Below are 72,089 nucleotides of genomic sequence, written 5' to 3'. Positions count from 1 at the left end.
AAAAAATTGGTTGGCTGCAATGCAAAGTGAATATAATGCTATAATGAAGAATGGTACATGGTCTTTGTGTGATTTACCTATTGGTAAAAAGGTCATTGGATGTAAGTGGATTTTTAAGTTGAAACAAAAGCCAGATGCAGTGTTGATCGCTATAAGGCTAGACTTGTTGTTGCAAAGGGTTATGCTCAAGAAAAGGGCATTGATTTTGATGAGACCTTTGCTCCCACTTGTCGTATGACTACCATTTGTACCATTTGTGCATTGGCAGCTCATAATGGTTGGAATGTACATCAGTTGGACATAAAGACTGCGTTCTTGAATAGAGATTTGCATGAGGAGGTGTATGTATCGCAGCCTCGTGGTTTTGTTCAAAGAGGGCAGGAAAACAAAGTGTGCAAGTTGAAAAAGGCTTTATATGGTTTAAAGCAAGCTCCACGATCTTGGTATGAAAAGATACATGCATATTTGACTGCACATGGTTTTCAGAATAGTCTAACAGAAAGCACTTTGTATATTAAACGTGTGGATGTCTAATCATTGCTCTCTATGTCGATGACATGCTGCTCACAGGACCAAATGAGAGTCATATTGCTGATTTTAAGGCTGGTTTGAATGCCTCTTTTGAGATATGAGATTTGGGGCATTTGCATCATTATTTGGGGATACAATTTAAGCAGTGTGATGGAGGTATTGCTTTGTGTTAGACAAAGTATATTGAGACATTATTGCAGAGATTTGGCCTTGAAGACTGCAAGCCTATTGCTACTCCAATGGAGACAGGTTTGAAGTTGAGTCTTTATGATGCTGGAGATCACTTTGATGTCACACTCTATCAGACAACTATTGGTTGCCTCATTTATGTATGTATTACAAGGTCGGACATTCAGTTTGCAGTCTCACAGAGGTGAGCAAGTTTATGCATAGCCTAGGGTCTCAACATTGGAAGGCAATTAAATGCATCTTTCACTATTGAGTGGCACCATACATCTTGGGCTGTTTTATCCGAAGGGGGGATCGTTGCAGCCAGATTTACATGCTTTTTTGGACTCAGATTGGGCTGGTTGCTATGACACAAGAGTGTCCACAAGTGGTTTTTGTTTCATGCTCGGTAGCTCATGCATATCTTGGTTGAGCAAGAAGCAACCTATTGTGGCCACTTCTAGTTGTGAAGCTGAGTACAGGACAGCTTTCACAGCTACGGTTGAGTGTGTGTGGCTCAGACGGCTTATGACTGAGGTGTTGAACAGCAGTCTGCCACCTCTATCTACATTGACAGTTAGAGCACATTGGTAGTTGCAAGAAACCCAGTTTTTCATGCTTGCACAAAGCACATTGAGGTGCATTATCACTATGTCAGGGAGAGACTCTCAGCAGGAGAGATCAGCCTGGCATATGTGCCAACACAGGACAACCTTGCCCGATCTTTTCACAAAGGCGCTTCCTCGTGAGAAGTTTGAAGCTTTCTGCAAAGGTTTGGCTTGCTTCCCATGGTGGATTGATCTACTTCGGGCATGGTACTTCCCTATACATGAGTGCCAGCTCTTGTTCACACCATCACTCCCAAGGGAGATTTGTTGCCATATATATAGGCAGTGATGTGTGTGAACACACTTAGGACCGCCGGGGTACTTTTTCCCTCTTTAGGAGGTTTTTTCCCCCAACTTGTATATATGCCCATTATTCTAGGGCTAACTTATCTTTGTACATTAACACAATCTAATACACTGTGTGTTGTGTACATTCTTGCTTCTTCTTCTCCAAGCTTTGTGTGCTGCTTTCCTGCAATCCTAATTCCAACAAATTCGATCGACGTGAAACACAACCTAATATCACAAAGCAAAGGGGGTTGCACTTTTGTTATACTACATAAAGATTTAATTTAGGATTAGTTGGGTTACTAACCTGTTAACATTGTTGAGGTAGTACGACAATATCTTTCTCATCATTCCAAAACTTGGTGGAATCAACTTGAAAGAACCCATTTGGATGTTTCTTCACAGTTGCTTGAGCACATTTATATATCACGAACCATTTTACATCAAAGATGAATAGACTAAATGCTCTAAATTCAACCTCAGCAAGAATATCTTGAATAGTTTCACAATACTCAAGATTGTCCTCTATGGCATTGGTATCATGTCTACCAGCTCGACTTTCTTCTTCAAAAGTTGCCATCACACCACAATCAAATGTGTTTCTTTTAGAATCCACACGCTCTGTGCAAAAGTGCCTTCCCTCTGACCATATTATATTATATAGTTTGTACTACCATTAAACAAAAGCATGATATTTAGTATAGTGCATTAAATATGTATATACATGAGATAGAGATGAAGAATGTACTACACGAACCTTTCAAGGAAAAACATCCATCGAACATGAACAACACCACACAACGCCACCATCAATCAAATTCATCAATCAAATGCACCAAAAAGATGAAATTGGCTAGTGAGAATTATTCTAGGAAAGTTGTCCTCGATCATACATACTACCTCAATAGAATTGAGACGAGCCATCTCAATGGATGTAGGATCTATCTCCTTTAAGGATATGTACCTACATACATAGCAATCATGTGTACTATTTACCAATACATAACTTGGATTGAATGAGAATACCAAATAAGCAATATAACTAAGTTAGTGAATTGAAGAGAAGATTCATACCTCACCAAGCTTCCCATTTCATAAATAGCCTCTAACACCTTCTTGTCTCCACAACCAACTATAGTAATTAGAAGAATAAACTATACATAGAAAAAAATGGAAGTTAGTATATGAGCTTGCAAATTATGTACCACAAAGAGAAAATGAATAAGCGAATATTTATATACCTGTAATATCTTGTGCCAATCATGTGTCTTGAGACCATATAATTGTTCCTCTCCTTTCTTTTTAGTCTTTGTTTGAAGGCACCCTTCAATGAATGCATTACTCCTGTTGGTGTACGAAAAGAGGCAATCACACTTTTCACCTTATTATGCTTCTTCTTGGTTAATACCCATGGTGCCTTTGGTAGGACTATGTTGCCACTCTCACTTTCAATTGGCCATGCACTTTGAAGGCATCCAATGTTTTGTAAGTCATCCCTTGCACCCTTTGTATCTCTTTTACCAATTAAATGGTCCCAAATATTTGTTGCCACATTCTTGAAGATATGCATGGGATCTAAGAGAGAGATGATTGATCTTCATGTCACACCAATACGGAAGTTGAAAATAAGATTGATTGTCTAGACATTACATCAGTGGTGGATTGGGGATGCTTCTCCAGGCCTCAAACCAATCTCTACCTCTCATAACAAGTGGTGAGACATCATGTGGCACATACTTGGGATGTGAAGGAGGGAGAAATCGATGATGTTTGTCATATGCCACCTTCTTAAGTGTAGAGAGCCTTTCTAAAACAAGTGATGGTCCACAAATCAGACATACATGATGTCCGAAGGTTGCCAAACCTATTTTGAAATTGAGATGATTGAGATAGAGATATAAACTTAAAGTTTGAAGGTTAAAGCCTTATGCATATAAGGTTCAAGTAGGTACCTGAGCACTCTAAGAACCCGGAATAGTCATGCATCATCCAAAACAGAACTCCTTTCATCTCCGCCTTACGCCTATTTATTGGCCTTGAAATGTCATGTACTTTGATACCTCGCCATAGTGTCTCAAGCTCCTCAATCAAAGGCTCGAGATCTATACACATCCATGTTCGCCACCTTATACTTGCCTAGTACAAGAAGAGCAAGCATGATATGGCCTTTCTTGATTTCCATCCATGGAGAGATGTTGTAATTCACAATACAATAGGCCAAGTAAACCATGATGTGGACTTGAAGCCAAATGGGTTATCACCATCCATGCCCAAGCCAAGACGTATAAGTGACAGGGCTCATTTCCAAACTCTAGCCATTGATGCTCCACATGTTGTCATACTGGTGAATCAGCTACAATCCTCATGATGCCATCGGTTGAGCGATGAGTAGCATGCCATGTCTTGAGTTCTACAATCCCCTTACATTTAAACATGTGTTGGATGCAAGGAATGATACGAAAGAGTCTCAAAACCTTTCAGGGAACTTTATCTCCTTGCAAACCATCCCTATAATAGCTCTCCCCACATTGGTTACATTGTGTTACATCTTTATTAACCCCTCTAAATAGTATGCAATCATTGGGACATGCGTATATTTTTGTGTAATCCATACCTAGCATAGAGACCATTTTACGAGACCCATCTTGTGAGTTTGGTAATAGATTTTGAGGGGGAAGAATATTCTTGAGAAGCCTACAACAAAACATAAGAAATCATATGCCAAAATATTACCAAGGAGAGTATATAGAATATGAAACATTTTCTATTTGAGAGAATAGAATGAGGCGATCTTACCGGAAGAAGACTTGTGACACTTGCATCACTCCATTGTAAGTTTAATAGCTCCATGTTTGCTCGCAGCAGTGTAGAATATGAACATCCCTCATACAAAGGGGTGCTTGCCTCTCTATGCAAGGTTTCCTCCTCTTGTGACATTGAAGCTTGTTCACTATCATCTATGACCTCCCATCCAAAGAAGTCATTCACCATATCATCCATGATGAGATTCTCTTCCCCCTCATGTGGCAATGGTGGGGGCACCTCATTCATTGGTTAGGGAAAATGAGTCTCAGCCATGCTTTTCATATGAATCCTTGCCACCTTCCGCATGCTACCTGATGTCACCGAATGGTGTGGCATGTTACCTAGCACTCATTTATGGTTCTCCTCCATGTCATTATCCACACTTGGTCGTGCCAATACCTCATGAAAATCATGTCCGGATATGCTCAATTGTTATACAACGTTGTCGTATATATTGGCCCTTGCATCAATCACACACACAACGAATTTTCTCTCAATCATGTCTCGGAACCAACTTCTGGCCCTTGATGATCACTGTCAGACATCTTTAACCCTACCATAACTAATTTAGGGTTCATAAAAAACACACAACACTATCCAGAACTGTAAATAGAAAATTGCCCAGGGTTTTGCTACTACACAATGACTACAACAACATTTTTTCACTGCAAACAAGCAACACAATTTCGTTACTCAGCAAAGCGAAACTAGCAGCAAAATTTCATTATTGAGCAGTGACCTGGGAATTGAAACTCCCGCCTAAAATGCCGCCGAGTGGGTGTTAAGACCCTACCTACTTCCCCTATCCTGCACATGCAGAGGCTACGTCTGTAGCGCGTCTATTTCTCCCACCACACCTCAACCATCAAGGCTTTTCCATCAATCACCTCTTACTCTCCAAGGTAAGCCCTCTTTCTTACTTTCTCCCAAGCTTTAATGGAAAGCTTCATTCCAATCCCTTATTCCAAGCTTTCATGGGAAAGCTTGTTCATAGCTCAATGTGAGCTTTTTTTCCCCTTTCTCTCTCTTTCCTTCCCCTTTCTCCCTTTCCCTTTCTTTCCTCTCCCTTTCCCTAACCCTAGCCTAATTCATAGAGCTCTAATAGAGAGCTTTGATGAAGAGCTCTCCATCAAAGCTATCTATTAAGCATTCTTTGCATTTGGCTTGGGTTTAGGCTTAATAAAAACTAATTTTTTCATTCACTTATGCATTAGGAGTAGGGTTTAAGGTGCTCACCTCTTGTTCCTCTTGTTCTCCTTGCTTGCTAATGTGTTAATGAGTGCTAACTTTTTAATTTATTATGTTTCTTTTTTGTGGGTTTATTCAAGTGAACAATGGTTCAGGCCAATCCTCTCATACGGTAAGCCCTCTTTTTTCATTTTTTGTTATACTTCTTCTTTTAGTTTTTTTGCACCCTTGGGTGCCAAGGATTAGGGTTAGGTCAATAGGCTATGCATAAGCCCTTATGCAATACTCTATGCAAAGCCTATTACAATAGGCTTATGAAATAGGTTTATGCATAAGTTTTATGCAATAGATTTATACATAAGCCTATGTATAGTGCTTATGCAGAGCCTTATGCATAAGGCTTATGCAATAGGCTTACGCAATAGGTTTATGCATAGGCTATTGCATAAGCCCTTATGCAGTAGGTTTATGCATAGCCTTATTTTGCAATAAGCCTTCTTGTAATAGGCTATGCTTAAGCCTTATGCAATAGCCTATTGAAATAAGGCTTATGCAATAGGCTATTGCATAAGGCTTATGCAATAGGTTTATACATAAGGCTTATGCAATAGGTTTATGCATAGCTTATGCATAAGGCTTATGTAATACCCTTATGCATAAGGCCTATTGCATAATATGTTAAAATGAGCTAATTCTTTTTATTTATTATGATAATTTTTTGTAGGTCTATTCAAGAGAACAACCACCAAGGGTTTAGGCCACGAGAGGCGTCTCTCATATACGGATTCGGCTAGAAGAGGTAAGCCATCTTTTTCCATTCTTTGTTTATGCTTATTCTCTTTGTGTTTTTGCACCCTTGGGTGCTGAGGATTAGGGTTAGGTCAATAGGCTTATGCATACCCTATGCATAGGTCTTATGCATAGTCTATGCATACCCTATGCATAGTGCTTATGCATAGCCTATGCATATTGCCTATACATAGTGCTAATGAACTAAGTTTTTGATTTATTATGATAATTTTTTTGTAGGTCTATTCAAGCGAACAACCACCAAGGGTTTCAGCTACGTAGCGGTTCATATACGGATATACGGATTCGGCTAGAAGAGGTAAGCCCTCTTTTTCCATTCTTTGTTTATGCTTCTTCTCTTTATGTTTTTGCACCCTTGGGTGCCGAGGATTAGGTTTAGGTCATTAGCCTATGGCCCCTATGCATATCCTATGCATAGTGCTTGTGCATAGCCTATGCATAGGGTATGCATAAGGGTATCCATAGGGTATGTATAAGCTATGCATAAGGGCTTATGCATAGAGATATGGACCATTGTTATATGATACCTAGAATGCTACTTATGTCAAGTTAGGAGTGGTTATCCACTCTCACTATCCTTCTCTTGTCAAGTTAGGAGTGGCTATCCACGAGTAGGTGGTTATAGTGGAGGGGAAGCCCTCGATCTTCTCACTATCCTTCTCTTGTAAAAGAGGAGTTGCCTTTAGCTTTAATACTGGGGAACATGTGGAAAGTCCTCAGAAGCTATCATCCAAAAGTGGCACTGCTTGTCTAAGCAGTATTGTAGGAGGTCTTCACAATGTTCTAATATCACATGTTGCCTTTATTGTCTAAGCTTATGTTGTTGTTTTCTCAAAGCTTATGTTGTTGTTTTCTCTTGGTTGGCTTGACATTATCGAGGTAAGCTCTCTTATTCATTCAACCTCATGTTTATTGCACCCTTGGGTGCTGAGTTTAGGGTTTAGACTTATACATAGAGATATGGGGCATTATTATAGGCCATCTAGAATGTTGTTTATGTCAAGTTAGGAGTGGTTATCCATGGTGGCGAGTAGGTGGTTATACTGGAGGGGGAGTCCTCAATCTTCTCACTATCCTTCTCTTGTAAAAGAGGAGTTGCCTTTGGCTTTAATACTGGCGAGCGTATGAAAACTCCTTAGAAGCTATCATCCAAAAGGGACATTGTCGACCCTTTCTATCTAAGCAGTATTGTAGGAGGTCTTAACAATGTTCTAATATCACATGTATTTTTTATCTAAGCTTTAAGCATGGATTTTGTTAGAGCAATCGTACTTTGTTGCCTCATGCATGTATGTATAGGCAATGTCAATCGACTCCTCACAAGACCTTAATGTGGCAAATATGCTATCTATTATAAATGAATGATATAGGCAGCAAGATTGGTCTCAGTTTACTCAAACACAAGTATGGTTTCATCAAACCTTTTCACATACACAAAGTTAATCTTTCATGCATTCTATAAGTCTTATTTTTTAATCTTATATGCAAGCGGGCTTACAATCAGGCCAGTCAACGCCATGGGGGCAATCAACCCCACTTGGCTAGTCGGGGTAGACCATGCCTTTGATACGCGCAGGACTGAGTGGTGTAGGCCCATCACGATATGGTTGTGATGAGCCCACACCACCTTCCTCAACTAGACCCACCCCCACTCCCTCACGTCCATCTTCACCACACGATGATGACGTAGTAGGGAGTATGGGGGGGATAGTAGACATGCTAGCAGGGGGGGGAAAGCATGTTGATTTTGCTTTGGCAAAAGTAGCACTAGCTCTCCCTATGTATCTCCCTAGCAAGGGGGCTCTTCATCTACACATTATGAGCCAGCCCCCCAGGAGACACGTTTCACCATTCGATCCACGCACCCTATCATACAACGTGGATGTCGATGCCCTCGTGAAGATGAATGCACAAGGAAAGCAAGTCTTGAACTGCATGCATGTACTTGCAAACCTAGAGTTCGTGAACTCCTTCAAAAAGTGGAAAGCACAAGATGAACTTTCAAAGAAATACTTCATTGATGTGCTTAAGTCGCCTACACTTGCATGAGTCCTTTTTGGGGACTCAAGCAGATGAGGTAAGTGAACCTATGCATTTCTCTTTTCTACATCTAATTGTATTTTATTTCCCTTGCTTATCTTGGGCTTGATGGCATGTATGTGCAATAAAGGGGAAGAGGAAGAGGAGGATCCTGACTCTATGAGCACGAAGCTATAGGAAGTGAAGAGGAAGAGGAGGATCCTGACTCTATGAGCACGAAGCTATAGGAAGTGGATGATGAAGACGACGATGATGATCACTCAGAATCCGATGAGGATTCCAGTTAGCCACCTTTTCATTTTGCAAACATCTTTTGTAAATATGGCCAAAGGCCTAACACTTCGTGAAATACATTAAATTTTGGGCTCAATTGCATTCTTAAATAGTTCGAGTGTTTCTTATGTTTGTGTTTTTATCATAAACCTAAAACTATGACTCTATTTAAATTTTAAAAAAAGAGCTGGGGCATACTCGGGAGTCATGTGCAAACTCCTCAGTCTTCCCCAGCTCTTTTTTTACTGCACAGAGCTTTCGCTGCTATTTTTGCTGCTGAGTAGCAAACCCGTTTTACAGTGAAAATAGCAACATTTCTAACAGTGAAAGTAGCCCGACATCTACCTACCCTTCTAGTTATAAAAACACCGTTATTTTCACTGCTACACCCTCATTCTATTGTAGTGTCTACAAATCTTTGTACTTTTGGTATTCTGACAGTGATACTAGGTTTATCGTCTTATACTATTTATTGACTTTTATAGTGCACACTCGAGTTTGATTATTTTAGATTACTGATTGAAGCAATGTTATCTTGCCAATTCAACTGCATGAGTTCATGGCAACGTGAGGCAGTAAGTCCATAATACTGATTGAAGCAATGTTATCTTGCCAATTCAACTGCAAGATTTCATGGCAACGTGAGGCAGTAAGTCCATAATACGATCATTTTTTATATTACTCTGAGAGAGAGAGAGAGAGAGAGAGAGAGAGAGAGGAGGAAGAGAGAGAGAGAGAGAGAGAGAGAGAGAGAGAGAGAGAGAGTGGAGGGGGAAGGGGGAGGAGGAGACTTAGTATTGATAATTGAAAAATGGTGTGTAGATCTATTATTAAGTTAATAGCTAGTATTGAGGCCCTTACCCAGGAGGAGATTTTAGAGGCAACAAAGATCATTAGATATAGAGTCCCAGAGCAGCATGATGGCTTTAGTTGTGGTTGTAGAGTATGCTACAATGCCATGTTGCTACTGCACTCAATGTTGGGACTGCCCTTAGAAAATATAAGCACATACACTTTTTCTTCTAATGATATCTCAGTTTTTTTATACATTCACTGATAGCATATATGTAATTTTTTGTATGTGTAGAATCTACAATTAGGAGAATATACAGATTTGAATGTATGTTTATTCAGGGCCACAATACTTGAAGCTCTTATCAATAATATTGGGCGCAGTGAGAGCCTGATGTGCCATTTGCATTTGTGCCCCCCCACAATGGCCCCAAGACCAATGCCACTACTGCCGCAGCAATATCCACAAACACCAACTGATAGGGAGTGAATCCACTTTGAAGATTCGCCATCCCCTCGGTGGGAGCAACCATAGCAAGAGCATGCTAGACTCTCCCCACCAATAGCAAGAGCAAGCTTACTCTCCCCCACAACAAGAGCAAGCCTCCCCTACCCAACAATAATATTCTACATCAGCCTAGTTAACTAGAATTCATATATTAAGAACACATCTCTAATGCAATGTGTAAATTCAATATAATTGACAATGTAATAAGATATTGATCTTTGTATTAACTACTCTCGATATGTATAAAAAAATTTTCATGCTAGATGTTAACAAGGTATTTTTGTATCTCCATGTTGTAGTGATGATCTCTATGATATAGATGGTAACACCAAGAAAATTGAATGTAACATTTGGCATTGTTACTTTCTATTCAATGGCATCTTCTACAGAGGCCCTCTTTACATCCCATCCCTCCCCCAAAAACTAGTTCATCCAATCATTGTCAAGGGACTTTGTTTTATTGACACCCTCACATGATGCAAACATCTCTGCAAAGGCGCTAAATGGTATAAACCAATTTAGATGGATGTCTGTAGAACCTGTTGATAGTTTCATTGTTGCATGCATATCTGTTCTTATCTTATTCTTGTCTACTGCAATGATGTCTGTGTAAGAACAAACCCATTCTTGGCTAGACAATGGTGGTAGTGGGATAGACACCAGCCTACCAACATTATCATTTGCATTAGCCAAAACATACATGGAATGATAAAAGAAGATTCCCTGTGCTGCAAAATAGCTAGGTGGGTTATCATATAGCAATGTGCCTATCTCTATATGGAAGACATTAATTCTTCCACTGATGCACTTTGCATTCTGCCACTCCTCCACATTTGATGGATATAAAGCTGCAAGAAAATTTTAATGCTTAGCTATAGAGCACAAAAAATTAGGTATTGAACACAAAAAACAAAGACTACTTATTGAATCTTATTGTTTATCTTAGATTTTCTACTTTTACCATGGTGATGTAGTATTATGTCCGTGTCCTCAAGGCCAACCAAGTGAGATTGTCATCATGGTGTGAGATAAATATTATGTGAGATACACACAATGGTAGTAAATGGCAAACATAGCTTAACGAAGTTTACCACACTATGATGGAAGAAAAAAGAGGCTAAGAGAAGAAGAAGAAGAAGAAGAAGAGATGAGCAGATATGGCGGAAATAAGTGATGCTGTAAGAGAGGCGAGAAACAAAGAGAACTAAATTCAAATTGTGGAAAAAGTTTTCAATCACTCTAGCCCCTTTTTGTGATATTCCTTCTAACATACATTTTGGTAGGTGGTATTTTGGCCTAACATTCTTCTATTTTTTTGAGTTTTAAATTATGGAGACCACTTTGACAAAAAAGATCCATGTTACATGGATCTAGAATCTAAGCGCTCTCATTGGCTAGCCTTATATTTTTTTAATGGGCTCCAAAAGGGCCCATTTGGAGCCCGAATTTACCCTAGTGACAAAATCTTCAAATTAAAGGTTTCCAAAAAGAGACCCAAATTTATTAAACCTTCCCCCATGCCATCGCACCCTTAGCCACCTACTTCACCCCCATACTGCCTAACCTCCTTCTCCTCTACTTCGCCTGTCCCCAACAATGACAATGAGGCCTTGTCTATTCATCCTTTATATTTGAGCCCAGCCAAAGCTCTCTTTGCCCATTGTCTACGATGAAAAGGCTTCCAAGGCCTACTCCTAGTCAACAAAGGAAAAGACTAAATCCACAATCATGCACAGAGGATGTAACATAAGCACAACCATGCCTGTGTGTGTGTGTGTGTGTGTGTGTGTGTGTGTGTGTGTTGTGTGTGTGTGTGTGTGTGTGTGTGTGTGTGTGTGAGAGAGAGAGAGAGAGAGAGAGAGAGAGAGAGAGAGAGAGACAGAGAGAGAGGAGACAGAGAGATGTTTTCTTTTCATATGACTAAACAAATAGAGAGAGAAGAGCTCCTATGAAAAAACATGAAGGATGTAAACAAGCACATATGACTAAACAAATAGAAAGATGTTTTCTTTGCATATAACTAAACAAATAAAGACACAAGAGTTCCCATAAAAAAAACATGAAGGATGTAAAGAAGCACAATAATGCATGAAGGATGTAAAGAAGAACAATAGTGCATGTAAGAGAGAGAGAGAGAGAGAGAGAGAGAGAGGGCGTTTTTAGAAAAGACAAAGAGAGAGGAGCATTGCACTACAAGAGATGAGGCTTTGAAAGATGCATGCAATGCATGCATTTAAAATATAGGTAGAAAATATATGAAAGCCAAATTAGGGAGAGTGAGAAAGATTAAAAAATATAGAAAATTTAGGGCTCCTAATCAAAAAATATTGAGAAAGACATGAGAAAAACCTTAGAAAATTTCTTTCTTTATAAAAACCTTTGTAAATGACATTAGTCATTTAATAATGGGAAAAACAAACTTTTGGCCCCCCAACTTGTGAGGATAAAGGGCTAGATTTTTTTTATTGCCTTTTTAAAATAGACAAATCCTAGTGATGGATTGTAATTTGGCCAACTCATATGTGTGTGTGTGTGTGTGTGTGTGTGTGTATTCAAATAAGAAATATTCTATTTTGACTTTTTCTCTAATTATACTTCTCTCTTTGTATACACACACACACACACGTGTGTGTGTGTGTGTGTGTGTGTGAAGTTTGGGTCCCCAAGGATATTTAAACATCGAAGGACACATCACGACAGGAGAGAGCCAATAAAGGTTCAAGTTCCAACAATAGTAATCCATGCTACCCCTGAAAGAGCTTCATCCATAGCCTCCACATCTCGAAGGCCACTATCTCCTAAGGTTTCTCAAGCATAATCAAAGCTAAAGGATATTGGTACTTTTACACAAGATCTTCCATCAATATCAATACCTCTCCAAGAGCCAATCATCCAAATTCGCTCCTATGAAAGCCCCATGTAACCTTGAGATCCTAATGTCAATACTTCTAGGGTGGTTAAGTACGGACCAAAGCAAGATTTACCATGAAGCGAATAGTGGAAAGGATTGCCATAAAAGCCCTACCAAACATTGAGACAAGCTAAGATATGACTTTCTTCAAGAAAGGGGGAGTGCACATTAACTACAAATTAGTACCCTTAGAGGAGATATCTTTTCTCCCCGCCGACATCTTTCAATGCTTGCATCGAAAGAGAGCTCGTTGGGAAAAGCTAATGCCATGGAAATGGTATTTCCCCAACATTGTATATAAATACAATAAATATACTCATAAAATTTTAAAAAAGAAAAAAGAAAAAGGAAAAAGAAAAGAAAGAAGAGCACACTACATAGAGAATATGTGAAAACCTAGCAATGGTCATGTATCTCACATCCTTGGAGGATGAAAACCTACATCACCAAGGGTTTAGTGATCAAAGCCAACAAATTGTTTCATTTGAGGATTTTTACAAGCTTAATAGGATACAACAACAATGAAGTCTTCCAAAACACTACAATAAGTCTGGATTCACAAAGACTTTGGACTTTGGAACACAACTAAGAGGACAAGCGACGCGACAAGGGAGCAATCTCTTCCAATTGAACAGGTGTATTCAAAACTAACTCTTACATGCTATTAGTATTTTGGTTTTAATTTCAAATTGCGTACATGTTCAAGTTTTTTAATTATAACTGGTTCCAATTTCCTTAATTGTGCTAGATAACCATTAACGCTAGCATCCTTTTCTTAGAAATAGTCCTAGCCTGATCTATCCTTACACTGACATTATGATATGTTGAAGGGGTGTGCCAAGTACTTAAACTTTACTTTTGGTGGACCAAGCTTGTTTATATTCTTGCATTCTAGGTAAGTTGTGAGTGAGTAGATAGTTTAAAATAAAAAAAGAAAAATACAAAACAATTTTTTTAAAAAAATAGAGATCAAGAAGATAACTATCACCATGTAGGATCCTGGTAGGTCTCTTGGATGCCAATGATGGTGCCTTGGGACCGATGCCTTGGTCTTGATGGGGTGGAAACTTGGATCTCAAATAAGGCTAATAAAATTAAGAGGCTAAGCCATTGCCGCCCGTTAATCAAGAGATTCTTGGCGGTTTTAAATCCTCTTGGTGAAGTTCTTTGAGCCATTGCCCTGGTCTCTCCGCGGGGTGGTTCTTTATTCCTACTTATACTTATTTATTAATAAAATAACCAAAAAATAAAGAGCTACATAAATAAAAATCTTATCACTTAGTAATTTTATCTCCAGAGAGAGAATATAGCTTGAGATGGTTTCAAAAAAAGTTATCATAGCCTAATAAAGCCCCTGGCAAGGCAGTCAGCAAGTTAATGCTCTACCTCACTAGCTTCACTAGCGCTAAGCCTATACGGAGGCTTGCAGACTGGTTTAGCATCCTTGAGCACTTCAATGGCATGTTGGACATTGCGGTCAAAGGGAAAACCATACGACAAGTCTCTTGGAAACACATTATGAACTTTAAACAAAAGACTTTGCAAAGAATTAGAAACTTGTTGAGTGAGCTTAGGAAAATTTTTAGTTTTTTCTTTATTACGCATAGCACTAACATGTTCACATACGATAGAACTGAGAGATTCAATACTCAAACTAGAATTAAAATCACCACTAGCATCATCATGAGACAAAGCTGACGGAGACATGTAACACAAAAAGAGATTTTCTATTTCATGAGCATGTATAAGGTAATCCACTTCAGTAGAACAAATGAGTGGAGATGGGGGCACGTCACGTTCACCTTGCAAACAAACTTGTTTTTACCACCATTGACCTCAAAACCAAAAGTATTATCTAGATAACTACGAGAAAGAGATGGTCCTAAATGAAACAACCATTCATAACCCAAAATAACATAATCTCTCGTAATATGCATAACCTAAAAATCTAAGTGCATTTCATGTCCCTGAATAGTATGTGGTAGTTGCAAACCCTCATGTCCCATACATGCTTATCATGCCCATTAGCAAGAGATACCATGTATTCATGATTTCTAGGGCTTTGTGGTATCTTTAATTTTTTAACCGTGATAATTCAAAAAGTTATGTGTAGCCCCATCGTCAATCATGACACAAACTCTTCGTCCATTGATGTGTCGATGCATCCGAACCAAATCATAAGGCCTGAAAGAGGGTACCATATCATAGAGGTTACATAACACTCATGTGTGGCATCGGTATGGTATACTTGAACTTCATAAAACTTTTGAGAAGCTTCAAGTGACAAACTTGCACTGTATGCACTGCCTTACTTTCACCCTTATCGACATCTTTGCCACGGTTCTTTGGACAATTATGTTTATCGTGATTAGCAGAGCCATGCAAATAAAACATAATTTTTCCTTTTTAGCTCACTCGTAATCTTGTTGAGACAAGGGGCCCCTTGGCCCCTTAGCCTTCTTAACCGCACCATTACCTTGTTTGGCCCCCGTCTGTTTGTTCCCCTTAGAACTACGGAAGTCGGATGCTCCAACACAATGTGTCTTGGCCATGCATTTCTTCTCAATATTATCAACAAAGATCTGTGCACTTTTAATGGCCTCTTCTAAAGTCTTGGGATATTGAGTTTTAACCTTAGTCTTATATTCATTATCTAAACCACACAGAAAACCTCGTACTTTCTGAAAATTATCCAAATCTTTGAGCTTGAGAATTATCTCATAATACTTAGAAATATACTGGGTCAACATAAGACCTTCCATCTTACAATTATCCCAAGCATCCAATTGAGATCCTTCTCGTTTCTCAAGTAAGAATTCTTTTCGAAAAAATGCCTCAAAAGCAGCCCATGTCATAGGTCGATCACTCTCACCCCGAGACTCATCCACCACTTGTAGGCCTTGCCCTCAAGTGTGAGACTTGCCTCAAGCGTGCAAACAGCATCAGGAGAACGCTTCAAAAGGTACAAGTCCATCCACTTTTGTAAAAAAGTATTCACTAAATCTTTATTACGCTCCTCTTCCCCGCGAAACACAAGAGGCTTCATGCTCTTGAGCATAGCTGCCACTTCCTTATTCCCAGGTGTTTTGGTGTCTTGAGTTAACCCCCCAGGAGTAGATGCCCCTAGAGTATCAACCGGACACTCTAAAACCCTGAACCAGCGACGACAACTACTTAAGAGTCTTGCCTCAAGTGCGCGAACAGCATCAGGAGAACGCTTCGAAAGGTGCAAGCATGTCCACTTTTGTAAAAAAGTGTTCACTACATCTTTATTATGCTCCTTCTCTTTCCCATGGAACACAAGAGGCTTCATGCTCTGCTGCCACTTTCTTATTCCCGGGTGTTTTGTGGCTTGAGTTGACCCCCCCAGGAGTAGATGCCCCTAGAGTATCAATCGAGACACTCTAAAGCCTTGAACCAACAACAACTGCTTAAGAGTCTCTTGCATGGTATGTAAACTTTGAGAAATAACAAGTAAGCTTTGCTCAATACGCTGTGTGCATGATTCTAATACAGTATGTGCATGTAAATCTGCAAATCCATGATCACATGCATCTAGATCAGCCACATTGGTATCCAAAGATGGATGACCTCCATGCTGTTGACCCTTGGGGTGCTCGGAATCTTATGAGGTCATGGAGTAACGAATCAAATTCGAGTGCAAGATGAAGATGAGTACCTGACCAAAACCGGCTCGTCTTGCTCGCATCAGCAATATATTGTTTGCCAGCATTGCTATAAACACCGCTCCTGTCCCCTTCCTCCCTTGCTATGTGTGGGCTGTAGAGAAATATCAAGAAAAAGCCTCCACGAAAGCTTTGGAGAAAGCCTCTTCAAAAATCCTCCTTCTTCAACTTTTATCTTTTACCTATAATTGTCTATGTTATTAACCTTGCCAATTTTACATTGTTCATTGTTTTTAGAAAACAATATGTAAGGCTAATATAATATCTTTTGTGGAATAAAATTATCTTTTGCCTATAATTGTATATATTATTCGCCTTGCCAATTTTGCATTGTTCATTGTTTTTAGAAAAGCGAAATCTTTAATTTTAAGTTTAATAAATCTTTAATGGCATACAAGCACGTGCAATGACTTGCAAGTGCATACAGAGGAAAAAGGGCATATATCACATAAAAAGGCATGAAATCACTAGTAATAAGGGCATGCAATGGCATGAAACACTATGCAAATGTATTTAATCACATGTAAAGGCATGCAAGTGCATAGAAAGAGTATTAAAGGATATCAAATCACATACAAAGGCATTAGATGACATGCAAGTCTATGCAAGCAATGTCATGCAATGCAATGGAATGACATGCACATGCAATATAATACAAATACAATGCCATGCCATGCAATGATATACAAAAGAATTATTGTCATGCAAATGTAAAAAGACACAAGCGCATACAAAGAGTATTACTAGGTTGTTTTGGTGTGAAGACCCTCTTAGGTGTGAACACTCCCTTTATTAAGGTTTAGGTCAAAAGATAAAGACCTTAGTGCCTATAAATACATTGTACATGGTGTGAGTATTATAATTCATAATACAATCATTGTGTTCATTTGTAATCTCTCTCTCACTTGAGTTTTATTGCATCTCTCTCTCTCTCTCTCTCTCTCTCTCTCTCTCTCTCTCTCTCTCTCTCTCTCTTCGCTTCGCTGTTCGCCACCCGCAACTCTCCCGCCTTCACTTTGCTCTACTATCCACCTTCTGTTCGCGCCTCTGTGCTCGCCGTCGCCTTTGCCCCTGCTCGTCACCCTCTCTCCCGCCTGGGCTGGCTCGCTATGCTACTGTCCACCTTCTGTTCACAGCTATGTGCTCGTCGCCGCCTTCGCCCTTGCTCGCCGCCCTCTCTCCCGCCGCCTGGGCTGGCTCGCTATGCTGGCTCGTCTACCTTTCTGCTAGCCCCTCTGCCTGCTTTTTCCCACCCACCCTTCCTCAGGCCCCCAAGGCAGCAACATAACTCTCTCTCTCTCTCTCTCTCTCTCTCTCTCTCTCCTCCCTGCCTGTGGGAAGCGCTGCAGAGTAAGCTCGAGGAATGGCTCCGAGTCTCCAAGAGAAGCTCGAGGCCCTCGAGACGACAATGAAGGCACTAATCAAGGAGAACAAGAAGACATCTGATTCCAACCTCAATGAGGTGGAGAACAAACTACACCGGCACATCATGGCCCTCGAAAGCACGGGTCATAGACCTTGTTGTCTCGAGGCCCTCGAGACAACAATGAAGGCACTAATCAAGGAGAACAAGAAGACATCCGATTCCAACCTCAATCAGGTGGAGAACAAACTACACCGGCACATCATGGCCCTCGAAGCACGGGTCACAGACCTTGAACAAGAGAACAAACTACACCGGCACATCATGGCCCTCGAAGCACGGGTCACAAACCTTGAACAAGAGAACACATCACTCAAGGAGGAGGTGAGTACATTGAAAGTGGAACTGGTAGCTGTCAAGAACACCGAGAAGGAAGAAGGGGAGATCAATGACAACACTCTCACGGCCATCAAAGAAGAGATCTCCAAGGAGATCACAAAGGACATGGAGGGAAAACTCGAAGCCGAGCAATCAGGATGGGTTGAGGTGGTGAAGAAGAACATCTATAAAGAAGTGAGGGAGGAGACTCAAAGGGAAGAACACCAAATCATTCACACCACCATTGAGGAGGAGAAGATGAGGCATGCCCGTCGCCTCAACATTCGAGTCACAGGTATAGCCGAGACACCCGACTCCACTCCCGACGAGAAAGATGGACAACTTCTATGCATGAAGCTTGGCTATAGGGAAGAGGACCCTCTCCCCTTCACCAAAGCATGGAGAGCCGAGAAAGACTCAACACGCAAGCGAGCCCTCATCCTACACTTTATAGGAGAGACAGAGAGGGTCACCTTCATGAGAAAGAGGGTGATTCTACGAGGATTACAGGGAGATCCCATTTATTTGGATGATGACCTTACAAGGATGCAGATTGAACACAGGAAAACATGCATGCCGAGAGTCCTACAGGCCCGGAAAGAGGGCAAGAGAGCATTCTATCACGATGGCTATGTCATCATCGATGGCAAGGCCATCGATTATTGCCAGGCGGCCTATGGGACATCAGCTATGGAGGATCTAGATTCATAGATACACATAGCAATTTGGAACTACAATGGAGCACTTTGGACACATCCTGGGAGGATGGAGGAGGTCATGGAGGGACGGGACATCATACTACTTACAGAGACGCACCAGAGCCCAGAGAGGGGGCTACCCAAAGTAGAGGGCTATCAGTGGGAGTTTACATACAGGGGGACCACACGGTAGAGCATCGAGAGAGGATCTAGAGGTATAGCGGTACTCTTCAAGCGAGAGCTACAGGAGCGCCTACAGGTGGTAGCACGTGACTAGGAAGCTAAATACATGTGGATTAGACTGCAGCTCTCAAGAGACAGGGTGTTATACATTGCTCTATGCTACTTCTCTCCTAGAGGATCGAGATATGCCATGACAACAGAGGATGAGAGTAGAGGCGAGGAAGAGGACATAGGGCCATTGGGAGAGTCACCATATGTAGCCCTTTCAGATGAGATCATACACTACTCCAACCTGGGGGAAGTCCTCCTTATGGGGGACTTCAATGCACGGACACAGAGCTGACAGTGCGACATTTATGATTTTGAGCACCCCGAGGTGATGCACACACACTAGAGGTGGAGGACACAGGAGCTTGCAAGGTTTCAGAGGACATGGGGCCGGATAACACCAGATATGATCATCACTTACTTGAGCTGGGAGCGCAACACCATCTCGTTATTTATAACGGGATGAGACAATGACAGGATTCAGGAGCACTAACATGCTTTCCATGATCGGGGGGTACAGTGGACTACATCATGGGGTCCATGGAGACCACACATGCAGTGACATCTTTCACCATCCCCCCCTGTCCTATTAGTGCGGATCACACGTACCTCTTACTGTCTCACTGGCGAGCTCCACACCAGCACCCACACAGCCCACACAGGCATCGCATACAACTTTCTACTTCACCCATGACTTGGCAGACATATATGAGCATCATGTATATGACGAGCTATTCCAGATGGATCCCTTGTCACCTCTAGACACACTCACCAACTGTCATCTCTATATACAACCGCCACCCCGCAGCTTCCCCCATCACACACATTGCACACATAGATAGATCTGGGAGCATGCCCCAGAATCGGTGGTATGATGATGAGTGCAGAGAGCTACACCTTCGTGTGCCTAGAGAGCCCATTACACAGAGATAGGCAAGCCGACAGATGAGGATCCTCACACGCCGTAAGAGGTGTGCATATGAGGAGGCACAGTACTGGGATATATACCACCTACTCATGAGCATAGATGCAGCCACTGCATGGCGCAGGAGAGAGAGCCTCGCCCTCGTACCCCGATTGAGGATCCACACACATGGCACACATATGCAAAGAGCCTCTACCATATCCCTCAGCAGCCGCCCATACCACAGCCAGAGGAATCCCGCCCTACCATTTCTACTTTCTTTACCGCCTCGATGGTAGAGAGAGCTAGCCGCCGGTTACAGCATGGGAGATCGGCTGACCACACACGTATACAGAGTGAGCATCTTATTTATGCAGCTGACACACTGGGACCCTTTGTTGCTCACCTCTTTAATAGGGCACTAGGGCACTAGTGGAGGGCCTACCAAACTGAGTGGACTATGCACACCATTGTGCCTCTCCACAAAGTGGGAGACATGCTAGACCCCAGCAACTATAGGACTATCATGATTGGTCATACATTGGCCAAACTTTATGGCGTAGTGCTCAAGGCAGAGTTGAGCTCATATGCAGAGAAGAAGGGACTGCGAGCACCAGGGCAAGCTGGATTCCGACGAGCTTTCTCCACTATTGACCATATATTCACTCTGAGATGTCTGATTGACCAAGCTAGGGTGCGGGAGAAGAGATTATACTGCTTTGTGGATTTTCGCAAAGCATTTGACATGGTGCCACGAGAGAGACTCTTCTAGCACCTACAGTCATTGGGGATCCCATCAGAGATGGTTTGGGGCATCTATGCTTTATATGAGCAGGTCTTCGGGCGCATACGATGCCCCGGGGGGTTGATAGCACCATAGGTGTGAAGCAAGGATGCCCACTCTCTCCTACACTATTTGGGCTATACATCAATGAGGTGGCTGACTTCATTGGTCCATGGTGGTGGGGACGGGGTAGACATCTCAGGTATGCTATATGCAGATGATATTATTCTGGTCTTTGGGTTGCGGATTGGACTACAGCACCATCTCCATGCACTCGATGACTTCTGCTGCACACACAGAGGGGGCTTACAATGAACCTTGGGAAAACCAAGGCCATGATTTTCCACACCTCAGGGCCGGTTCGATGACATCTTCACACTAGCAGGAGGACATGTAGAGGTGGTAGACTTATATGTGTACCTAGGGATTACATTTACGACTCCGCCAAGAAGATTTACTATGGCACAGGCAGCCAGGGATAGACTCACACAAGGGTATGCAGCTTTGGCCATGCTAGAGAGACAATGTCACCAGGCACACTTCCAGGAGCCCCGCAGGAAGGGGTGGTTGTTTGACACACTAGTCACCCCTACTTTGATGTATGCTGCAGCAGTATGGGCACCTGGGCTCGCCACCTCCACATGGTCTCAGATAGAGAGGCCTCAGATTCTCATGCTCTTACGGATGACCCGCACAGCAAACCCTCCGTCCCACATGACATTGTCCGGAGACGGAGTTTGCTGCACCTCCTATGCTAGTCGAGGCCCTCTTCTAGATGATCTACTTCATACAGAGGATCAGAGATATGCCATCAGATTGACTCTCACATAGAGCTTTTGAGGCGTCCAGGGAGCTCGCAGAGAGTGGAGATAGGAGATCATGGTATTCACAGATGATACAATGGCTCACTCAGCATGGTCTTGACATAGATCACCTGCCACCTTTCCAGTATGATATACATGCACCACACATCCAGCTCTCTCACACAGTGAGAGGAACAAAGTCCTTCTGCAGGATTTATGGCAGCGATACACTCAAGAGACTTGGATTACACCCATTTAGCCTCTACCGCCGAAGATGCTATACTACAGAGATCAGTTTATGCATATCTTAGCGGATGGATTCATATAGAGACCTGGATACATGGATGTGTACATGCCTCACAGTGCCCGAGTGGTGATTGGCGAGCTCAGAGTGTCATCACACCAGCTTGAAATGAGGCAGGTAGGGCAGCACGGATCCCCAGAGTAGAGAGCATATGCAGACTATGCCAGGAGTAGGTTGAGAGTGAGGAACATTATGTATGCAGATGCAGAGCATATAGTGTCATTAGAGAGAGATACACCACCATCTTCAGTGGACATCCCTCACTTCGCCAGATCATGGAGTCCGCAGACCAACGCAAATTTGGCTAGTTCTTGCTAGAGACACAGCGCCACAGAGAGTGTGCCACGGACTCATACCACAGGGAGAGGTGGGCGACAGCTCCATCTCACTGATTTCTTCCAGAGATCTATCCCAGTGCCTATCCTGACACAGGAGGGGGTTACACTTCAGCGCGCTGCGGACCTCCGAGCCAGACGGAGACCGAGAGCACCAGGCTACCAGACTCCCAGATTACATCAGAGGGAGATCACAGAGATACGGGCTCGACATCCGCACCATATCCAGGAGCGGCTAGCTCACTTACACTCACACCCGGAGATCATGCTCTAAGGTATTTTTGCCTCGCCATCGCCTATGTATCACATATTACACCCCCATTATGGTACTGGTTGGAGCTAGACAGATCTACATTGCATTCTTGTATACCCTACGCATACGCATATAGGTTGCATACTGAGTCTCTAGCAGTACTGCTCCATCCATCACACCCCCCACTAGCTCAGTACTTTCATAGTTTATTTCATCTTTATTTTGTCCTTTTTTTTCTAAAAATCCAAAAGACATTGACAGTTGTCCATTGATTTGTCTCATAGGTCGAGCTCAGCCTCTAGTAGAAGTTAATATAGCTTTCTTTCTTTCTCTCTCTCTCTCTCTCTCTCACACACACACACACACACACACACACACACACACACACACACATCCATGTCTATGCTTCCACACACCATGGCTTGATCTTTGCACCTTTCCTCACACTCCCACTCCCTCCTAGACATGGCCATGGTATCAGAGCTAGGCTCCATTCCATCGCCATGCTTCGCCTTCTCCCCTTCTGCAACTTTTGGGTTTGTATTTTTTAGGATTTTTATGTTTCTAGGTTTCTGCATTTTTAGCCTTCCATCTGCATTTTTAGCCTTCCATTTGCATCTGTGCATTTTTCTCTTCATGAGCCACCCTCTTCATATGCTAGGTTTTTCTCTTCATGAGCCACCTCCTTCATATGCTGTGTTTTTTTCTCCGTTCACATGTCACGTTTTCATAATTGATGCTCATACGTAGCCCGTATAACCACGTTTTCTCACCCATAATATGCCTTCACATAGTTGCCATCTGTAGTGCATTTAAACCTGCTATGTAGTCCATGATATAACCTGCCTTTTTTTAAAAAGGTGTAACCATCCTATGTGGGTGCCTTCTCATATCGTGAACTTGATGCAACCCCTATAGTCGACCTTATAGCTGCATTTCAAACCTGCTTAATCAGCTCATTATATGGTGAGTTTTGGGAGTTTTCGTATGATGTGACCACTCCATAATCAATGTTTTATCTCATGAAGATTACCATGCAATAACAACCCATACAATTAGCAATGGAAAATCCTATGTTATAACCAGCAGAATTCAACGTTTTCTTCATCAAGAGGACCCTCTCCTATGCTCCACAAGATGAATTGAACATGCAGCTTTAGCAATCCATTTATTAAAGGTCTTCTACAAGAGTTTTGAAGCATGGAGGCATACTTCATTAACATCATCTCTACAACATGAGTAGTAACTTTCCAATGGTTCTCTAATAAGAAGTTTAATGGATCATAATCTTTTTTAGTGGTCTACTTCCTTCAAAGAAGAGGCACAAATAGGTGCTTCAATGTATGATGTTGTGGCCACCACCACAAGGTCTATCTCCTATGCTTCTTTCATGAAGCCATATGATCTTTTGGATTCATCATTGATGCTTGTCTCAAGGCATATGTGTTCGATGCCATATGTGTTCTTTGCAGCATCGAACACATCTAACTTCGAGTCCTCTACCATGGCTCATGAGCCTAAAAGGATGACCCAAGCATTCATTACTTGAAAACGTTGCTGAAAAAGGATCTTCACTAACATATGTTTGAGGGGAAAATTCTTCCCTAGTTTTTTTTATCTATTTTCTATTCTATGTTGAGTCAAGGGTTCTTTTGTCCCCCAAAATCTAAAATTTTGGAGTTGTTATAATGTCTTGATGCTATAGAAGGCAAAGATGTATTCTTATCCCACTTAGGAGTCGAGAGGGGTGACCAAGCAATAATCTTAGCTTCAGTTTTATAAGCTGATTGAGGGCATAGCTATGGCATAGGAGGTGCGCATGGCTAAGTCGCCTCTCTGCAATGATGTGCTGGAGTTGGAGGTTGGTTATTGATGATTGCAATGACCAGTCTGCCAACTTATTATACTATCATCATTTATGTAACACTGTAATTTGCCAAATTTTAATTGTTTTTTGTAATCATACAAATTTATAAATAATTTGTTTTTTTTAAAAAGCTAATGAAAAATTAAAATCATATATGGCCAAAGTGTGAAGACGCATTTGCAGCCACCCAAAATTTTGCTTGGCAAGGCTGAGACGGTAATGAGGGCTTCAAATTTCAGCACCTTGTGAATGTATAGTACGAGAAAGGCGTGTTTAAGTACGTAGACGAGAAGCGCTTTGCCGCTCCCTAGCTCTGCGTAGTGCTTTCTGCTTTTTCTCCGCTTTGGTAAGAGCTTGCACGGCCAGAAAAGCATTGTGTGCCTATTAGATAATCTCAGCAAAAGTCTGGCGTTCTACAGCGACAGATCGCCGACCACGGCAATCTCTCCAGGTAACCCTTCTCTTTATGCTCGATTCTGGCCTTATAGTGTCGAATCTACGGCTTGATCTCGCTGCCGTTTCCGGCAGTTCATCAACGATCTACGGCAGGTTGCGTCCATCAATCCCGTCAGGAATCACATTTCTATATCCCAGGGCGCCTGATCAAGATGCCAGTTTTTACAAATGCCCATAGAGCATTCTCGAGGTTTTGAGGAGGGGGTTTACAATAGGCCATCTTTTTGGTAACAGCAGGGAAGGACGGAGTCGATGCGGCCCCTACAGAATCATGGCTCTGCCACGATGGGTTCTTCATCTGGTGAACTGAATCCGGCATCAGGTACAACGGTGCAGGTCACTTCTGCCGCACCTGCTTTTCCCTCACAAGTACCAACATGTCCCTCTGGACAGCAACAAACAAGGTCTACTTTAGGGTCTCCTCCCTTTACAGCTCAGCATTCTGGTTATCAGTACACAGGGCAAACAGCAGATCAGCATGCTGGTTATCATAATACATGGCAAGAGTTTGGAGCTCCCATACCCGGTCCTGGGCCAAGAGAAGCATCTCCATCTGCTGTAGCAAGGCCTCCTACATTCTCGCACTCCCCTGGAGGAGTGCTGCCTTCTTCTTTTGCTCCTCCTCCTTCTTTGGCCCCTCTTATTATGGCAGGTTCACTGCCGTCTCATCCACCATCCACTACCGCGATGGACCTAAAAACTCCAATCATCCAGACTACTGTTTCTGGGTCTTTCCAAACCCCAGGCCCAACAGCTACTTCCATCAACCCGACAGCTATTTCTGGGTCTTTTCCAAACTCAGTAAATCCAATGAGTGTTGCTGCACAAAGAGGTCCTTCAAGTTTTGGGTCTGCTCAGGCTTCTACACCTGGATTGTATCATGTCCCATCTCTCTCAAACCCTGCCCCTGCACGTCTGGGATTTCCGGGTGACAGGGAATTAAGCAGTCCACTGCCTCCTTACAGATCTGAGGTGCTGGGTCAATCCCCACCTGAATTCAGGGCACCTTCTCAACCTGGACTGCAGCCTCCACAATATCCACAGTATGGAGGGCAGCCCCACATGACATCTACCTATGCAGACAGAGGTTCTCATTATCCAGTGACAGGGCCCCCATTTAGTGGAAATGTACAAGGGCTAGTAGAAGAGTTTCAATCTCTGTCTATGGCAACTGTATCAGGATCCATGGAGGCAACAGTTGATCTGAGCACTTTACCACGGCCATCTACAGCAACAGAGTATCCTGAAAGGAGGTCAACCACAAATTGCAATCCACGATACCTCCGTCTAACATGCGGGTCACTTCCGAATTCACACTCTCTGGTGGCCAGGTGGCATCTACCTCTTGGAGCTGTTGTGCATCCTCTGGCTGAGGCCCCCTCTAATGTAATTAGTAAAAACAGAGTTCTCTTGCAGAGTCTGCTTTACTTTTCCAACTTGCACTGACTCATTCACCTCTTTTTTGCAGGAAGAGGTGCCTGTTATTGATTTTGGCACGTCAGGCATTACTCGGTGTCGGCGGTGCCGGACATATGTCAATCCGTATGCTGTTTTTACTGATAATGGGAGGCGATGGAGATGCAATTTATGTGGGTTGAGTAATGAAGGCACGTACCCCAAACATGGCACCATTGGGAAGGCCTATAAGACATAGTGCATGTCTGAGTTTTTATAACCCTTTGTTTTCAACACTTGTCTTTGCAGTCCCTTCGGAGTACTACTGTGCACTTGATGAAAATGGGAGGCGGAGAGATGCCGATGAACGCCCGGAATTATCTCAGGGAAGCATAGAATTCATTGCCCCTGCTGAGTATATGGTCCGGCCACCAATGCCACCTGTTTATTTCTTTCTGATTGATGTCTCTTCATCTGCAATAAAGACTGGTATGCTGCAGGTAAAAACCAAAATCTTTTGCATCTTATATTGTTTTTTTTTTCCGAGAAAAGATCCTTTCATTAGTTATATAAAAACGCCCGTAGGGCTACAAAAGATCTCTCCTGCTCATAAGAGAAACAGAGCAGTGAATACAACATGGCAGCCCGGGAGACTCTCCCTAGGTGCTGCAAAATACAAGCATCAGGACAAAGGACTGAGAGGCTAAATCATACAATAGGGGGGGGGGGGGGGGGGGGGGAAGAGCCAAACAAGTGGCCTGTAGTGCCAACGGGGGGATCCCGTGTGTAAGGTGTAGAAGGGCCACAGCGCCAAGTGGTGTGAAAGGCCTGGCGCCGCAAGATCGCCTCATCCGAGTCTCCCCGGATGCGGTCGTACTGTCCTCGCAAGGTGTGGATCAACTCCTGCCAAATCCCATGTACAGTCTCTGGTGGTGGCTCCAATCTCCCCTCAAAGGCCGTAAAGCACTGGGCCCTCCAGGTGAACCAGATGGTGAGGCTACTGAGGAGCTCCCATCGTAAATCCCACTCCTATGTCCAGCTGGCGGACGAGAAATCCGGTGCCGGAACCAGGCGAGGCTGGCCCCTAATAAATCTGATGGCCTGACTGCCCTGCTCCATCTCATAGCCCATAGTAGCAGGCCCTGACGAAGTCGACCAAGCAGCGGCACCCCACGTAAACATACCCTCTGGAGAGAGGGGAGCCAGAATACGCAGCATCCGCAGCCAAATCTGCTGCGCCTGAGGGCAATCCCAAAGGCAGTGTCTCTGTGTCTCCATAGGGTGGCCGCATCGGACGCAGGCCGCCGGAAGACCGCTGTAAACAAGCCAAGTGCCAACTGCTGAGCCCCTGTGTGGTGGGCGACCAGCCACTGAAAAGTCGAGATCCTGCGGGCCTGTCGACTAGCAGAGCCGAGCCCAAAAATCCTCCAGGAACTCCTGTGAGAGTCCCTGTAGCCGCCAATGCCCCGCTGACCGTCCTCCTCGCCGTCAAAATATGCCGCCCCAGCCGAATAGTATACTGGAAAAAGGTAATCTCTGTGGCCTCAAGGGATGCATAAGGATCATGCCACTCGTACTCCCCGGGGTCCCACTGTAGCCGGGCCAAGGGGCGCGCTGCATATGCCCATATGCGCCAATCCGGGAGCACATCAGCAGGATCGGGGTCTATATGCCACTTCCGAGAAGCGGCGGCCACTACCCGAATCCTCTGAAAGGTGCACTCTGCAACCAAAGGCGACTCCACCTCCACTCGCTGGAGTCTGCCCTCATCCTGAATCTCATAGTAGAGGCAACTGCCATCCTCAGTGCAAGCTCTGACAGCAATCAGGATCTCCAACTGTGTAAAGGCTCCCATCCACCATGGGGTCACTGGCTCGAGAGGCGTGAACCACTCCTCTGTGAGTGCCTCCTGAATATCATCTCTCATAGTCAACCCCCCTCTGAAGTGACTCAGCCTCTCCACCTGGATCTCCTCTGGGAGACTGCAGAAGGCCTGCTAGTCTCCAAAACTACGAGCTGGGCCTGCCGGCGCTAAAGGCCCCCAGGCTAAACGAGGCCGAGAACCCAGCATATGACCCTGCTCTGTGCGAACCGCTGGGCTCCAGATGAGCGGCTGTCTGGCCCGCTCCTCAACACAAGAAGGAGGTCGCTGAGAGAGCCTCGGTCTCAGCAGCTCCCAAGCTCTCAGGATACTCAAAGCAAATCTGTCCTCCCATCCTCTACTAAGGCCTGTCCTCCTCATCTCTATGAAGATCCAGCGAATCTCTGGTGCCCAAGTGCCCCCTGTTGGGGGCGCCCGAGCCTGCAGCCATTGCAAGAGGAGCTCTTTCCAAGGCTCAGCGCCTGGAAGCAACCCCCGAACAATAAGCTTCCCCAATAAGGCTTTGCTCTGATCGACTGGATCTATAATGCCCAAACCTCCCTGAGCGAGCGGAAGTGTAATAACTGCCCATGCAACCTTTGCCTGAGCTGGCTGACCGTCCCGCCCAGACCACAGAAAGTTCCTGGTCAGCCTCTGTACCTGGCTGATGCAAGAGCTCGAGAAGATCCAGCAAGACGTAATGTACCACATGGTCGCTAACAGCACCTGATTTGCCACCACCACCCTCCCAGCCAAGGATAGTCGAGCTGTACTCCAATACAAAAGCTTCTTCCGAATGCTCAGAAGAAGCGGGGCAATCTGCTGCTCAGGTGACAAATCTAGGCCAATCTGGCATCCCAAATACCGCACTGCTGTGCCTGGAGGAATCCATCTAAAACTGGGGTCCGGGCTCCATGCCGGAGTGGGAGCACTACTAATCCAAAAGGCCACTGTCTTGCGCCAATTGATCAATGCTTCCGAAGCTGCACTAAAAACCTGGAGCGACTGCTCTGCCTGAAGAAGATTGGCCTCTTGGCCATGCAAAAATAAGCCCGTGTCGTTTGCAAACTCAGCATCAAGGAGGTCCTCCCCCCGGACTGGGAGCTGAAGTCCTGTCAAACCAACCTCCTCTGCCGTCAAATACATGCTCATAGCCTCCGCAAAGAAGAGAAAAAGGAAGGGGGCGAGAGGACACCCCTGACGGACTGATCTGGTCAGCTCAAAACTCGGCCCCGTCCTCCTGCAATCAACACCTGGCTACGAGTTGTGGAATACAGAGCCGCCACCCCTCTGATCCATCCTGGCTCAAAGCCCAGGCGAAGCATAGTGCCCTCTAAGAAACCCCAATCAACTCTATCGTATGCCTTCTCAAAATCGAGAAGCATCACGACCAAGTCCTCGCCAAGAAATCTAGCTCTGGCCGTCGCCTCCCAGAAAGTAAAGATGTTGTCAAGGATACTGCGCTCCTTGACAAATCTTGTGCATGAATCACCTCCCCCAGGAAGGGCTGGATCCTCAAACTCAAGGCCTTTGCTAAGACCTTGTAGACAGTATTGAGGATCGTAATAGGCCTCCAATGCCGAATATCATCAGATACTCCCTCCCCCTTGGGAATAAGATAGATCAAGCCCTCTGAAAAGCTCTGCGGCATCACCCCAGTGTCCAAAACATGCTGAAAGCCCCTGCGGAGGCCTGGCCCCAAAAGGTCCCAATAGCGCATAAAAAAGGCCGGCGTCAGTCCGTCCTCCCCTGGGCAACTATGTCGCGGCAGGACCCTCAAGGCCTCGGCAAGCTCAATCTCTGAAAGAGGCGCACCAAGAACTGAACGCATACGATCTGTGACCCTCCTCTGCACATGGGCCCACACAGTCTGTCTGCAAGCATCTCTGTCCTCAGTGGCTGGCTCCGCTGAAAGCAGGTCTCTATAAAATGCAGTGGCAATGGCTCTGATCTCCTCGGGCTCAGTAGCTACCGAACCATCCGGTCTACCAAGCTGACGGACTCCTGCCCGAGCATGGCGGGGTCCAGTGATCTCAAAAAACTCACCAGTCACTCTATCACCAAGCTGCGTCCACTGAGAGGCCTGACGACGATAGTAAAACTCATGTCTCTGCTCCTCTGCCTCTCTAACCTCCTGGCGTGCCTGGCTCAGCTGGGCCGCCAACCACTCACATGCAGGCTGCTGCTCCTGGAGGCGCTGTAACGAGGCAAGGCTGCGCCTCAGCCGATGCTCCCTCTCGCGAATCTCTCCCAGCCGTGTCAAAGCTGCAGCGTGCAGAAAAGAGCTAAGCTCGATGAGTCCCTGGGCACACTGGCCTGCTGCATCCTGGTCAGAGCACTGACTATCATGCCAGATCCTCTCAATGTCCTCAGCGAGACTGGGATCTGTAAGTACCCTCTCTGGGATCCTCAACTGCAAGCTGGGCTCCCGTGTCCTCTCCTCCCATGTCAGGATAACTGGCGCATGATCTGAAAATGAGGTGCCAGCGAGAATGCCGACGGAGCCCCCTCGCTCCCCTAACCAGTCGCCCACATAAAAGCGATCAATCCGTGATAGATTAGTCCCTCCCTGTCGGCGATCCGACCGAGAGAAACTAAGACTGTCCTAAGAACGGGAGAAGGCCCCATGCTGCCATGCATCAGTGATCCTCAGTGTCATGCAAAACCGGTCCCAAGCTGCAAGCTCCGTGCGGTGCACTGTAACATGACTGCCTCCCACCCTATCGGTCGGGTCCTCAAGCATGTTGAAGTCTCCCCCGACACACCAATGTGCGGCCTCTGGCAATGCATCGGTAACCTGGGTCCAGAACTCTGCTTTGGCACTAGCATGATTAGGCGCATAGACGTTGAGCACGCCCAATAGCTCATCATGCATCCTCAGAATGACATACTGTGCTCTACCAGGCACAATGATCCCTCGATCCACAATGGCCTGCCGCCATACATCTGCAATGACCATACAAACTCCTCCCTGTCCACCCAAAGGACCAAACCCTGCAGACCAAAAGGTATCCCATCTACCAGGCATCACCGAACCATATCTCCGGATCCTGCTCTCACCCAAGTGGTGCTCCTGCATCATCAAAATATCAATGCTGCCACCAACCAGGCATCTCTGAAGCTCCTGCCTCAAGCAACCTCGATAGCGTATAAAATGTGCTCCGCCCAGGCCCTGTACATTCCATGAGATGATCCTCATGGATGACCTGCTGAGGTAGATGCTGTCTCAGCCGTGCGGCGGGCCTTTGCAAGCGGCTTGGATGGAGAGTAGTCCCCATCCGAGCGGCTGCGAATCTACCCACCCGGTGTACTGCAAGAATCACGGATCAGGCGCCAGTGGCTGTGGCCCATGGCGACTGCCTCCCGCTTTGACAGAGCAACCTCGTGTATACATACATATCCAGGGTCGCGTGCTAAGTCTGCCACTATACGCACGACCAAATGACGAATCCCTGAGGCATCCACACTCCCGGGATCCAGGAAAAAATGAGCCAACTCCCAGAGCCGGCCTGTCACATCTGTCACCTCCAGGTCGCTCACATGATGAGAAAACTCAACTGCCTGAGTCTTCAAAGTGCTAAGAGCGAGCCCTAGAGTCCACTCCCGGGTGCAAGGGCCACAGAGAGGGAACGAGAAGGCCACTGCTGAATCAAGTGCCTCCTCCCCGCGGGCTGGAGGTATCACTACATGAACTCGGATGGGTGCTGGCTCATGGGGGCCCTTTGCTCCAAAAAGCCGAGTGAAGGCGTAACCGAAAGCCTCCGATCGCTGTCTAACACTGAGGCGCCTCAGCCGACTGCGGATAGATGATATCCGTGAAGCCTGAATCGGCATGGTAGGTCCTCTGTGGTGCTCGAGCGAGGTCGGTGCTCAGCGCCCTCCGGACTGCGGGCGAGCGCCAGGGGACTGCCAGGGTCTCCCGGGAAGGCGAGGCGGGTGGGGGGGGGGAGGAGGGGGGGGTGAGGGGGGCGGAGAGGGAGCCACTGCCGAGACCGGAGCGGGGGCGGGAGGAGGCGAAGGTGGAAGTGAGGCAGTGGGAGGGGATGGGGGTGGGGGGGGTGAAGGAGGGGGTGCTGGCATCTCCTGGTCCTTAGTCGCTGCAGGGGTCTCCTCCTGGAGGGGAGCAAAGCTGTTCCTAGTGAGGCTGAGACTGTGGCTGCTGCTGCAGCGGTCTCTGTGCGTGCTGTTGTGACTCTCCCTCGGCGGCGCCCCTGTCCAGGCTGCCACTCCGAGGTCTTTGTGGCCTGAGCAGGTGTCCCGGAGGCAGCTTGCCGTGCCGCGTCTGTGGGGCGAGCCATCAGGGGCCTGCTGCTGTGGTGAGGGTCGAGGTCTCCTGCGAGGGCAGGCCTTGGCCAGATGGCCGACCTGCCTGCATACGAAGCACTGGTTCGGGAGCCCCGAGAACTCCACTCTCTGATCAATCCATCCCCCCCCTATCCTAGGTAGCTGAATGACCTTAGGAAGGGAGGAGATGTCAGACACCAAAACTCTGACGGAGGGTAGCCCAGCTGCTCTGGCCACCACTGAAGCTGCTGTGGGGCCAGCCTCGAGTACTGAGCCCACCAATGCTCCTAGCCGAGAGAGAAGCGGAAGATACTCCCGGCGGAGTCCAGGGAAGCAAACTGTAACATGAAAAAGGCGCTCTCCCTGCTCAGCCGCTGCTGGATCAAAGCCATGCTGCCAAGGTCTGAAGAAAGCCCGAGCACCCCTGATGTCAAGGGGACTCATGGCAAGGACCTTGGCCACACTCTGGGCGGTCTCGAACTCGATCTGATAATGTCCCCGGCCCAGTAGCTGTATGTCCAAGATCTTGCCCACATCTGCAAGAAGGCGGGCCTGGAGAAGATCCCGGATCTCCCCTCTGCTGGGGCGAGTGCCGACTATACGGCAGATGGTGGAATGGGCTTGAAGGCGTTCCACCTCTGCGGTGAGGCTCGCTTCCTCTTCCGGCGAAAGAGAGAGCCTGATGGGGGTGTCCTCGGGGGCGGGCGAGGGGGCTGCGGATGAGTCCCTCTGAGGCGAGGCGGGAGGAGTCTCCATCAGAGTCTGAAGCTCAGGCGTAGGCGAGGCGGAAGCGGAAATCCTGCAAGCTGCACACAGAGAGGCGGAAGACCGGAGGAAAAAGGAAAAGCAAAACCCCCTGGGGGGCGGAAGTCAGCACGAAAAGGGAGGGGGGGGGGGGTAAAAAAGGCGAAGGAGAAGCCCGGGGGGGGGGGGGGGGGCAGCTGCGCGAATGTGGGGCGGGGAGGAGAATGCTGGCGGAGGGGGGGTCGGGGCGCTGCAGAGGCGAGGAGGGCGCGAAGAAGGGGGTGGGGCGAGAAGGCGAGGAGGCGAGGAGGGTGCGCAGCAGCGAGGGAGGGGGGGCTCAGCAGCGAAGCAGGCGAAGGGGGGCAAGAGAGAAGGGCGGCGGGCAGAGCAACGAGGGAGGGGGGCGCAGGAACTACAGCAGGCGGGGGGGGGGGGGGGGGGGGGGGGGGGGGGGGGGGGGGGCAAGAGCAAGCGCAATGGCGGGGGGCGCTGGTGTGCAGTACGCTCAAGCAGGGACGGGGCGCAGCTTCAGCGAGCAGTTCGACTGCATCTTATATTGTTGCTTTTGTTTTAGCCAGATAAGCCATGGGTAAGGTGGATCTATTCTGTCAACGTCACAAATATATATGCATACATACATACATATATGCATGTGTACGTACACGCATGCATACATACATGCATGTATCCATCCATGCACATACAATGTATGTCGATGCATGCATATCATATACAATGTATCTCCGGATGCATGCGTATATACATCAGTGGGATGCATGCATGTGCCATGCACACATGCATTCACACATACATACATACGTAGGTAAAGCTGATAAAAAATTGCATTTTCATGTTGGACCATTGCAGATTGCTGTGGACACAATAAAGTCATGTTTGGACAAGCTTCCAGGATACCCAAGGACTCAGATTGGGTTTTTGACTTTTGATAGTACTCTACATTTTTACTGCCTAAAGGTTAGCTTTAAATTTTTTGCAATTTTTCGTAACGATTTTGTTGTCAAGTTCCTAAACCTTACAAGGAGAGGCAGTGTTTGTTGCAGTCTTCATTGACACAGCCTCAGATGATGGTGGTGGCGGATTTGGATGATCCATTCTTGCCAATGCCAGATGATTTACTTGTGAATCTCTCCGAGTCAAGGACAGTAGTGGAAGTATTGCTGGAGAGCCTTCCATCCATGTTTGAGAATAATTCAAATGTCGAATCAGCTGCTGGGCCAGCGCTTCGGGCTGTATACATGATTATGGTATTTGATGGTGTTAAATTTTTTCCTTTTTTTAAAATGCCCATGGCATGGAGCGCATGCTTTTGCTTTGTTTAATGAGAATTTTCTGTATGGTGGTAATTCAGAGCCAACTTGGTGGGAAGCTGCTATATTTTCAAAGCACCTTGCCATCACTTGGTGTGGGGCGCCTGAAAACCCGGGGCGATGATCCGCGCATCTATGGGACTGATCGAGAGCCTTCATTGCGCAACTCAGAGGATGCTTTCTACAAACAGATGGCAGCAGACTTTTCGAAGTTTCAAATCGGGGTCAACCTCTATGCTTTTCCGGAAAGCCACATCGATCTGGTCTCATTAGGTTTGGACCTTTTCTTCTTGTTATGAAAGTAGTCGATTTTGTTGCCGTGATTGTGGTTCATCTATGATGGAGGCTCGTGATGACAGGTACATTAGCAAAGTATACTGCTGGACAAGTGTATTATTACCCTTCATTTCAATCCCATTTGCATAGAGAAAAGTTCAGCTATGAGCTTGCTAGGGACCTTACAAGAGAGACTGCCTGGGAGGCTGTCATGAGAATACGCTGTGGGAAAGGTGCAAGATTATGAGTTGAGAGACCAAAATGTCCTTTAAAAGTTGTTTCCAAGTTTTTACATAGTACTTGTTGTGGTTCTTATTGCTAGTATCTGCTCCCTTTTCTGATGCAGGTGTGAGGTTCAATACTTTTCATGGGCACTTCATGCTTCGCAGTTCTGATTTGATGGCACTTCCTGCCGTTGATTGTGATAAGGCTTTTGCAATGCAGTTAACACTCGAAGATACTCTATTGACATCTCAAATGGTGTATTTTCAAGTTGCCTTACTGTATCCTTTAATTTTCAGATGTTCAACCTGCTCCTCAGGTGTTACTTTTTCTTTGGTTGCATGCCACTATGCATGATGGAATTGAGTAGTTTTATGAGGTCTGAATGGTACTAGAGATGGGCTGTTGTGCTATGTCAGGAAAATGGGATACATCTTTTGTTTGAGGGTCGAAGTTTAAAGCATTGGCTAAAGAGGTTTGAGATGGTTTGTCCTAGGGCTCTATATCTATGGTTTCATGTATAGTCTCTGCCGTGAGTTTTTGGATAGCTTGAGACAGGTGTAAGTTGCCGTTTCCGTTTTGAAAAGATTGGGAGAGGAGTGAGATCTTGAGCTCTTGCAAGCGCACACACTCACACAACAACAATGGATAACACACACACAAAGGTGGAAGGCCGAAATCTTCTTTTTCTTCTTACTCTCAAAAGAAGGCTACAAAAGATAAGTGAAAACCCAACATAAGTACGAGAGTACTATGTACACATGGTCCATAATGTGAACATGCTAAATAGGTGAGCTGGCAAGATAAGTACGCCATAACGGACTATGTGAGTGTAGTCCAACTTTAGAATCACTGGCGAAGATCCGTCGTGTCGGCTACCAAACGCACTAGTGATGTAAATATGGAACAATTACCTAGGCACGTCGTGCGTGTCAGCTCTGGTTGAGCTTGACATCTCAACACTCCCTTAAGAGATCAACTCCATCTCCAAGACTCCAAGTATGTTGCGGAATCTGCGAAGCTTCTCAGCTCCCAAGACCTTGATGAAAATGTTAGCAACATGCTCCTTTGTGTTGACGTATACGAGATCAATATCTCTTGCCAAGATATCTTTGATGAAGTGATAGTGGACCTCTAAGTGTTTTTTTTTTTTTCGAGAAAAGATCCTTTCATTAGTTATAAAAAAAAACCCCCACTGGGCTACAAAACCCTCTCCTGCTCATAAGAAGGCAGAGCAAAGATCCAATCAAGGCAGCTAGGGAGACTCTCCCTAGGTGCAAAAAAGTACAAATAACTGAGAGGCTATATCATACAATAGGAGGGGGGAAAATCCAAACAGGTGGCCTATAGTGCCAGCGGGGGGTACCCGCGTGTAGAGTATAGAAAGGGCCGCTGCGCCAAATGGTGTGGAAGGCCTGGCGCCGCAAGATCGATCGATCCGAGTCGCCCCGGATGCGGTACTGTCCTCGCAGGGTGTGAATCAACTCCTGCCAGATAGCCCGAACAGTCTCTACTGGTGGCTCCATTCTCCCCTCAAAGGCCCTGAAACAACGGGTTCTCCAGGTGAACCATATGGTGAGGTTGCTGAGGAGCATCGTAAATCCCTCTCGTGTGTCCAACCGGCTGTCGAGAAATCCGGTGAAGGAACAAGGCGAGGCTGGCCCCTAATGAATATGATGGCCTGGCTGTCCTGCTCCGTCTCGTATCCCAGAGCTGGCCCTGACGAAGTTGACCAAGCAGCGGCTCCCCACGTATACATGCCCTCTGGAGAGAGGGGGGCCAAAATGCGTAGCATCCTCAGCCAAATTTGCTGCGCCTGTGGACAGTCCCATAGGCAATGTCTCTGTGTCTCCAATGGGTGGCCGCATTGGACGCAGGCCGGTGGAAGGCCACTGTAGACAAGCCAGGTGCCAACACACACACACTCACACGACAATGGATAACACACACACAAAGATGGAAGGCTCAAATCTTCTTCTTCTTCTTCTTCTTACTCTCAAAAGAAGGCTACAAAAGACAAGTGAAAGCGCACCAGAAGTACTAGAGTACTATGTACAAGTGGTCCATAATGTGAATACACGCTAAATAGGTGAGTTGGCAAGATAAGTATGCCATAACGGACTGTGTAGGTGTAGTCCAGCTGTAGAATCAGTGGCGAAGATTCACTGTGTTGGATACCAAACGCGTTAGTGATGTAAATGTGGAACAATCACCTAGGCACGTTGTGAGTGTCAGCTCTGGTTGAGCTTGACATCTCAACACGTTTCCCATTTCCTTATATCATCGCAAGGTTACCCGTAAATTTTTCCATCTAAATTTTAGATTTTCCCAAATTTCCTCGCCATCTCCTCCAAATTAGGATCCACCCCACATTTCTCATCTATTTCTCTCAACTTTTTCTTTCATTTCTATTTACAATTTTACATTTCATGTAAACTGTATCATGTTACCTTTTCCATTTTCTAGATTCTGGCTGTTTGCGTTGCATAGACATCATTCTGTTTCTGTTTTATGCAACTACGGAATCTATGCCTGCATGTCTGATGAATGTGCATTAGCTAGCACTTCCTTGCAGGGAGAACTCCTTAATGCCTCTGTTCAAGGCATGGTTTGGCCTGTCTAATTAATTCGCATGAGCATATATATTGTTCTAGTGGAAACTGCTATTAGACATTGTTTGTAGGGCTACCTGTGTACGTGAATTCTTATAAAGCAGGCATGTTGAGGTCATGTTACCCACCCACTTATGGTTAGTAAATTGGAGCTACTTCTCCTGATTCATTGACCCCACCAGCACATCAGCCCTCCCCGTGTAATGACTGCTATGAACGTCTCATATTCATAGGAAGCATTGTGTCCTTGAACTCTCCTTCCAGATTTACATCTTCAACCGGGGAAAGGCGCATCAGAATACATACATTGGCTGCTCCTGTTGTTTCACAGCTCAGTGAAATGTATCACAGTGCTGATACTGGAGCTATTATGATGCTGATAAGCAGACTAGGTATGATTCACTTTTATCTGTCTGCTACTCTTCAGTGTGTGCCTCAACACCAGTTTTTCATGTGGTTTTTTGTTGCCTGCAGCTTTAGAAAAATCACTTGTTCTAAAGCTAGAGGAAGTTCGGCAGCAGTCAATTCAGGTGAAGTTAGTGCGTGCCCTACGGGAGTATCGCAATATGTATGCTGTACAACATCGTCTAGCTGGGCGGCTTATATATCCTGACTCTTTGAAGCTCCTACCCCTCTATTGCTTGGCCCTTTATAAATCGCTTGCCCTCCGAGGAGGCTATGCAGACGCTACATTAGATGAGCGCACAGCGGCTGGTTTCGACATGATGGTCATGTCTATTCCTCGACTTTTAAAGCTTCTATATCCTTCCTTGGTGCGTCTAGATGACCACCTTTTGAAGGTAAGCTCCCTTAAGATTTTAACTGCTCTTTTCTCTCTTTGAGCTTGTGTATCTATAAAAGGGTTCCACATGATTATGCTGGTCCATCATGTCCATATTTGTTTGAAGGATGGGGCTGAAATAGATTCGATCCAGCCGTTGCCACTAACTGCTGAAAGGTTGGATCCTCGTGGAGCTTTTCTTGTAAATGATGGCTTGCGGTTCATTGTGTGGTTGGGAAAAGTCCTTCCGGCAGATTTTGTAGCTCACTTGTTGGGGATGGAAGCACTCAACAGTGCGGACTTGAGGAAGGTATGTGGTGTCCTTATCAAAAGCCCAATAATCCACTGTCTGTGTTAATGATTTATCTATTTGGAGCTGTACTTCTCATTACTATTTCTAATGAATGCAGGTGGCTGTCTCTGAGCAAAACAATGACTTGTCGAAGCGTTTCATGATGTTTTTGAAATCACTAAGAGACAGCAATCGAGCTATTTATCAGCAGTGTCTTTTGATCAGGCAAGGTGATCAGCCCAGGGAAGGTTTTTTGGTGTTGTTTAACCTTGTAGAGGATCGGACCACAGGTTCGATGGGGTATGCCGACTGGATGATGCAGATTTATCAGCAAGTGCTACAAAAGAGATAATACCTTGTCTATCTCGAAGAGTGATTCCTCTAAGACAGCTTACACCTAAGTTTGTGATGGGCAGTGCAAGTCAGACGATATTTTACCAGTCATGTGACAAAGCTAATGGGCAGGCCAAGACACCCTAAAGGGCGTCGGTTCCCAAAAGGTGCAACTACAGTAGTAAAGTCTCCAATCGTTGAAGAGGGACATCGTCTGCATACAGAAGAGAGGATATGTCAAATCCCACAATTTTTGGTTGTATGATTGAGTGTTGGACAAGATTGAAGAGGTTTGACATAATTTAAACAGTTCAAGAGGTTGATTTTTTAACTTTTACATTCTAACCTCTTGATAAAGAAACAAACCTCTGGCATTTTTTTCCCCATTATAACCTCTGGATAGGTTTTAGGAACAAAGTATTATCAGCTGGGTGCTTGTCTAGCTTGGCAATGAGCTTAAGTATGCTTGCCTTCCGCTGTGGCAGCAAACATTCAAAGACTACTGCTAGTGCTTACAGAGAGGTGCAGTGACACAATCACACAAAGTAATCCTTGAAAAAATGTACAACTAATTGTGTAGAATGATCAGTTTTGCTTATTGCAGCCTAAGTTGTGCAAGAACTTCATTGATGAAAAACACCTCTACATTTGTGCTATCTTGCGTATGGGATGAAAGGAGTATCACAACCTATGAAATATGGCTTTGATGATGGTGCAAATTGGAGAAAGATGTAAATAGGGTGGCTAGTAGAGTCCTTGGTGGAGTATGGTGGTTGACCAAAGAAGGTCGAGTTCTAAACTTATGGTGGAGATGGGTAGTGACACAATGTCCCATTGTGCTCTCAAAAAGGCTTACCACACACATAGCCACTTGATGGCCGTGTACCACAATCAAGACTACTCACCCTTGTAGGTTGATGCAAGAAAAACAAAACTCTCTTTTCTAGGACTATAGCTCGAAACTCTCTTTTCACGGTCCTAGCTGTCCACCCAAGCCTGATTTTTGAACCCACATTAAGCACTCCACCTAGGGAGTATGGTCGCAAGTTTGGACTAGAAAGCAAGAGTAGTTGGGATGTGTTTTTGCATCTCGATTCAAACAAATAGCAGTGGAAGGTGAATATGATAACATTTAGAGACACCCTTAACATGCATCTGTTCTTAAGACTTCACTGTTTTCTCACACCACTCACGTTTCAGACACAACTTGTAGTCAATACATTCTATGAGGCTTATGTCGAAATTAATTCTCTACTCGTTAATTGCCATTGTGTGGGTGATGGGTTGCTTTATTTTGTAAGGCCCTTGTATGAGGAGTAGCCGTTGTATTGAGCACTTGGGCATTCGCCAGTCCCTCGTTTGGATATTGGATGTTGGCCATATGTGGTCGGAAGATTAGGAGATAGCTCATGTACACTTGGCACCATGCCAAATAGGATGTGTGGGTGGATGTTGATTGGCCGTGCTCTTGGGTAGAAAGAGATCTTTTGAGGACACCTTGTACTCGGGTCACAGAGTCCATGTGATTGCCCAGGTGCACTCATATGGGCTTGGAAGCTGCACATGATTGTAGGTCTTTGTTGTAGTCTAATATGGTTTGTGGTTGGTTCAATCTATTTGGACCAATTGTAGAATGGTTAACATTGGTCAATCTATGATACGACTACCTTGGATACTATATATAGACTAGTTATGAAGAACTCATTCAATATCGAGATCATTGAGTTTAGATCTATCTTCACTACAAGAGGGCACCCTTGAAGATGTATCCTATGCCAAGAGTCTACTTAGATTGCCATCGAAACTCATTGTCGCAGTGTACATGTAAGTAGATGCCATCGGTTTGTAACTTTGGCTTGCAACCAATAATTCAACATTATTCTCCATATCTCTTGCATCAAGGTCTTTGTGTTGTGATCAAATTTTGCTTAGTGTCTTTCTTACATGGTATTAGAACTCAGGCTTTAAATGCGGTGCCTTTGGACATATAGCTAAAAATTGTGGGGCTGATACATGGTAAGTTTGATGGGGAAAAGGAGATAGGTGAAAATAGTGCTAAAAAGGTAGATTTTGATACTAGTTATGGGGAAGAAGTAAAAGGGAAAGATAAAATGCAGGAAGGGGAAGGGGGTCATTTAGAAGGGGAGTGGGTTAAAGTAAAAAGGGAAAGTTAGTGCCACGCAAGCCAAAGTGGAGGCTAGAAGCACCCATCTTAAACAGGGGTGAGAAGGAAAGGAGAATAAGTCTCAAGGTATCTTGAGTCCACTGAAGTATTCTAATCCCTAGAGTCCTTTGAGAGAAGAGGACAGTGGCACTTCCTTTGTTCAGAGGTTCAATTACTAGGTGAGAATGCTTCTTTTTGGGGGTTAGTTAAAGGTTGGGGGCTATCTATTATGGTTGTACACGAACATAAACTTTTTGGGACTAAAACTTTAAGGAGAGATAGGTTTATGGATTGGGTGGTGATGTTTGGAGGGGTGAAGGCTGGGTATAGTGGTGTTATGACTATAGTCAGAAGTGATCTGCATCCTACTATTATAGCCAATCATCCTAATTGTAGGATCCTTGTGGTGGAAATCCAAGTCAGTGGGGAGAAGTCTGGATAGTTAACATTTATGGGGCTCATAATCATAAGATTAGGAGTGGGATGTGGGATTGGATTGTCAATTTGAACATTCAAGTTCCTTGCATCATTTTGGGGGATTTTAATATGGTTGAGAGACAATTAGATAGGAGTGGGGGAAGCACCATTCTGATGGGTCAAGAGAAGGGAAAATGGGAGGAGCTGAGAGGCAAAATGGGATTGGTTGATAGCTGGAGCCTGGGGGATTGGGGAGACAATCCTGGGCATACCTACTTTAGCCTGCAATACATTAGCTCCTCTTCCGGAATTGATAAAGTGTTTTTCAGTCAACAAGCCTCATGGGTCCCTCATACTTTGAGGGTTTATAGACTCTAGCACAACCATCTCTGACCACATCCCTTGAAATGGAGCTGGCACTCAACTCATTGGGAGGAAATTGAACTGAACCAGTTTCCTACTAGGAAGTTGAGAGTTAATAATCTTTCACTGAGAGATGATCTCTTTGTTGGATACATTGAGGAAGCCATTGGGAGACTGAAAAGGAGAGGTATGTCTGATGGGTCATGGAGACAGTTTGCTAATGAGATACAAGGAATCATCAGAGCTGTTGGCAAGCTAAGAGCTGAGGAGAGGAGGTAGGAAAGGAAAAATTGGGCGATGCAACAGGAAAGTCTGCAAAGGAAAAGACATGTTGATAAACTTACTGATGAGGAAATTAATCAGTATTTCAGGTGCCAATTTGGATTGAAACAAGAGGATGCTAAGTGCGCTAGAGAGGAGGGGAACTGGGAAAAATGGAAAACATTCAATAATAGAAGGAAACTAGAGAGATACCTTTTTAGGTTCTCAAAAGGGAGAAATAGTAGGGAATTGGTGGGGATAATTTTAGATGAGAATGGGCAACAACTCGAGAGTGTTGAGCAAATTGCAAGAAAATGGGTAGATTTCTTTCCCACAGGAGGTTTCAGGCAGAAAATAAATTGTTAAGACTAGTTAATCATAGTGTGGATCCTAGATGGTTGGAGAGGGATGTTGGTATTGAGGAATGCTGGGTGGCTCTTTTGAATTTGGGAAGGCACAAAGCTCCAGGATGGGATGGTATGTTTGTGGAATTCTTCATTGCCTTTTGGCCATCCCTGAAGGATATAGTTTGGGAAGTATGTAAGAAGGCCTTTAACTCTGGTAGTTTGGATAAGGATTTCAAACAAGGCTTAGTGAAGTTAATCCCTAAGCAAACTATTGCAATAGGTTTGTTGGTCATTGGAGGTCTATCACCATGTTGACTGTCATCTATAAGATATTGGCCAAGGTGATTACTCTTAGAATCACCCCTCTCTTGCAAGAAGTTATCTCTAAGAAACAACATGGGTTTATTAAGGGTAGATCAATATATGATAATATTTTTGCAGCCATGTTGGGAAGAGATGTGGACCTCAAAACTCAACAGAAATGTATCCTGTTGCAATTGGAATTTGAAAAGGCTTATGATAGGGTTCATTGGTCTTTTGTGGCAAGAGTAATGGAGAAACTTGGCTTTGGAACCAAAATGGCTACATGTATTTACACTCTGACTTGGGGAGGGCATTCTAACGTCTTGTTAAATGGGAGAGTGGTTGGGGGGTTTGAAGTAAATAGATCTGTGAGGCAAGGATGCCCTCTTTCCCGCCTCTTATTTGCTATTGCTTCCCATCCTCCGGTGGTGGCTTTGGAAAATGCCTGTAAGTAAAGGGAGTATTATTGGATTAAAGCTAAGAAACAGTGAGCAATTGATTATTCAGTGCTTTGTTAATGATTCACTATTGTTCCTCAAAGTTGAGAATACTAATATGAGACACGCTCTGTCTATTATACAGGATTTTGCTGTGGCATCTTGATCCAGATGCAACATTCAGAAATCCAGAATCATAAGTCTTACTGAGGACAATGATTTTGAACTGGAGAGGTGGGGGTGTGAGGTGGTAAGGAAAGGACAAATTGTCATGCATCTGGGAGTTCCATTTGGGGTTGAAGTTACATTGGGCATTAAACAGATTTCTTGAAAAGTTAAAGAAATAGGAGGGGATCAGAGTTCCTTTTCATGACATGATACCAATATGCAATACTGTGCTGAATGCTTACATTATGTTTTTGTGTCCTGTGCTTGAATTTGGGAAGTGTCACTAGAAAAAGATAGTGAGTCCCATTAGAGATTTCTTTTGGAGAAATGGTAGAACTACCAGAAAAGTTTCAGCCTGGCTTGCTTGGGACAAGTTGCCTCTCCCTAAGGGGGAAGGTGGTATTGGAATTTTGCATTTGCCAACCCAAACGCTAGCAAGGGCTGCCTTGCTTCTCCCCAAGTGTCTCCAACAAACAAGAAGAAACATGGTCAATGTTGGTGGAGATACCATTGGTTCAAGATAAAGGCAATTGGCAAGGGTTGGGTTGGAAAGACAAATTATTCTCCTATGCTCCTTTGAAGATGACATGCTCTCCTTTATTCAGGATGTTTACCAACAAGTGGAAGGAAGGCTTGACTATTATGGCTTGGGATGGGGGATGCGGAGCTTTAGGTAACTCTATGCTTAGTTTGGGGCTCTGGTCTCATAAATTTAACCCCCCTTTAGGTCTTCTTGATACTTACTCAGCAAGGAAACTGAATAATAAAGGGCTAAAGAGGCTGAATGATTGTTGGGACTGGATTGCTGTGGGGTGGAAGGAGTGTTGGATCAGCTAACATTGGAATTTTGACTGTCTGGTAGGGAGAGGGATTTGATGGCACATGTGCTTGTTCATATTCAGCTTGGCTGTTTTTCCAATGCATCAGATGAGTCTTGCTGGATTAAAGACTGGGCTTGGTTTAATGGGGTGAAACTGGAAAAAGAAAAAACTAGAGACCTGTATACTGAATTGAGAAAAGGGGAAAGCAATGTGGAATATTGTAATAGAATTTGGAGGGTGAGCTGGAGCCCTGGTTGCTGGAAGAAGAGATGGAAGCAACTGTAGGAATATCAGTTACCTGTTAAATTTCAAGTCTTCTTGTGGAGGGTATGCATGTGGGCTTTACCCATTGGGACTACATTAATGCAAAAGAATTTTACTAGTGGGTGCTGTCCCAGGTGCAGAATTGCCTTGGAGGATGGAAAACATGCATTTTGGGATTGTCCAGTCATTAGTGTATGGGGAAATTTTTTTAAAGTGGGTTGAACAGTGTTTGGGGATTCAAACTTACTGGGATTCAAACTTATTGATTTGATGCATAAATGTGTGTGTATGTCTTGGTGTGTAATTTGTGTGAATAAGTTGGAAAAAGAGGGGGTGAGTCAGCTAATGCAAAAATTATAGATGGGCATCACTTGATTTCTATATTTACTCGGGGGAGCCTTCAAGCATACTAGGGTAACCTAACCTATGATTCATATGATGCAAATCAGCTTTGGTGAGGATTTGAAGCCTAAACTACCTAGATTTGGACCTAAAACCAGAAGATGGTACCTCAAGGAGAAGCAAGTGGATCATACATTTGTGGCTTTTATAGAAAATCTTGTGGGGACCAGATCTACAATTAAAATTTGGTCCAAAAAGGGGGACATTGGAAAAGCAAACTCCAAAGGGTGTACCGCTGAGGCTATGATGGAAGCTTGCATCTATTTGGGGTATCAGATTTCTTGGGGGCAGTCCAGCTTTGTTTTGGAGGATGATAGATGGAATTTGCTGTGTAATCTGTTTGATGACGTTAAATGTGGTAATTAGAGGGTGTGTCGAGTTGTTAATCTTGGTTGGTGTAGAAAATCTACTTGTATAATCAGTTCAGAGGTAATATAAATACTTATTATTGGTCCCAAAAAGAACTCAAGCTTTAGATATGCTTGGGGACAAGTGGTTCTTTGGGAGAAGATTTGGAAAATAGTACAACCTGCAATTGGGCTCGACCACCATCATTGTTCACGATGATGGTGGGAAGTTGGATGGAACCAACTACACACTTTGGAACTTCAAGAGAAGACCCTGGATCTATTAGGGTTGATGTGAAGCCTGGTAGATCTATTGCAAACAAGACCGTCAAATCTTGCTCTTGCTTTGGTGTGGATGAGGGACAAACATAGAAACTTTGTGTGCCACCTTTAAGAGGCCTAGGTGGTTATATGAAACCAATATGAAATGACAAAATAGATAACAATACAAAACGTTGAGAATCGGCTAGCTTAGAGAGGCTTTCACAGAGAAAACAATGGAATATTTCATTACTCGGATCTACGAGTATTTATGCCTCTCACAACCTTAGTAGGCCTTTTTGTTGACAGTCCATTGTCCGAGTGGTGGGACATACGTCAATGGCTGCGTCGGATGATCCTCAACGGCTATGAAGGCACAGAACACATCCGACGGAATGATCACTCGTCTATGTAATCATATGAGTAGTTGTAACTGTACTATCTATGGTAATGCAATCTTGTAACAGCGAGGCATAGCAACCTAAAGGCATCTTGTAATTGGAGACTGAAGGGGATAAAAGGGGGGAAAGAAAGAGACAACGGGGGGCATCTTCTTGTAACGTTTGATATCTGAATTAAGAGAGAAGAACATTGTCTCCTTCTGTGTGTCATTTATGCTTATGTTGTCAGAGAGAGAGAGAGAGAGAGAGAGAGAGAGAGAGAGAGAGAGAGAGAGAGAGAGAGAGAGAGAGAGAGAGAGAGAGAGAGAGAGAGAGAGTTGTCCATAGCATCTTTGGTGTAGAACTGTAGTGTGAGGCACATAGCGAACCTATGGGCAAAGGCATTGATGGATTCTCAGCTAGATTGATTTCGTCTTGCTAGTCGGATTGACCCCCGACACTTTGGCGATCCTGCTGGAGGAAGAGGGAGTGCTCGGAGAAACACAAGAGGCTCTCTGTTCATCCCTCAGTGTGGCATTCTGGCGCAAGCTTTGGGCGGCCAAGAAGAAGCACTTGCACAAATCCTTGCGAGGTAACTCCTAATGAACAACCTGCAGCAACAACTACCCAGGCAGCCCGCTCCTCTCGGGCTAGGCAACGTGCAACCTCTACGTCCAATGGCCAATCAGGGAGGAAACTACAAGTATCCAATATACAAGGGCAAAAAGTCTGAGGACCCTGACACACGTCACAAAGTTTGAAGCAGTGTGGAGGGTGAACCATCCTGGAGGGAATGTGGCTGATGAAAGGAAGAGGGATCAGTTCCAAGCCACATTTAGGGACATTCCTACAGAATGGCTATCCCAACATGTACACAACCATTTCACCACATTTTAAGAACTAAAGGAAGCATTCCTCAGAAGGTTCCGAATAGTGAAAACACCTTTTGAGCTGCAAGAGAAGCTTAGGAGCCTTAGGTAGAAGTCCCTGGCAGTCCGCAAAGTTCCACACATTATGTGCAAGACTGACCTAGGAAGATAAGCCATCTGAGGCTATCTTGGCGGATTGGTTTCTGCATGGCCTACATATGAGAATCAAACCAACCATGGCTGCAACAACAGACATTGCATTACAAGGGTTTGATGGACTAGTCGAGGCAGCCAAAAGGGCAGAGAGGAACATGGGATTGGAAGAGAAGTCCAAGAAGAAAAAGAACAAAAACAATAAGAAAAAGAACAAAAACAACAATTCATCAGACAACATCGATTCAAGCAGTGAGTCAAACACAAAGGAATCAGATAATGAGTCAGGGGCTGAGGAGGAAGCAAAGCGCAATAAGAAAAGTAAGCAAAAAGGCAAAAGTGATGAGGTGGATGTCTTGGCCAAGAGGGTTGCTGAAAAGTTGGCTCTGCAGGCTCGAACAAACTTCCAGTGTAAAAGACTACAGACTTGGTGTTTTCGTCCCAATCTGCAAAAATGAGGGGCATCTGAAAGAAGAATGCAAGATGTAGCCAACATGTGCCATCTGTCAAACTTTCACGCATCTGATAGAGAATTGCAGATACAATGGAAGAAATCGTGTAGCAAAGCAGTGAATGCAGTTGATGAAGCAGATCCAAGGGTTGTGGTGACACCACAGAGATCCTACTATGGCCAAGGGTTCGGCAAAGGAAGGGGTGGGGGACAATAGCAGAATGCATTCTAGTGCTACTACTGTGCTGGAAGTCAGGATGACACAGGAAAACCGAATGTCCGATGTATTTAAACCATCAGCAGGATCTTCAAAGGGAAGCTCTGGAGATTCAGCAGAAGCAACAGCACCTGCTGTGAATATGGTAGAAAAATCAAATAGTTGAATGATGGGTTGGCTCTGATGGTGGCTGTTGTCACCAGAAGCCAAAAAGGAAAAGAAAAGGCAGATGCAGTAGAGCATCTAACACATGAAGTGGTGGAACAAAAGAAAAAACCCCTGGATTGGGAGGAACAAAGGAAGGTCAAGGATTAAGTAGTCAGAGAAGTGTAAAATGCACAAGCCAAGAGAGCAGGAAACAAACCACACAACCCGGTCAAGATCAAATAAAGACCAAGGGTACCCCGGATGAAGCCTTCATTTACAGAAGAATTTTACGCGAGAAGACGATCCTCGCGGGACACAAATCAAGAAAGCATCCCCAAAAGGGATTGAAATAGCACCTCAACACTCAAAAGAGGCATAACCCTCAGAAAAAGCCAAAGGAAGAGAGAGGAGAGAAAAGAAAAGTGCCCAACGAGGCAACAAACTAAACAATGACAAGTAGTATGACCTGTGGGAGGACCTCAAAACCATGAAACTGGATATAACCCTTGATCAGCTATTGTCATTAGTGCCCAACTATAGGAAGCAGCTCATCAAGAAGCTACTGCGCCCCCCAAGGGGTGAACGGAAGAGTCTAACCACTCATAGAGCGAAGCTGAATCAGTAGAAGAAGCAGATTGCGAGGTAGTGGAGACAGAGGATGTTCTAGAATTAGATAATGTGATGCCCCAAGTAACAATACATATGAGGGGAAAAGAAATCAGAGGAGCCATTGTAGATGGTGGGTCAGGAGTAAACATTCTTCCGGAATCAACAGCTAGGGAATTAGGGATCATCGAGTTCCACCCAGCTCCTTTCTTTGGTACGCATGGCCAATCAGAGCAGAGGAAGGCCGCTCGGACTTGTCCGAGGAGAACAAATCACTGTAACCGGATTCAACTTCCCCATTGTGTTTTTGGTACTCCGAATGGAGGGCAACTCGGAATCGTATCCCATGTTGTTGGGTAGACCATGGATAAGATAGGGGAAAATCAAACATGACTGGCTGAGAGGAGGGGAAAGAAGAAGATCAGAGTCAGCACACTAACTAAGGTGGACGAGGAGGAAAGAATCATCTTTGGTCCACCATGCATGCTTGTGATGATGTTCAGACGTCAGCCCCATTGACAATTCCCCCTACATGTTCACTAGTGTGCTAGAGTGAGATTCCTCGACTTGTGATTCAGATGTACATGAGTCTGACTTTGGTGCTGACTTGGATGATGTTATGTCATGTGCTTTGGCAGTTCCCATATGTAGTGCCGATCCCAATGCTATTCCGGATGGCCCCATTGTTCAGATTCGAGCACATGCAGATGTTCCGCTTGACAGTGCGGATGCATCCGATGCCTTTCCAGATGGTCCGATTGATGGTCTAACGGATGTTGGGAACCCGACAGATACCTTCCCAGATGATCCGACGGCCTCACTATGGTATGATCGATTCGAGTTTAGCTTCGACACTTATGCCACCACTTCAGTAGATGTTCAGAGCTTATGCGATGGATGCCCACATGTATGTTGAGTTTCGGATTCCAACCCCCGTGCTGTTGTCCATGCATAGTCCGACCGCATGTAGGATCCCTTGGTATAGCCCTTCATCATTGTTTGATGCAGTAGCCGGATCATTACCAACATCTGCATTTCCATCTACTTTCCGATTGATCGCCTCCGAATCCGACCAGAGCTTCACGCAGATCAACAGAATGTACTCCATGTTCTTGGAGTCTGAATCTTCTTGTGGACGCATGGTTTTTCAATTTCATCTTGTACCCTATAGCATGGATGCATTTGTACATGGTATGTGCACTGCCTTGGCATTACACTACGATGATTGTGGGTTCAGGTCATCGGATTTCTCATTTGATCCACCAAGCACGCCATGTGTTGACAATGGGCGTGTGCACACACTCTTAATAGGAGGATAGCTTCTACATAGGTTAGCACTAAGATAGAGTGGGATTCCATCGTTAGGGGGGATTACCATTCAAGAAAAGGGGTTACAAGCTTGAGGAGTGGGGGGAAGTTAAACATGAGAGTGGGGGACACCCACATGCTTAAGGTGTTACACATGGAGTGGGCTAGTGGGGTAGCCCAAGAGTCACCCATTCAGCACTATATATACACCCATTATATCTTGAGTTGGGTTCATGAGATAGGATGAGAGTTCATGAGATGACATGATATGAGATAATGCAATCATGAAGCTTTTACCCCATTTCTTGTGTTTTTGATTATGATTATGTCTTGATTATGTTATTAAGTATGCTTTTAATCATCATCTTGCTCATGTCTCATGAATATGTCTTAATTATGTTATTAAGTATGCTTTTAATCATCATCTTGCTCATGTCTAGTGTGGATTAGTGTGGTTGCTTAGGTGTTCACCATGTTTGGGGCACCAACCCCAAACAGCTGTACCCCTCAAACGTTTACACTTTCAACGGTGTGGTCATGATTGTAAATGGGAAGGCCTTAATGTTGGAGATTACTCCAAGTTCATCACTCTCCAGAAGTATGCCCCAGCCATGACTATCTCCCAATAAGTATGCCCCAGCCATGACTATCTCCCAATAAGTAGCCCGTTTTTGCAATGAACCTTTGGACTCTTGCCTCGAAGCAATGAGGCCAAGCATATTGCAAGATGCTATCATACAAGAAAAACCTCTTATGAAAGAGATGAATTCTGGCAAGGCTAAGTCTAACAAACCCTAAAGATCAGTCTTACAAGAAGCCCCAACAAAATACTCCCTACTACAACCAAGGTCAGCAAACCAACTCCTTCGTTCCTCGCTCGTATGTTGCTTCTTCTAGAGAAGCCCTTCTGTGTTTTGAATGCAATGAGATGGGACACTTTAAGGCCAACTGCCCCAATCCAGCATCATCGTTTCCTCAAGGTGGTCGAGAAAATCAGGGCCGTGGAACCCCCATCCACCAACGTACAAGAGGTGGTGCACATGGCAAAGGTCACGGAGTAGTTTCTCGTGCATAGCCTAAGCTATAAATAAAGAACCAACTTTAGAGATGGCTAAAGAAGAGTGTGTCACCATCTATGGGGTGGTAGAACATCAAGGTCCAAATCAAGAATTTGGTGTTATTCAAACCCCATCATGGTAAGCCATTCCAGCTTTTGATTGATTGTGGCAGTACCCATTCATTTCTTTCTCCTAGGTGCTTACAAAAATTAAATATGAGTCAAAAACCAGCTAAGAAAATTAAATATGAGTCAAAAACCAGCTAAGAAAATGGTTGTAGAGCTAGCTAGTGGAAAGGAAATAGTGTCTCACCATTCTGTAGGAAACCTTGACTTTCAATTGGGTAGTGGAACAAACTCACGGTCATTTTAGAATCCTGCCATTAAGAGTTTATGATGGGATCCTTGGAATGGACTGGTTAATTGCAACAATTCTAGTATTCACTGTAACCAAGGGAGTATCACTTTAAAAAATAAGCATGGCCAAGTAGTATCAATTTAGGGGAAGACAGGTAAACCCAATTCTAGGGTAGTCAAAGAAGAACATCTTCTCAAGGGAGCATGTAAGTGACATCAAGTTTTTGTAGTTAAACTCAACAAAGCTACTTAGTAAGGAGTCTGAACCCTCTTGGCTCTAAGAATTCTCTGACATCTTTCCTGATGAGATGAGCTTACAGGGCTACTCTCCCTCGAGAAGTTGACCATGACATCGAGCTAATCCTTGGTGCTCAACTTGTCTCAAAAACACCCTATAAGATCTCTCTCCCTAAAGCCATTGAACTCAAGGAGCGACTTTCCCAACTTATTGAGAAAGGATTCGTACGGTCAGGATCGTACGGTCCAGCAACTCTCCTTGGGGAGAACCCGTTCTTTTCCAAAAGAAGAAGGACAACACTCTTCATCTCTACATAGATTCTCGGGGGCTAAATCAAAGGTCTGGAGACTATCAGATCAGAGTCAAAGAAGCAGATACCCAAGATAGCTTTCAATACCCGTTATGGCCACTATGAGTTTACTGTAATGTCATTCGGGTTAACCAATGCTCCTACAAATTTCAACCGCCTAATGCAAGATATATTCCATCTTTACTTGGATAAATTTGTGCATCTTCTTTGATGAAATCTTAGTCTACTCCAAGTCGGTGGAAGAGAATGAGGAGCATGTGTGCAGAGTTCTGCAATTGCTACGTGTAGACATAAACTCTATGATGCTAAGAAGAGAAAATGTACCTTCTTTACTCATTAGATTGATTATCTTGGATTCATTGTCTCCCAAGATGGTATCTTAGTAGATCCCGTCAAGGTCAAGGATATACTGGAATGACCACTCCCTAAATTAGTCCGTGCGCCTGTACTAGGGACGAGTGATACATCATTAGAATTCAACTCAATGGAGGGATCCCTAGTCCCAAGAAGTGAAAACCCTAACCAGGTCTCACTAGCAAAGTCATCTACTAGTCCTTTTGGCCACGTAGCTAGCTACCTCTCAGAGGTCCAGCCTCAACCACTACCTCTAAGCCAAACCTTATGACTTATAGGCCATATGATGAAGGAGTTTAGGTTAACTCCAGAGTACTCTCATCATTGCAAGTAGGGAGTGTTCGTGTGAATATCCCTATCCATATATCTCATGTTGCACTTGCTGCAATTATTGTGACCATCAAACCACCCCCTGCACAAGTGCTTATGCCCAATGGGAGGACATTAGAAGAAGTTCAGCAATACATGCATTGATCCGAGCTGCTAGAGCAAAGAAAAAAGAGACCTTGCAATTGGTACAACAACGATTAGCAACCAAAATAGCCCGATACACCCAAAACAAGTCTTATGCTAGGACTGTGCAAGTAGTGCTTGATAGTCTCGATACAAGAAATAACATTGCATCTACCTCTGGAAAAGAGCTAGGCTTGCAAATCATGGATCAACATCCTCTCAAAAATGATTGGGAGTATGACACATCCAAACAGACTATTGTGGATATCGCCACCAAAGGCCAAGCACATGGTTTTAGTTGGGAAGGGATTGTCCAATCAAAGGCCAAGCGCATGGTTTTAGTTGGGAAGGGATTGTCCAATCCATATATGGGGCCACAACAGAGGAGGAACAATTTCAGGGTATTTGCAATTGTATATATAGGGTCATTGAACATGAAATGATCCAAAGACCCATGGTGCAAGTTCGGACATCCAAAGCAAGAATGCCCACCATGAGCGAAATGGTAACACCTCCTGTGAGCCCATAGGATCATACTTTTGTAGTATTGCTCGGCTATGCCATCGTGGACCAAACTACATCTTCTAACCCAAAAGGCCATGCTATAGGGACTCAAGGGCAGACTAGCATGAGCTTTACCTTCTTAGATACAAGATCTTCCCCCACCCAAGATAATACTAGTACACTCCCTCCTCCAGTGGATGGCATCACATCAACTATGGCACCTATGACTTATGGAGAATTGCCTTTGAGCCACATGCCAAAAATTACCATGGTAGCCAACACCACTTTACCCATGGATCCCCCTATGTCTGGCATATCTAGTATGACCATTCCTAGAGGGGTCACATCTTATTCTAGTGCACCCATGAAACATCCCCTCCCTAGAGTGAGTGTGCTACCAAATCCTATTGCGAGATTGACTACACCTAATGTCCACATGACTAGAGCACCTATTGGGGCACCAGTAGGGCACATGCCTTAGGTCACACATCTATCCCCACCAAGGTTTAGACCAATACATCCTCATGTAGTGCCACATGTTGCACCTTCACCTGCTTCTATCATTGCTTCAGGTATGCCAACACCAACTCTACCCCAGAGACCCAATTGCTTTTATACAAGCCCTGGGAAGAGCATAACAGAAAATATAGCAGATTGGAACCAAGGAGCCAGAAAAGTTATGTATTGGCTCTCTATCAGTATACAGGACACCATGATTGGGAACATACAGGATGCCAAGTCCCCCAAGGAGGCGTGGTACACCTTGGTGAAACTCTATGAAACGAGTACCAAGGCACAAAAGATACAGTTGAAGAATGAACTTCATACTGTGGAGAAAAAGAGTATGTCTATGAATGACTATGCATTGAAGATCAAGGGTATTGTGGAATCTCTTGCATCTATTGGAATTTCAATAGATGATGATGATAAGGTGGAAGTCTGTCTACGTGGTCTCCAATGAGGCTTCCCAAGAAGGAAGAAACCCGAAGAAACTCTTCTAAATCATTGTAAAAGGGCATGTCCCTTACCCAGTGTTGTAACTCAACCTCTAGTGTGTAAAGTTTCAAATCTGGCCTACTTGTAGCTCATTAAGTAGCTCACCAACGCGGCAAGAAAGACGATGCAAGTAGGACGATATGATAACGCGTGTTATCGTATATCGCACCATATTTCCATTAGCGTCGTCTTTCCAATACTATGCATGCATCACCTTCTGCACAGTACTTCTGTTGCTAGTGGTGGTTGTGGCGTTGGAGTAGTAGAACAAAAACATTATGTATATGCCAAGTTTTCAATCCCAAGTTTCGTGTCGTACTCTAGCCAAAATAAAATGTGTAGAAAGATGGCACGATATAAGACCTTGTAAGTTGTCAGATTGTCCTACCCATTCTATCTTTCCACTATTTCTTGTTCCTCCCACCAACCCACCTGGTATCTATCTAAGTAAATTATATGTACAATGCTTATTCCTCCCACATGCCCACAAAAGTCTCTGACCAGTTAAATTGGCTATACATAGGAATGTTCTTTTTGTTTAAATAAATTGAAGATATAGTATGTACATAGGAATGTTCTTTTCGATTAAATAAATAGGAATGTTCTTTTCAATTAAATAAATAGGAATGTTCTTTTCAATTAAATAAATTGTTCTACTTTGCATGTCTGGATCTAAAATGAAGCAAGTTCTTATATGAATTCATATTCGATTTTGTGTTTGATTGTTGACAGGCCTAAGATGGCTAGAACAAAGAAAAACAAAAGGAGGGTTGGACCAATTCCAGGGTTGGCAGAGAAAGAAATAAGTGAAAACACATTGTCAAAGAAAAAGCTGAAAAAGAGAATCAACCAACATGTGAATTCCCTGAGAGAATGAAAGCTTGGGATGAGATGAGCTGGCAATGCAATATGTGCCCTTGAAGAGACTACAAAAGACTTTATTATAGATGTTTTTATTGATAGTTACATTTTTTCTACCCATGCACATAGGGTCACTCTTATGGACAAGGACATGCACACCTACAGGCTTATAAGATACATATTTGAGAAGTTATAGCATCCTATACCATTGAATAACTCTAGGGCATTCAATATCTTGAATGTCCCACCAGCTAAAAAGCCTAAGGATGTAGGTATTAACATTGAGGATGTTACGCATGATAGGGATACTAGGATAGGAGATCAATTAAAGAGTGAGAAGGGCAAAGAGCAGATGGCTTCTGAGGAAGAAAGGAGGATTGATGAAGAAAGAATGATGCAAAATGAGCTGATGGACCTTGAAGAGAAGAATCTATAGGATTTAAAGAATGTACCAGGACAATTTAAAGAGTGTCTTGATATAGCACCTTCAGATACATATATGTTGTTAGAGAGAAATTGAGAAATAAATGATGTTGTGATCTTGATATCTCTCAAGTATGTAAGCTATCTGTTTTGAAAACTCATCCACTAACTTGTTTTGTCAAGATAAATGTTTTATTTACCCTCTTATTTGTTTTTGTAGGCTTCTTTTGGCCACCCTACCTTCGGAGGCCTATTATCCTATTTTTTTGTTAGACCCCATAGTCTCTCTTTATGTAAGGAAAACAAGCACCAATTTTAGTAGGCTTGAAGAATGGTTGAGGAGATACAACTTTGAAAAGGTGTAATATGTAATTGTACCTTATAAAGAAATGTAAGTATTTTATTTTACATATGTTTTAGTTTGTTTTATGTCCTTTTATACATCTCTATCAATTGTTTTTCTTTCTCTATTTTGTAGGAGCCGTTGGAGTGTAATTATAATTGATATCAAGGAAAGGAATATAAATTTCTTGAATTCCATGCTTGGCATGTATGGAGAAGCCAAATTGTAAATTTTTTATTTTAATCGAGATTGTGTTTAAGATTCAATTTTTATTAGATTGAATAATTTATGTGGTTTGTTATTTTACTACAGGGTATCTAAACGTATAATAAGCACATTAGAAACACTCCATCCTCCTCTCCTCAAGAATAAAACTCCACCTTAGTTTTATATTTTGCCTATAAGTTATAATAATATAAATGATACCTTTTATGTTTTTAATAAAGCTTTAGTTAAAATTCTAAAAAATTACTATCATTGCTATAGGCTCCATTACAAACTGATGGAAGCTCATGTGGATGGAGAGTGGTCACAAACACATGGAGATACATGCAATACAAATTTCTAGTAGACATATCAAAAAGAGTACCTATGATATTTTGGATAGATACATCAAAGAGTTGTGAAAATTTTCAATATTTTCTTTAAACTTTCATATCCTGCTAATAAACACTAAGATTTTTGTCCTAATTTTTTACAGTTCAAAACTTCATGTTATACAGACACATACATTTGGTGGGTGAGAGCAAAGGCAATCAGATAATTGCTTGACAATCGTGTGGATCTTTCCACAGATCTAGATTCACCGACACCATCAATCCCGCCTATGAAAAAGAATCCATTAAAAAATAAAGGACCTACGATGTCTCCATTGAAATTTGGGAAGAAGAAAGCGACAAAAGTGGAGAAGGGAAAAGCTTGTAAAGTAAAGATATGGTCCAGCATGGAGAAGTTTCTCATGAAGCCTACCTTGCCTGATGCTCTGTTTCCCAGCCTCTTTTCCATAAAGCTCATCATGTCCTCTAGTACTGCTCAATAGATCTTGGCCAATGTGTGACCAATCATGATAGTCCTGTGGGGCCCTAGGGTCTCCTGCTTTGTGGATGGGGACAATGGTGCTAGTAGTCCAGGAGGGTGGGAAGCCTTCAGAGAGTGCTCTGTTAAAAAGAATGGCGAGAATGGGAGCCAATACATGGTGCCCATGGTGGGAAAAATGTTTCGCACGTAGATCCTCATGATCTTTTATTGTCTCAATATGCAGCTTTTTAAGTCCCCTAGTGACATTGGGGGAATTAAAGAGAAGATAATGTAAGTCGGAGGGATGTGACATTTGTGGTATAGGTTGGTTTGGCACATCATACAACTATCGTGCATAGGCTTCCCAGAGGCTAGGATCTGTGATAGGTATAGGTTCTATTTTTTCTTCAAGAATGTGCAAAGCCTCTGAGTTGTCCTCGGTCAAAAAGAGCTGGTATAACTCTTCTCTTCTGCCAAGAAATGCCCATTTCTTTTAGGGAGTGAATGTAAGGAAGATGTGTTGCATCTTATGTGCTAAAATCCACCCATGTTCCCTCTCATGTAAGAGGGGAAGCTTGGTGATTTTTCACTCTTCATCACGCCATCCATTTTGGGGTTGGAATCCCATTGGTAAACTTGTTGTGGAGCATGTGGTGTATAGGGGAAGCTGGCATAGGAGGAGCCATGGATGATGGAGGAGAGCTAGGATGCAATGCTGGAGATAGGGAGGGATAAGTCGAGAGTTGAAATTTGGTGAGAGAGGTGGTCCTCATATATGTGGTCAAAATCATGATGGAAATGAATCCAGCTGAAGGTGGTGGCAGGGGGTGTGGGTGTTGGCGGTAAGGTGGGGCATGAGATCATGGAAGAAAATAATGCATGGTTGGATAGTACGGAGAGAGAGAGAGAGAGAGAGAGAGAGAGAGAGAGAGAGAGAGAGGTGAACATACACACACACCTCTCTATTTCTCTCTCTCACATGCACACACACATCGCTCTCTCACAGAGAGTGAGTGAGAGAGAGGTGTGTGCATGAGTGAGAGAGTGATGTGTGTGCGTGTGAGAGAGAAATAGAGAGGTGTGTGTGTATGTTCACACCTGTGTGTGTGTGTGTGTGTGTGTGTCGTCACACACACACACACACACACACACACACACACACATGCAAGCCGTTATGCAAGCCTTGCATAAAGAATTATGCATTAGGCCTTATGCATAAAGCTATGCATGAGGCCTTAAGCATAAAGCTATGCATGAGGCCTTAAGCATAAAGCTTATGCATAAAACACTATGCATAAGGCCTTAAGCATGAGGCGGCTTATGCATAAAGCACTATGCATAAGGCCCTAAGCATGAGGCCTTAAGAGCATAAAGCTATGCATGAGGCCTTATGCATAAAGCACTATGCATAAGGCCTTAAACATGAGGCCTTGAGCATAAAACTATACATGAGGCCTTATGCATAAAACTATGCATGAGACCTTATATGCATGAGGCCTTATCCATAAAGCATGCATGAGAATTATTCATAAAGCATTATGCATAAAGCTTATGCGCAAACTTACAAAACGAATCCCCAGCACCCAAGGGTGCAATAATAATAGAGGAAAGAGAGGAAAGATATGAAAGCACTTACCTCTTTTTCATGATGTTGAAAGAGAGGATTAGAGGATCTAAAAAACGAACAAAAGGGTGAGGAAAAGATTAGTAATGCATACATACAAAAGCTTATGCAAGCTATGCTGCTATGCAAGCCCCTTGCAAGTCCTAAGCCTTATGCAAGCTATGCTAAAGCTTATGCATAAAGCACATGCATGAGGCCTTATGCATAAAGCTTTACGCATAATGCTTTATGCATGAGGCCTTATGCATAATAAAGCTTTAAGCATAATGCTTTATGCATGAGGCCTTATGCATAAAGCATGCATCAGGCCTTATGCATAAAGCTATGCATGAGGCTTATGCATAAAGCATGCATGAGCATTACGCATAAAGCATGCATAAAGCTCATGCATAAAGAATTATACATAAATCTTATGCACAAACCTACAAAAACAAATCCCCAGTATCCAAGAGTGCAATAATAATAGAGAAAAGATAGAAAAGCACTTACCTCTTTTTCACGATGTTGAAAGAGAGGATTAGAGGACATACAAAACCAACAAAAGGGTGAGGAAAGGATAAGTAATGCATACATACAAAATCTTATGCCGCTATGCCGCTATGCAAGCCTTATGCAAACTATGCCACTGTGCAAGCCTTATGCAAGCTGTGCTAAAGCTTATGCATAAAGCATGCATGAGGCCTTATGCATAAAGCTTTAAGCATAAATCTATGCATGAGGCCTTATGCATAAAGCATTATGCATAAGGCTTATGCATAAAGCATGCATTAGGCCTTATGCATAAAGCCTATGCATAAAGCTATGCATGAGGCTTATGCATAAAGCACTATGTAGGCCACAGTAGCCTAAACTAAAACCGTACCCTGGCACTATGCATTAAGCATGCATGCATAGAGCGTAGTGCATGCATAGAGGTCTATGCATAGGGCTTAATCTATGCATAGATATCTATGCATTATGAATGTATGCATAGAGCTTAATATATGCATTAAGCTCTACGAATAGAGCTTAATGCATAGATTAAGATCTATGATTGGAGCTCTATTCATAGATCAAGCTCTATGCATAGAGGACGTAAAAAATAAAATCCCTCTTTTTGGTAGATAAAAATAGAGGAAAGAGAGGATAAAAAGATAGGAAAGATAGGAAAGCACTTACCTCTTTTTAGTGCTGTTGAAAGAGAAGATTAGAAGACCTCCAAAACTAACAAAAGGAGAAGAAAGGCTTACTAATGCATACATGCAAAAGCCCTAAGAACCTAATGCATACATACAAAATCGAAAAGATTAAGCTCTATGCATGCATTAACCTCTATGTATAGAGCTTAATGCATGCATAGATCTCTATGCATAGAGCTTAATCTCTGCATAGAGCTTAATCTATGCATAGATCTCTATGCGTTATGAATGTATGCATAGAGCTTAATCTATGCATTAAGCTCTACGAATAGAGCTTAATGCATAGATTAAGCTCTATGATTAGAGCTCTATTCATAAATTAAGCTCTATGCATAGAGGACCCACAAAATATTTTTGGTAGGTAAAAATAGAGGAAAGAGAGGATAAAAAGATAGGAAAGAGAGCAAAGATAGAAAAGCAATTACCTCTTTTTGGTGATGTTGAAAGAGAAGATTAGAAGACCTACAAAACCAACAAAAGGGTGAGGAAAGGATTAGTAATGCATACATACAAAATCCCTAAGAACCTAATGCATAAATACAAAATCGAAAAGAGAGGAAAGAAAGAAAAGCATTTACCTTTTTTTGGTGAAGTTGAAAGAGAGGATTATAAGACTTACAAAACAAAACAAAAAGTTGAGAAAAGAATTAGTAATACAAAATCCTAAAAGTGTGAAATGCTTGGGCATTATATGCAATGATACGTCCAACCTCGGTCCTCACCTAGATAGTGTTATATTACCCCTTGGAGAATCTATCGCAGAGACAGTTGCTTTGGTCAAGGAAACTGTGGTTGAGACTGCGGAGCAAGCCCTAGTTCTAGAGGAGGAATTCACAACCTTACAAGACAAGCTAGAGGCTGAAAAGGATACCCTTGCTACTAGAGTGATGGAGGAGACCAAAACACCTAAAAAGGATGAGGCTAAGTCCTGGATTGACCTCTCCATCCCCACGAGCACTTTGGCAAAAGAAGACATTGAGCAAGAGGTAATAATCGACCTTTTACAACTTAGAAACATTTGTAATTATGTATAAGAAAATATTTTGATTTTTCCTTTGATTACAGAGGGTGGTTGAAATTGACGCATTTGCTCTACTGGGAGAGACGGCGATAGCAGAGACCAGGCCAAGGTCCATGGACATGATGTTGCATTGGCGCACTATCTTGGTTGGCTTCCTGTGGATGGCATTGCCATTATCCATAGGGACTACACCCCTCAATCTGCCTTCACTTTCTTCTTTTTGAAAGCCCTCTCTAAGGTGATCTGTGTAGCCTCTATGGCACAGAGCACGAAATGTATATTTTTGATTAAAAATTCCCTTGCCTTCGATGTTTTTGGTTTTGGATTTAGGGGTAAGCTTCTTGCTTGTATAGGTATAGCCAAAAGCATAGGCATAGAAGATCCTCAAGAAATAGCCCAATCACTCCTTGAGCACACTCTGCCCACAATAATAACAAGAGAAGGAAGCTCAATATTGTAAGAAAGCTTTTGTAAAGATGATGTATCACTTCTTATTATATGAATACAATACAGTTTTTGCAAACTTATTTTCATCAAGTATATCATTGTTTTTTCTAGTTTGTACCATTAATGTTTTTGTAAATGCACCAGGAAATGACCCTGGGAGCCTGGGGGAGCAGTGCCAGAACAATGCAAATTTTGAGCCTGCATTGCTGTTGTAGAGCCCAAATTTGCATTGTTTTGGCACAACTTCCCCAACCCTTTAGGAGTAATTCTGATGCATTGGATGATAAATTATGTATTTTTACACATGATTAAAGATATTTTTATCTTTTAAATTACTCTTTTTCATAATCAATGTACTCAACTTCATTATAAATGCATCAGAAATGATTCTGAGTGGCTGGGGGAACAGTGCCAGAACAATGCAAATTTTGAGCCTGCACTGCTACTGTAGAGCCCAAATTCGCATTATTCTGGCATAGCTTCCCTAGCCCTCCAGGAGCAATTCTGATGCATTGGATGACAAATAATATATTTTTACACATGATTAAAGGTATTTTTATCTTATAAATTACTGTTTTTATAATTAATGTACTCAACTTCATTATAAATGCATTAGAAATGATCCTAAGTGGCTGGGGGAGTAGTGCCAGAACAGTGTGAATTTTGAGCCTGCACCGCCCGTTGTAGAGCCTAAATTCGCACTGTTCTGGCATAGCTTCCCCAGTCCTCTAGGAGCAATTCTGATGCATTGGATGATAAACAATGTAATTTTACACATGATTAAAGTTGTTCTTATCTTATAAACTATTGTTTCTCACAATTAGTGTACTCAACTTCATTATAAATGCATCAGAAAACGGTCCTGAGTGGCTAGGGGAGCAGTGCCGCCAGAACAGTGTGCATTTTGAGCCTGCATTGCCGTTGCAGAGCCTAAATTCACACGGTTTTGGCATAGCTTCCCCAGTCCTCCAAGAGTAATTCTGATGCATTAGATGATAACATTGTATTTTTACACATAATTAAAGATGTTTTTGTCTTGTAAACTACTGTTTCTCACAATTCGTGTGCTCAACTTCATTATAAATGCATCAGAAATGATCCAGAGTGGCTAGGGTAGAAGTGCCAGAACAGTGCGAATTCTGAGCCTACATCGCCGTTGGAGAGGCCAAATTCACACTGTTTTGGCACAGCTTCCTCAGTCCTCCAGGAGCATTTCTGATGCCTTGATGACAAACTGGCACATGATAGACACTCCATGTTAAACAAACATGATGACACCAACACATTGTAAGAGAAACTTAAAATCAGAAGAAGGTTACAAATGAAAGCCAGATAGGCTTGTTACAAAGGGGGGTTTGAAACAAAAGAGTTGCTTCAAAAAAAAGGTTAACATCTAAGATCTCTAGATCGCGTCTCGCTCGCCTTGAATGCGCCGAGCTAGTTGCATGTCCTTGTTGTGGCAGATATGGTAATCCTCTTTGCATGTATTGCAAGGAGGTTGGTGTCTTCAAAAAGCCCAACAAGGTAAGCCTCGGAGGCTTCTTGCAATGCTTCAAGGGCAATCCCCTACACACGGAACTCTGTTCTATATCGCTGGAGAATCTTCTTCACTGTGTGAGCGAAAGGGGCTCTTCTTATTAGCAACTCAGTGTTCCTCTGATAAAACTTGATTTCTTGTAGAGTCCTATGCCCTTGGCACATCCTTCTCCTTAGAGCTCTCTGTGTTGTGTTGGTGCATTAGCGAGGTTGGGACTTCCTTGGCTTGAAGAGCTTGACCTTTCTATGCTTGCGCGCACTTGCAGGAACCTCCTGTTGGTCTCTCTCATAGTCTAAATCCTCCTCCTCTTGTTGCTGTGGTACCTATGCATCAAGTTCCTCCCAGGTAGGTAGGGGACCCTGTCCTGGTAGTAGGGTCTTGCCACCTATGGTGCTGCGCAATGTAGGAATGTTTTCACCAACCTAGTCGAACTGCTCATTATTGGCCTCTGTCTCTTGATCTCTGGGGGGGATGCATTGTGGGGTCTTCTTCACATGCTTGCTCCCACTAGAAGGTCTTGCATGTGTGAGCATTGGTGTTGCCATGGGAGGAGGGTTGGACTCTGGTGATCCCATTGGGCATGTCCTAGAATCCAAGGGGTCACTCTCTTCTGTGGTGTCGCCAGTATATGTGGTCGTTGGGTGCCTTGCATTGTGTTTTGTGAAGGCATGGTAACACGTGCGGTGTTATCCATGTATGACTATGCTAACATGGTGATGTGCTGGTGTCCTTACGTGGCTGCCTACATAGATCTTGAGCTCAAGCTCTCTAAAAAAGTGAAATGAAAATGAAGTGAGAGAAGGAACTATTAATAGTTTTTTTTAAAAGTAAAAAAAAACAACCAAAATAAACTTATTTTCTTAGCCTTATTACATCTAGATTTATTCTGGTGCGTGCACAACCCAATGCCTCCCTTGTCTCCTCATTCGTGCACGCCAAGCACCATGCTTAAGGGGAGAATTGGTCTGTAACCATTCAAGGCGAGCATGACTTTTTGCAGCCTTGTGTGCCTCTTGCGCAAGCCTAGATTGTTGAGCCCTCTCCCTAACCAATACCCTTCCAAAGGTTGTGCGATAAAACCAATTGAACATCTCTTGTAGATAGTTTGTATGTGTTCCTCCTGCAGAAGCTCCACCTCCATGTCTTGTATTTTTGAAATAAACCCCTCTTGCTTTATAATGTGATTTCTCCATCCCTTGGGTACTCCACATGTCAAGCGATCCATACTTTTTCATGAAATACACACCATGCGCATAAACTATGTGATGTACACATGACAATAGAAATTAATTAGAAAAAGTCAAGGTTAAAACACCAGTTTATTTTTTTACTATACAACTTACCATATAGTGTGTTACTTTACTCTCTCTCGCCAAGCACCTATGGTGAATTCTATGATATGTTGTTGGAATGATGCTCGTTCTTGTTGGGCAGTTGTGCTACTTTGATTCATAATGCGAACCATGTTATTGAAATTTATCCAAAGCTGTTTGCGCATATTTACAAGAGCTAGCATTGGACAATCTACATTTGTGTTGATTGCACAAAGGTCTCTCCACCAGAGTCCCCAAGTCTTCTTTGAATTCTCTATGTTTGCTGGCTTCTCCAAAAATCTCCTTCCCTTTGATCCAGTCATGTGGAGACCTTTTGATCCAGTCATGTGGAGACCTTTCAACCTCGTATGACATACAAGAGGCCTGCTTATTCACTTCAATTTTTATGTTTCTGCCATTGCAGCCCCCAAAGAATTCAAAAGATGCTCTAATTTACCAAGGCCTGCAACTTTCCTCTCTTGTGTAGGCATTGTGAATGCATAATCGATATGGCACTTGAGCAATCGATCAAATATTCTCATGAATGCATGAAGTGTGCAAAAGTGAATATTCGTTTAGTGGAAAATTAATGATGGGGATCCAATTTTAATTCCAGTTTGGTTCTCCTAGCATATAAAGAGAAATGACAGCTTTCACCCATCTTGCATTTGGTTGTTCCTCATCTTCATCATCAGTTGACTTGAACTTGCAAACGACTTATGGATGGAGTGATGCAAGTGTCAAAAGTATTCTTAACTAAGATCCAATCAATATATTCTCTTAATAAATAGAAAATGTCTCATATTTTATATACTCTCCTTGTAGATATTTTAGCATATGATTTCTTATATTATGTTGTAGGCTTCTCAAGAAGATTCTTCCCCCTCAAAATCTATTGCCAGACTCATGAGATAGGTCTTGTAATTTTTTCTCAATGCTATGTATAGATTATACAAAAATACACTCATGTCCTAGTGATTGCATGTTATTTAGAGGGGTTAATAAAGATGTAACACAATGTCTACAATGTGGAGAGAGCCACTATAGAGATTATTTGCAAGGAGACAAAATTCCCCTGAAAGGTGCTGAGATGCTTTTCTATCATTCATGGAATCCAACACATGTTTAAATGTAAGGGGGTTACAGAACTCAAGACATGGCATGTAACTCATCGCTCAACTGATGTCATCATGAGGATCATTAGCTGATTCACCAGCATGGAAACATGTGAAGCATCAATGGCCATAGTTTAAAACCGAGCCCCATCACTTATGTATTGGCTTGGGCATGGATGGTTTTAACCCATTTGTCTTAAAGTCCATATCATGGTCTACTTGTCCTATTATATTGGTGAATTACAACCTCCCTCCAAGGGGTGGTAATCAAGAAAGGTCATATCATGCTTGCTCAAGCAAGTATAAGGTTCTGAACATTGATGTGTACCTCGAGTCTTTGATTGAGGAGCTTGAGACACTATGGCAAGTTATTAAAGTGCATGATGTCTCAAGGCCAATCAATAAATAGGCGTGATATAGAGATGAAAGGCATTTTGCTTTTCGAATGATGCATGACTATCCCAGGTTATCGGAGTGCTTAGGTACATACTTGAACTTTATAACTTTAAACTTGTCTTACTCTAATTCTCAATTATCTCAATTATAAAATAGGTTTGGCAACCTCCGGACATCATGCATGTCTAATTTGTGGACCATCACTTGTTTTGGAAAGACCCTCTACACTAAAGAAGGTGGTGTATGGTAATGCACTACCTACCTGTAGGTGGAAATATACTACCCAACTATAATCGATGACAAACAAAGAATAATGGTCCTTGTATGCACTTCATAAACATATTAAAAAACACAAATATGTATGAGTTTGCTTTTCATGACAAAATAAAGAGAAACAATATCCTCTTTACTTTGTCTATTAATAACGCAAATCTTTCCCTCGATTTGGTTGAGTAACTTCGAACTCCTCTTTGTACCCATGAATATACTAATCTCAAGTTAGAATATTTATATAACCATCTTTTACAAGATTCTTGAGCCACTTCATATAAAGTTCTCATCTAGATTGACGTAAAACCTTTAGCACTATGGCACAAAGTTTGGGGCATTCCAACACCCAATTGTTGTTTATCTAAAGACATCTAATCAAAAACTATGTCAACCTATAAACTCTATGGTTCAATATCTAGATATGAATCCTCCCAGGCTATGATAGTAGCCTTAGATTCAACTTTTAGTGTGAATAAAAATAGTAAAGTCCTTCAAGAACTTGCCCTAGATACTTTGTGGATCCACCTCATGGGGCCAACCATCATGCTTGAGCATAGCGTGAAAACACTTCCATGCCTACCCAAAATAGAAACTGAACACTCTTGGAAATTTGGCCATGCAAATTAACAACGTCAAGGCTTTAGGCTAGAAAATCAAGCACCTAAGGTATGTGTCTTTGCATAAAATTTGAGCTCATTAGAAGTCAACACCCAATATCGATTAAAATATACTATTATGTTTTCCCCAGATAAATTTTATCACCCACATTTGTCACAAGGTCAAGTGGGAACAAGGGTTAGAAAAGCACCAAGGAGTCACATTAAGTGTGAACAAGCCCAAATAATGTGTGAATGTGTATGATACACCTAGCACATGTGAAAAAAACTCAAAGGAGGAAAAGGTGTGTGTAACATCTCAGGGTGTTCACCTACAAATATGTAAGTATAGTACGTGAGTTCAAATCAAGGGGTTTTTAATTAAAAATTTTAAGGTAAATTTATAGAAATACTTTTACAAAAGGGGTTTTTTATAACGGATTTTAAAAAAAAACCTATAAGTCCATTTACAAAAAGGGGTCCTTTTATTCATGAAAAATGCACAAATAAGGGGTTTTTAAAATATCCCTTAAACCTCCCTTGAACGCATGTGATACATAGGATTTCTTAGTAGTGCGCGATCATAAAGCCTGTAACGATGTGCTAGGGGGTTCACTATATGTAAACTCTCTATATCACGTGCATTAAAGGCCTAATTAAAAAACCCCATATGTGTAAATTTTTCATGAATAAAACACACCCTTTTTCTATTCAATCTGTAAGTAATCCCTTTAAATGGTACCCTTTTGTATGTGAAAAATGTGTAAAAAAGGGATTTAAAAACCTCTTTTGTTGAACCCACATGCTACTCTTATATATTTATGAGTGACCCCCCACCCCGAGATGATTTGTGGGAGCTCAATCATATGTGAAGCGCGAATGTTAGAGTGCGAGAACGACAAGTGCATGTGGGGTCTAGGGGTGAGGGCCTCCAAGTCAGAGCACTTAGACGGTCAGGCAAGCTTAGGGGTGTTGAGATTCAAGCTCGATGTCAGTATGTGCCAATTGTTCTGTTAGGTAGGAACATGTGTGAGACATAAATGACCGCGTCCAGCTGGTCATAGTGTGTGGATATTAGCTAGGGTTAGATGTGTGTGGACACAACTCATAGTGTGTCTTGTGTATTATGGATTATGGCTTTATGCATTGTTTGAGAAGGGAGATGGCTTTCCTCTATGGTTAGGGTTTGCAATATACATTAGGGTTTGCTCCTATGTGTGTATCTCCTCTCCCTCTACCTGTTTTTCATCATGGTATCAGAGCCTGGTGCTCTCTATTAGGGTTTATGAGTGAGTGAGAGAAGAGGGAGAAGAAGCTGTGAAGAAAAGCTGTGAAGCTTGCCATTGATGTTGTGAAGCTTGGAGCACACCGATTTCTATCAGATCATCTGAGAGCTTGGCCTACCGGGTAAGGTCTACTAAACACCCTTGAGCGGATTACAGGTGATTCAAGTAGAAACAAAGCAAATTAGGGTTGCCCAAAGCAAAGAAAAATTTTGGTTTTTTGGAAGCTTTCCATTGGATCTTGGAAGCGGTGATGTATGGTGAAAATAGATGCAAATCTGGCAAAGAAACATGTATGTGACAAGGATGAATCTATTTGCAACTCATGTGCAAGCCCTACACTATTTTTGGAGCAAATATGATGCATTTATGTGATTGAAATTTACTGGTTTTGAAGCTCTCACAAAACAGAGAAAAAGAGGTCAACTTTTGATGAAGTTAAACCAAGTTTTTGGCAAAAATCAATTCATTGATGGGTTGTACACTTGCATTGGAGTGTTAGGCAACATTATACATCATCAATTGACACTTTAATTAGTCCAAAATCCTTCAAGAGCAGGTGTGCGTTTTTACCGCACGAGTCGGAGCTAGGGACTTGCTGGGCACCGTATGCAAGCACACAACCAGAAACTAGCAAGCTCAAACAGGAAGCAAAGGTGTGTCACTCACCGCTCAAACCACCGTCATGAAGGATTCTCGCGTCGTAGTGAAGGAGCCGCCGCCACGCTCTACCGCCTCGCCGCCGCCGTGACGAAGTGCTCGATCGCTATCTCTCTCTCTCTCTCTCGCTCTCTCACACACACAAGAGAAGGGGATGGAAAAGATAAGGCAAGAGCACTCCTTGTATTCAACACATTGAGAATGAATGTTTTTAGGATTACATTTGACTCTTATACGTGACCTAGCTGTTCACACATGGGCATCCACACATGACCGGCCGGTCCTAACCCTTATCCTAATGACATTCGAGGTGCGCCTCTCATCGACGATCACCCAATCCCTTTATCCTTTACATGTGGTGCCGACAAGCCTGGCCAATGACTCAGAATACTTAATGTCCATCATAGGTTAACATGCCCCCTTTCCTGATGTAGATTCCGTCCTCGGAAGCTATGGTATGGTAAGCTTGATAGGGTTTGTTGTGGTAGACCGTCTACAAAACAGGGAAGTAGAGTGAAAGTATGCTGGAATTCAAAAGATATAGAGTGTAATAAAATCAAGCATGTTAGACCACAAATGGATGTTGCCATGAGAACTTAGTTAAAGGGGTCACATGAATGAGCTAGCGTAGCAAATTAACATGAGTTTAAAATTATTGAAAGTAATTCAAGAGTTAGCAAGGTGCCGAAGGTTAATTAAGGTCTATAACTGGCCTAAGTTAAGAAAAATTACCAAGCTTAATAAATAAATAGATGACCACAATGTGTCTCCTCTACTGATACCACGAGCCTAGGGACACAAGGAACATCAGAGTTATAGGAGCCTTTTGCCTTTATTTCTTTATGCACATGACAATTTTTACACACAATGGCGACCTCCCTAAAGCAAAACTAACATCGATCCTGGTGCTATGTTTAACACAAGGCATTCTCCAGGAATCTATTAGTTCACCTTAGGCAAGGCTACCCCCTACCAACCCAGGGGATTGGTTTGGAGTAGAATACTCTTCGCCTACCAAGTGTCAATAGGGCGATAGGCCAACATTAAAGCACATAATAGTCTTGCATTGCCATTTTTTGTAGGCTTTTCTTTTTATTTTATTTATCTCTTTTGATTTTCACTCCTGAACTATAATGTGTTCTTATATCCTTTCAACAAAGGGGTAAAAGCTATGTCTTAGAGGTCAACACACACATGGCCAGGTGTCAAACATTAAGATGGTTTGACCCTAGACCTAATACAACCGTATTCCAGGTTTAACTAAAGACTTCATGCATTCTCAATAAGGTTAAACTCATTAATGATTTACACTAACACGTTAGGCAACTTCAAAAACTAAGTAGTGCTTTGACAGATTCCATGTGGTCATGCATTATAATTCATGCAATTAATTGAACAGTAAAAACGAAAGAGAGTGGGCATGGAAGAATTACACCTGTATTTTGGAGATCTCCTTGATTCGATGAGAAATGCCCGCACTTTGATGAGATATTTATGTATGAATGTTGCGGCAATGTCAGGACTTGAAAGCGAACCCACCTCAAACTTTTCAACCTGTACAACTAACTAACAAGCACTATACCTCGAGAGGCACATCAGTTGAAAAAATAAGGACTTGTTAAGCACACAAAACTAAAAACAACTTGAAAACATTAACCTACCTACCAATCACCACACTAATACTGAGGATCAAGGTAAGAGGATGTTGTAGAGTCTTGGCTCAAGCCCTAAGGCTAAGCCTCTATCTGCATCATCCAAGTAAATAAAGTCCGCCTCGATAGTGCCATGAGTTTCATCCGTCCATTCATCGTCAGATATATCTTCTTCGTATTTCCATCCACATAAACTCATCAAGAATGTAACCATGCGAAGATAGTCATCCTGTGGAAAAGGAAAGTCTTGGGCTATCGGGGATATGTCCTCTACAGAGTAGGGGTCAGTCGTGGTCAATAAGCGAATCAACCATTCTAATTCCTCAACATTTTCCTCTTTGGCTAGTACATCTATATGATCGAATTCGGTTTTAATTACAGGATAGCACATGTGAAATATCTGAGAAAGGTACAGATGATACCCCTCACCAAAAGTGGGAGTGGATGAAGTGTGTGATGCTCGTGCATTTGCCATATCTGCAAACACACATATAGCATCAGTAGGTTTAGAAGACAGGTCAATCTAGTTCCTAATTATGTGCGGATATTTCTCCTCTTAATGTGCTCTTGCTCTTTTTACTATTTTTTGTTTTTCTTTTCTTTTCTTTTTTGTGTATGAAGCTATATATATACATCCCCTTGTATTTGGGAACTACATGGTCAAGGGAGAAGGTTAGGGAAGGAGGCAAGAGAATATCGAACGTGAGTACATGCTCCCCCCTTCCTTGGGGGTAGATCATATTTTTTGCAATGATGTTGTAGCCTCTTGGAACCAATTTTTCCAGCGGGTCATAGGTGGTGATGTGATCAGATAGCTTTTATGACCCTTGGCTACATCAAATTGCAGACATGGTAGTGTACGCTCCCATGAATGAACGGAGGAAATGGTTTTTGATGATACTTTTACAAGGGGAGACATAGACTCATTGGTTACTTGGTGGGTATTGACAAGGGTAGGTGGAGAGCGTGCAGAAACTTCTATATCAACGTGTGCCTGGCATGAGGAGCTAGAAGCTTCATGTGGCTCCCCTCTTCCTGAGCTAGGTGGTATCGATCGATATCGTTTAAGACTCCAAACTAGCTCTAGAAGAAGTGGTGCGGAGCACTCCGTTACCTTTCCCTCACCACAGTCTTGAATTGTCGTTGGGGTGACAACATTTGGTTTGCAAGGTTGTACAGGCGATGTAGAGGGATTCAGTTTATGTTTTGGGACCCAAATCTGGTCATTCCCTTCATAGTACCGTTGGTGGGCTGCTAATAATTTTTTAGGAATCCAACGTGATGTTACGTTGCCTTTTCTCTTGTTGGTAGCTGCTTTCCTACTACGAGGCTTCTTGTCTGAACGAGATTGAGCAGTGGAGGTAGCCGCTGCTAACGAAGCTTTTGGGACTCATTTGTATGTACTCTTTGGTATAGTAAGCGGGGCCTTGGAGACCACACTGCCTATTTCCACTCTTAGCGTTGAAGCATTTAAGGGGTGGCAAAACAATCAAAGATGGTTTGGCCACTTGACTTTGTGATTTTTCGTTATCTAGCATTTTGTCCAGAGTTGATGGCTTAGGTGTGGGATTTTGAGCGGTCAGACTGAGAGCTGGTTCTTGCATTGTAACTCGCCTGGTTGCCCAATCAATATTGCACTTGGTGGCTAACATCCATTTGCACCCTAAGTTTATAGTCCCCTCCATAGTACCAGTAGGCATAACCAAAAAGCTTTGAATTACGGTCCCCTTGTCATAGGCAAGAGGAGTGTGCAGAATTCTTGAGACATGGGTTTTCTTTTTATTGATATCCTTAACTTGGATAGCACTCTTGGATAAAGGTGGTTTTCCAAGTTGACACCACACTCCATATGATAGCAAATTGTGTTGAGCTCTTGTATCCAATAATGCATTATACAGCACCTCCCCGCCGTAAGGACTCTATAGCTCAAATGGGTATCTTAGAGGTGGGTCAGATTCCAGTGAATCCTCGTTTGCCTCCTCAAAAAATGCTTGCGTAATTCCCAGGTTGGCTTTACGTTGGCGCTTAACACGCTGTTGATGTTCTTTGGCTTCAACTCTCACTTGTATCTTCTTATGCTCAGCTTGTTCTTTAGCTGTCTTCTTCTGATGGATCGCAGGTAACTCCTCTTGGCTTAGTGGGTCATAGTATCTTTTGAATTTACTTCCATTGAGGAATCTAATAGTTTCAACTCCGTCGAGAGTCTCCACTCGGATGGTACCTTGCGGGGTAATTTCACATACTCTATATGGTCCCTTACCAGCATATTTGAGCTTCTTCTTTTCG

The 72,089-nt window shown here is 43.4% G+C and overlaps 1 protein-coding gene across 1 annotated transcript; it reads left to right on the top strand.

Moving 5' to 3' along the window:
• Positions 1–24,746: 24,746 nt before the first annotated feature.
• LOC147620272 (protein transport protein SEC24 A-like) lies at positions 24,747–39,529 on the top strand. The gene is made up of 13 exons (XM_086772460.1): positions 24,747–24,979; positions 25,057–26,370; positions 26,453–26,591; positions 26,689–26,879; positions 34,136–34,243; positions 34,330–34,533; positions 34,638–34,869; positions 34,956–35,105; positions 35,219–35,375; positions 37,971–38,098; positions 38,181–38,506; positions 38,615–38,797; positions 38,898–39,529. Exons 2-13 carry the CDS (start codon positions 25,237–25,239, stop codon positions 39,129–39,131), a joined length of 3,186 nt encoding a protein of 1,061 aa, XP_086628586.1. The 5' UTR covers positions 24,747–24,979; positions 25,057–25,236; the 3' UTR covers positions 39,132–39,529.
• The last annotated feature ends 32,560 nt before the right edge of the window (positions 39,530–72,089 follow it).

This window comes from Cibotium barometz, chromosome 32 (assembly GCF_041138505.1).
Source record: "Cibotium barometz isolate CiBa-2024 chromosome 32, ASM4113850v1, whole genome shotgun sequence".
Lineage (NCBI taxonomy): Eukaryota > Viridiplantae > Streptophyta > Polypodiopsida > Cyatheales > Cibotiaceae > Cibotium > Cibotium barometz.
This window is presented reverse-complemented; position numbering and strand designations above follow the sequence as displayed.

Coding starts and splice junctions, on each gene's coding strand:
- LOC147620272 (XM_086772460.1), top strand. CDS start 25,237: ATGCGGCCCCTACAGAATCATGGCTCTGCCACGATGGGTTCTTCATCT. Junction 26,371..26,452: donor TGGCTGAGGCCCCCTCTAAT/GTAATTAGTAAA, acceptor TCTTTTTTGCAG/GAAGAGGTGCCTGTTATTGA. Junction 38,507..38,614: donor TAGATGACCACCTTTTGAAG/GTAAGCTCCCTT, acceptor ATTTGTTTGAAG/GATGGGGCTGAAATAGATTC.